The following is a 66632-nucleotide window of genomic DNA, read 5'->3' on the forward strand; positions in this document are numbered from 1 at the left end:
CCCTCTGTTGTCCAGTGACGTCACTACCCCCCCCCCCCCTCCAAGCCCCTCCCCCTCCCCACACCAACTCTCCCTCTCTCTCTATGGACCCAGGCCAATCATCCACTGCTGACTGGCTCCATTCAACCTGCATTCACAGCGAAGGACCTTGCAATTAACATAACTAATTGCTTTGGCACCTAAAGGCTAAACAAGAGACAGTGCCAAGGGCGACAAAAGTCTGTGTTTGTGTGTGTGTGTGTGTGTGTGTGCATCTGTATGAGTGCCCGTGTGTCCCGTAGCCTTCTCCTGCTGCCCCTTCAACACAAGTGGGGACCCCCCCCCCTCCACCCCTCCACCCACCAATCCCTTTTTAAAATGTTTTTATACTCACACCCCTCCTTTCTCTCCTTCCCAGACCTTTCTTCCACCGATGCCCCTCCATTGTCTCAGCCCCCTGCATCTCCATATCCAGCTTACACTTAAGGAGCATGAATGAGTTATTCATCACTCACTTGGTCTCATCTTATCCACTATGCGACTCCTCTTCACTGAGTTAAACTTAAATCACCGTCTGATTTATTGACGCTCGGGCCCTGCGCTCAAGTGTTTTGCCGTGCGGGGACAATAATGCGGGTTAAGATAATGGAGCATGGGGGGGGGGGGGTTAAGATTGGCGCCGGGCCTTTATGCTTTATTCACTGCACTTTATTATTCCCCCTCCTCGAGTTTACTCCTCGGGAAAGCAGCGAGGGTGACGGGACGTCGCACAAGTTCATTCATCCAAGTGTGTGTGGTAAAACAAAAGTGTAATCACTTACTTATGACAGTGTCAGACTTGGCTGCGGAAGCAAATGTTGGATAAACACAGAGGGTTCATTATAGGGGAAGGTGACACTTCTTTTTACTGTCACCTTAGGTACATGTATCACACACAGGTTTAAAATGGGATATCATATCATATATATATATATATATATATATAAAATGAAATACTGAATAACCACCATAATAACCTCCATCTCCCCTCCTCTCTCCTCCTCCTATACAGGGTGCATCTGGTCAGCCAGCAGGCTCAGAGGCAGGGCCAGGTGGCTGTGAGAGAGGGAGGAAGAAGGAGGGGGGGGGGTGCAAAGATGCAGAAACGAGGAGGGACGACGACCATCTGAAGCTCCACATATAATGTAATCTACATGCTCCGTTAGGGATTATATTCATGTGACACTCCCGATGGACAAAGGCCAGAAGGGGGGAATGGATTTAAATGGTATGTGTCTAGGTCCCAGGATAAGCGGAAGAAGATGGATGGATGGATGGATGGATGGATGGGTGTCTAGGTCTCAATGTGACTTTTGAGTAAAATAAAGGTTCAATTAAATAAATTAAAAAAACTCAGGTGTATGAGAACAACAGGATGTTACCGAACGGCCCAATAATCCTTGGCTGGAAATAATGGTTTGAATAATTAGCTTAGTGTTATATATACTATTATATATACCTACGTTGACTGTGATTCTTTTTGATTCTTTTTTGTGGCATTGTTGCATTTAAGTTACTGTTGTAAGTTACTGTTGTATGTCTTTTTCCTTGTTTGGCACTTTGTTGCATTTGTCTTATTTGTTTTTTTTAATTTTAATTTTATTTTTGTTTTATTTTTATTTTAATTTTTATTTAATTTAATTTTATGTTATGTATCTTTTAACTCTTGTACATCTACACTTTTACCTCCCAATTGTTGCACAATAATTTCCCTCGGGATAAATAAAGCATCTTGAATCTTGAATCTATGTCAAAAATAAATATGGCAAACCCCCAACACGGTGTTCTGGTGCCAAAGGATCAAACCAACACGTGTTTGGGCTACAATTTCACAAGATAAAATAATCGAGAAGATGTAATAAATGACAGGTTTGTCACAACATAACATAATCTGACCAAAAAGAAAATGTCACACAACATTTACAGCAGCTAATGAGAAAAAAACGAAATACAGATCATTGTATTTCGGGGTGAGTTATAAAGCGACGGATGCTTCAGGAAATTAAAAAAAAATGTTAGACTCAAATCTCTGCGTCTACACAGGGAAACAGACCGTCCTGTGAAAATAAGTCGTGCAATGGAAAGTCAGCAATGTTGTATGTGAGGCTTCCTTTTACTGTACTTGCTTTGGCCTCATGCAGCTGTTTGCCATTGTGTGCAGAAGGAGAGAGAGAGAGAGAGAGAGAGAGAGAGAAACAAGGGTATGCAGCATCTGTTTCTGTTCACATGCTCCCTCACCGAACTTCCACTTTTAGAAAACGTAAACAGCCTTTTTTTTTTTTCCTCAAGAGCAGACAGAAAAAAAACAAGAAGGCGAGGGAAGAGGGGATTTTAAAGATCTGATGATTGAGTCGGACTAAGTGATACAACAGCAGCCCCTAAAATCAGAACATTCTATTTATGTGCATAGGGTTTAAAACCACAACAAAAACTGTAAAGTTACAGCATGAATGTACCCCAGTTTAGACATTAAACACCAGTTTTTAAAAGTCTTTTTCCAATGTCTTTCATTGTTTTCGTAAAGAATTTCATATATTTTCATATATCTATGAATTCTGTCCCCCACCATCAATAGTCTGATGCTTTTCCCATTCCATAGTGCAAGGCTATTCAACTTAAGGCCCGGGGGTCAAAACCGGCCCTTCAAGCAATTTGGACTGGCCCGCGGTCCATTAATCCATAAACAATGAATGTATTATTAAAAAAGCCAATAAACCCGTAACTTCGCCTATTTCTGGCACTTTGTGACACTTTGCGTTACTTTTTGTCACTGAGCAGCAACAACAATTATCCATTATGACAAACGCTCAATGAATGTTGAGTCTATGCAGTTTATATGAATTATCTGTATCGTTAAGAAGACCTAGGTACACGACCCAGTTGGAACAAGGGCCTTTCTGCATGGAGTTAGCATGTTCTTCTTGTGTGTGTGTGTGTGTGGGAGTTTTCGCTAGGTTCTCCGGTTTCCTTGGGGATTAGGCAAATTGGACACTCTAAATTGACCGTAGGTGTGAATGTGAGAGTGGATGGTTGGAGCTCTTCTGATGGACTGACAACCTGTCCAGGGCGTACCCCATGCCTTTTGCCCCATGTCAGCTGGGTTTGGAACCCCTCCGTGACCTTCATGTGGAGGATACAGTGGTAGAAAATGAGTATCCATATTGTTGCTATTTTTTAAACCATCAAACCTCTTCATTTCGGCCATCCCTCTCTATTACCATCTTACCAGCACAGTCCCCCTCCCTCTCCCTCGCCGCTTCCCCTCCATCTCATCAGTGTTCCGACTCGTTGTTGGCTAATCTGATGCAGCCACAGATTTCCCTGTCTGATCTCGCACTGCCACATTTTCCATTACATCTTCTGCAGCACATTTATCTAATATGGACGGACGCGCCATTTTCCAGGTCCACGTCCGTCTGGAGAAACTGATTACTGTAAGGGTGAAAAAAAAGAGAGTTTTGGATCACAAAAAATGCTTGTTTCTGGTAATCAAGGTTAAAGTGATAAATGGTCGGAAAGATGTCTTATAAACAAAGTTTGTGAGTATTGGTGTTGTGTAGACATTTTTTCCTCTGTAGTCAAATGTTGCACAAAAAAAAGACATGGAGGAATAGCAACCGTTTTACGATGCTCAGTTAAACCACCTTTTATTGCCTTGAACTAATCTGATGTCAAACACAGATGTGGGTGGCTTCACACCACCAGTATTTATGAAGCGCCGTGTTCAGTCTTGAGGAACAAATAATACACTTCCTACAGAAGGATCAGTACCCATTTTTGACTCTGAAAGATAATGTCACCGGCCTCCGTTCCAGTCGTCAAATACCCAGCGCTAACATGTGGCCTTTGTCTGGGTACAGAGACGATAGTCAATCCCAAGACACATGACACTTCAGTAGACACAGGTTTTTTTTTTTTATCAGCTAGGATTGACAGTGATGGAAACACGACACCCAGGGGAACCCATTTTTTAAATTCTACTTCCTGTCCAAACACTGACTCTTTCCCAGGCGTTGTTTACCTGCACATCCATGGCATTGAGCATAAAGCCTTGTTTATGCTTGCGTGTGACACTGCGGCTTCCGCAGACAGCGTGCGACCTACAAGCATTGCACGGAGGCGTTTATGCGCAACGTGTTGTTCGTTGTAGTATTTCGTCTCAACGGCAGGGTGGCGTACAACAGAAATATTCAGTGAATAAACAGGAAGTCAACATGTGCTAACGTCTTTATCCAACATGTCGACACGCACTGTATCTATATACAACTTTAGCAGAGTTGTTACAAAGTTTATTTTACTGTTTTGTTGCGTGGTGACTTTCTATCAATTCCAGAGATGGTGTAAGTAAAGTATGTTGCTGAGCAACAGTAGTAAACATGTTTTTCCACATCCTACGGCAAAAACCATCATCTTTTTGTAAAGGCCACACTATACTTCTCCGACTGCGTAAGCATGGCGACCCCTCTAGCCTTCATAGTTCTCCGTCGTGGTGCTGGATACGCACTGCAATTTCCCGCCCAAACAGTAGGGGTCGCTATGCAAGGTTGTTGTGCTTTTGGCTACAGTGAGCAATGGCATCTGGGAGAGAAAGACTGTTGTTGTTGTTGCAGCTGAATAACATTGAAACAGTTCAATTTTCGCACCGGAAATAAAAACGTTTCTGTCCCGGAACGCAGTTTTAAGATCTTTTGAGGCGAGAAATTAGCCATTTAGAGTTTAAACATGTGGATTGTGTATTACGATATGACGTATTTATAGTTTGGCAGCGACGTTGTCGGCGGTGATCAGCGCTGCCTCTGTGGGACCCTCAGTGTGCACAGTGGCCCGGCACAGAGCAGCGTTATCGCGGCCTGTCCTGAGGACCAATCGCAGCCCTTGCCGTCTCTGTTGTCCGTTGTCACGGAGCGACGGACACTTAAAAAATATTCTGTGCATCGAGAGACGCCGGAGAGACTCTCCGGCAGCCTCTCCGGCGACGTAGAGGGGTCTCCGTGACCTACGTAGAGCACTTTACGCAGGAGTATACATCGGGGCTTAACCCTACCACTCCAAATCGTCCTCCTCGTGTGTTGACCAGAGTACAGGACAGGACAAAACAAAAACTTTTATCAAAGTCAAATTTGATTGCATGCAAACCATGTTATCGCAATTCATTTTGAGTCAAAACCGAGGCCAAAACCCAGCTTTACAGTCACAGTCGGCTCAAAAACATTATTGATTCTCTGAAGGCTCATTCACAACTCGTCCCAAAGACATTAAAAACAAAGTGGCTGCTCTGAGGAGTCCCATGGTGCTTTGACACAAAAGGCTGGTACTTTACCCCCCTCCTGACATCCCACCAGCCCTGAACACGCCCCTCCATTGCCCCCACTGTCCTTCCATTCCACGACTATTGTGCCCTCCTTTTTAGTCATCCTCATATCACCCATAACAAATGGGTCCCGTATTTCCCTGTCTCCCCTTCTGCCCCTCCTTTCCCTTAGTTTCTCTCTCTCTCTCTCGCTCTCTCTCTCGCTCTCTTTCTGTCTTTCACTCGGGTGCCGATGAAAGGCAGGCATTGAGCCGGCAGTGGCATTCCAAAACCTCAGGCCTCGGCTCCAGTGTGTCTGGCTATTCAACACTGCTGGGAGCCATTAGTTTAAGTAAGGCCTGACCCGCCTACTCACCCACGGAAAAACCCTCAGATCTCCTATTACACTCGGCACACAGAGGGGAGACACACGGCTGCTCTTCGGGTGCAATGAATATGTTTATGAGAGTAAATAAAAGACAGACACTGAGATGAGGGAGTAAAGTTAGAGTGGAAATCGAGGCAGAGAAACCCCTCGCGTATGAGCGAGAGGGAAAGTGTGTTGCATGTACTTTAAAATTTATGAGTGATCACATGCTCGCTTGGCTGCATCATCCTTAAGTTTCCACGCAGCGAAGGCTTAGTTTGACGCTTCTCACCGATAACTGCAACTTAAACGATATTCAATAACCACGCACTTTTCGAAAATCCCCGCAGTCACTTTTCCGTCTTTTCTTGTTTAACTCGCGTACCAGATAGACTGTCAAGGGGGCGATCTCCATTTATGGAGCTCGCGGCTAAATCCACAAAAAACGCACCAATTTGCGCTAATTTGTAAATGAAACCCGCGGAGCAAAAACGTGGCTCCTGGTTCGCTGCAGTGAACTCAGACCCGTTCTCATAAACAAGCACATGTTTGAGTTAGCGGAGAGTCACAAAGACATCAATAAGCCCACACACAGACATAACATACAATGAGTAATAGCACACTGGACATTTCATTCGGTGCAACAGGCTTTATTTCGGAAACGGCGCGGGATTATTGTTCACAGCTGTCCAGTAAAACATTCGAAAACCTGCCATATTTTTTCTTTTTTTGGTCCTCGATAAGAAAAGGGAAATTCGTCTATCCGAGAATAATAATTTGTAGCGTTTATAGGTTGACGCCCCTCGGTTGACAATGACAATCGTCAGAAGACTATATATGTGTGTTTTCACTTTAATACGACCTATTGAAATGCCTCCGTGCAGAAAAAAGATGCATATCACGTGACCACTTAATGGACACCGGCTGTGTGTCTATGTTCAACCACACAGGTCACAGGACGGACGCTGGGAAATAGAACTTGACACGTATCGATAGCTGCGGCTTCATAAAATGCTAAATATAATTGTACAACAGCTGGAAAAGAGGTGAGCGAGGCAATATTGTAAGCATGCACTGTTTTCTTTTTGGTCACAGGTCATGTGATTCTGCTGTATTGTGTTCTCCCTCTGCAACCTTTAAAACCAAAACACGTTATCGGCGTACAGTTTACGACAACATCGAAACACGTTTACGCTTGTATTATACTTCACTTTTTCCTGATGTGTGTGTGTGTGATGTGTGTGAAGCTTCCTGTTTGCAGCAGTTGATAATCCCACCCCCACCACCCCCCCACACCGTCTCAGCTCCCTGAGGCTTTGCAGGAGCAGCTGTGTTGTGCTCTTCCCCGTTGATGGCCACACCTGTGATCTGCAGGTGGTTCCTCTGGCAGCAATGCCAGGAACACCTGGCCCCGGCAGAGATACGGCCTCCAGGTGTTTCTCCCGCTCTCCCTCTCTCTCTCACTCTTTCTCTGAGCATGTGTGTGTGTGTGTGTGTTTTTTTTTTTTGATTCCTGAAGGGTTCAATTAAAGCTGAGGGAGGATAACGGCTGGCTTTGCCCTACTACTACTACTACTACTACTACTACACAAAAACACACACACACACAAACTTGTGTTGTGGCATGTGTTGGCATTTCCCAAGTTTAAGTCTCAGGAATGTTTGTCAGATACAGTATAGTCACTTATACACTACCGTTCAAATGTTTGGGGTCACTTAGAAATGTCGTAAGGAATGCGTCTAACATTAAATGAATCAGAAATACACTCTATACATTGTTAATGTGGTAAACGACTATTCTAGCTGCAAACGTCTGGTTTTTAATGGAATATGTACATAGGTGTATAGAGGCACATTTCCAGTGTTCTAATGGTACATTGTGTTCGCTAATCGTGTTAGAAGGCTATTGAATGATTAGAAAACCTTTGAAAACCCTTGTGCAATGATGTTAGCACAGCTGAAAACAGATTTGCTGGTTCTTTGACGAAAGGGCAAAATGATTATTTGGAATACAAATCATTATTTCTAATCTTTTTAATGTATTGACTATATTTTAATATTAATTTTGCAACTCTTTTGATCAAAAAAAGTGTGAGTTTTATGGAAAACACGAAAAAATTGTATAGGCGACCCCAAACTTTTGAACAGTACTGTATGAGGGAAGGAAAATGCACTTTCAGCTTTATTTGTCCATTGACAAACTAAATTCAACATCCTCCTGCCTCGCGGTCAATGCTACATACACCGCGCTGTGCAAACATCGGCAAACAAAAACATCAGGGTCCTGTGGCAGCACCTGCTTTGTTGTTGTTTTTGTCAGATCCACCACGGCCGTCTATGGCATCTCGCTCACAGTGCTCTCTCAGGACAGACGAGCAAAGACAACAAGCAGAGACACCAGCTGAGGACAAGACACACAAACACCAGCGCCCAGCACCGAACAACACATTCCACCCTGGGAGCAAGAGCAGACACAGACCAGTGCAAATGTGTGTGTGTGTGTGTGTGTGTGTGAAGACTCTCTGACAATACGAGGCCCAGCAGGAGTGAAATCAGAGATGGCACAGAAGAGGTGAACTTGACAAGAGTCATAAAACTCAAATCTGACGTGCGGGGGGGAGACGAGCTGGTGAGAAATATCGACAACAACTGAGCTTGTGTGTCGCAGTGTATCTGATAAAGTGAGATTGGACAAAAGGTTGCGTGTCCTTTCCTACTTTCCTGTCAGGATGTGCAACAGCGATGGGTCTGAGAGACTTTGATGAATAATTCTTACTGTGTATGTTTTTTTTTTATGAGCATGACACACATTTCACCCTATGAATGATAAAATGTTCTAAAATAAGGAAAAATTACAAGTGGAAATAGGACATGAAGGGATTTTTTAAAATTGGGATATCGCTAAGAACTACGCAGCTTGGGTCATGACAGGCCAGCTGCAGTTGAGCTCTGCATGCAGGGGATGGAGAGAGAGAGAGATGAGGACAGAGAGAGGGAGGGAAGGTAGAAGAGAGAACAAAGGGGGGGGTGGAAGACGGGAGGCCAGGAGAAACAGGAGGTGAGAAAGGAGTGCTGGAGTAACCCTGGAAGGCATGGAGAAAAGGGGTAACCAATGCTAACTCCTCTTTGTCTGAGCCAAGTGGGAAATGATTGAGGGAGGTGTGATAGGCAGGAGGAGTGGGAACAGAGGAACAGGGGCATTAAAAAGCATTAATGTGCTGATAAGTTCTCTTCATTTGCCTTTTTTCTTCTCTGTGACCGGGGTCCTTTTGTCCATATAATGTCCCCCCCCCTGCTTAAAGCAGCGAGTGGAGTGAGTAAATGCCTGCACACAATCACTGGGGCCTGCATCCCGCCATCCCCGATAAAGGATACATGTTTTTTTCTTTCTTTCCACAATGATTTAAATGGAACAGTTTAAACCTGCAGACGACACAAAAGAAGCACGTGAAAGCCCTCGGCGGGAACGTTTCAAAAGCCATGCGACAAAATATGCAAAACCGCTCTTAAAAAAAAACCCGCCAGCCGCCATTGTGGAACAGTCAGACGTGTCAGAGTGATGTTTACGCTGCCCGGTGACACCTGAATACAGAGGTCATTGTGACAAAATAGCAGCGTTAACTAATGCTCGGAAGCAGCGCTGAGACGCGCAAATCGACGTTGAGGAGCACAGGACTGAGCACAGGACTAAACCCAACCCCAACTCTAAAGCCCAATTTATACTCCTGCGTAAAGTGCTCTGCGTAGGCTACGCAGAGTCCTCTGCGTCGACGCAGAACCTGTCGAAGAGCCTCTGCGTCGTCTCCGGGTGCACGGAATATTTTTTAAGTGTCCGTCACTCCGTCAAGGGACAACGGAGACGGCAAGAGCTGCGATTGGTCCTCAGGACAGGCCGAGCGAAGCTGCTCTGTGCCGGCTCACAGTGAGCAGCGAGCGTCCACAGAGGGCGGAGCTGAACACCGCCGACTTCGTCGCTGCCGAACTATAAATACGTCATATCTTAACACACACAGCACATGTTTAGACTCTAAATGGTAAATTTCTCGCCTCAAATTATCTTAAAACTGCGTTCCGGGACACAGAAAAGTGACAAACGGCCGCTGTTTCAACAACAACAGTCTTTCTCTCTCGGACGCCATTGCTCACTGTAGCCAAAAGCACAACAACCTTGCACAGCGACCCCTACTGATAGGGCGGGAAATTGCAGCGCCTATCCGTCACCACGACGCAGAAGTATAAAGGCTCGAGTGGTCTACGTGGTGACGCAGACGGATAACGCATTACGCAGTCGGAGAAGTATAATGTGGCCTTAACCCTAAACCTAGCCCTAGCCCATAATTGGAATTTTGATTTAACTTAACTTCACAGTGGGCCCACTCTTTCCTGCCCAGAGCTCTGCCTGGGGTTCGCACCCTGGTCCCGTCTGCTGGACCTGGACTGGATCACCTTCACCACAAACCGGATCAGTAGGCCTGTGCTACAGAACTTTAATTTTCTAAACTCCTAACCCTAACCCCAACCCCAACCCTAGCCCTTACCCATGCAATCAATGTTGCGGAGCACAGGACTGGGTTATCAGAGGAGGTTTTATCACGGACACTCACACAGTCCCCCATCTCCTGTACGGCTGGTATTCCAGAGGATTGTTATTGACGGGTGATCCTTGGCGCAAGAGCACATCTGGATCCTGTCCTTGCAGCCGCTCCATGCAGGGCTGCACGGCAACAAGAAACAGCTGTGCAAAACTGGCTTCAATTAGCTGCACATTCTCCCTGACAGTTAATCCCTCTCAACTCTCCTTTCTATTGCTGTTTCCCCCCCTTCAACTCTTTGGTCACTCCTCTCTGTCTCTGTTTTGAAGGCTTGATTCAGGTTGCCACACTGCATGAAATAATAGACAGGAGGGAAACTGTGCTGAATTAGAAACAGAGAGCGGGACCGAAAGCTTAGGGGTCTCACGAAATGGGACATGACAAATCTGTTTGAAAAGACTGATGATGCTGTTTGTGGAGGTTTGGAATTGGACAAAAGGGAATTTAATAGGCTACAGAGAGGATATAATTTTAGTTTTGTCACTAGGTAGTAAACACCCATTTAAATCTTGAACTCCAAAGTGAACTTTGTACTCCTCAGCATCACATATATGACGACTCTCAGTCAAAGCCTGTTGAAGCTGTGAGTCGATCACATATTATCACTCAATCAGAAGACGCGGCGTTCTGCGTGCAGCGCCGTGCGACATAAATCCAGCCTTTTAAACACGAAATCCCCCCGGTGAAACCACACTTAGTGAATGCTTAAGTATGATCCAGCAACACAGAACACTGAATAAAATGTTGTCGCTCAAGAGTCATTAATCAAACTCGGCTCAATTCAAACCAGTTCAACTGCTCACCATCTTGACTCAGCTCGACTGAGCCGGGGAATCCAGCCCAGATTGGTCCTCTGATAGGAAATAGGATCCAGATTTGAGGTGAGGGGGCCGATCTGATGGGCCTGATGAGCAAATCTGGAAGGCTCTGTAGTCATTGTAGCCCCGAGGCCTTAGTAAAGCACTAACAGGTGGTGCTGGTGGAAAAGACCCACGCAGAGACCAGAGGGAGCGAGAAGGATACTGGGCTCGCAGCCTGACGCACACAAACAAACACTGAGGCACACGCATTTTTTTTTTTTTGTACAAAAACACAGCAAACTGCATGCATGATACATAACACAACACAAAGAAACACACTCGCAGGCACACAGGAAAAACAGAGCCATGACATGGAAGACTGCGACATGAGGTGTTGATGTGTTCGGGCGTACACGCCACATGCATTCACTACGGGAAGGGACAGGGAAACTGTGTCGCAGCGAGACGATCGTAGAGAAGATCTGCAGGCACGTCGCTCTGTACCTCCAGCACACGCAAACTCTCCCGCATGGCAGAACACAAAAGGGCTCACGTCTGGCAACACTATCAGCCCATTTAAGCCAACACCAATTAGGTCTCTAATGCAAACCTGCAGGGCCCCTTTGTCATTTATTCCCCCCCCCCCCCTTTTTAATGTCAGAGGATTGGAATCTGACTCCATCACCCACCCCAAAAGAAAAGAAGGCGAAAGGCAAAAAAATAGAAAGAGAAAATGATCAGGCGTCCAAATCATCCACATGTTTTCAAGTAGCACTAATTGAATCTGGGGAGAATGGAAATTATTGACTAGTGTGAGTGATGCTGAGGATACATGATCTTTAACACATTTTCTCCGTGTGTACACACAGCATGCTGGTTCCCATAGGACTATTTAGCTTTTCGCAGAACATCAAATTACGAACAACAATTATGGTAAAACAGAAGAATACTATTTTTTAAAGAGTCTTTTCGGGGGTATGCAGCCTGAACCAAATTTTCCAAAATGGGAATTGCTTTTGTAGCCCAGCTTCCATTATGATTAAAGTTTCATGTTACAGTAGACACACTGCTGCTCCCTGGTGGTCACTGTAGCTCCGTCGTTGTTATCACCATAAACATCACCATTCAGTCATATCTGTTGTTTGTTGTTGTGATGAAACAATCAAGGCCTCACACTCCACTGACCCTTCCTTGTATATGCAGGACTGTAATACTGACCTCTGAAGTCAGACAGCAGAAGAAACCACAAACACAAAAAGGGGGGGGTGGGTGGGTGGGAGATACCTTCTGGCATTAAGCAGCAGCTCCAGGCTGGTTTTAAACTGCCTGGTGTTTTTTGTCTTGAAAGCAGCAAACCCACAGATGGCGGATAAACAGAAAAAGAAGAAGAAGAAAAAAAAACTTCTTTGCCGGGTGGATTAAGGACTCGAAATCCTCCGGTGAAAAGACACATAGACCAAAAGCTGCTATTGAACTAAATAGCACCATAAAGGACGGTCTTGTGCGGGCTATATGAGTGGGATAATGCATTGAATAAAGTACGTGCTATATATGCATAGTTTGTTCTCGCACTTAAATGGATCCTTAATGAGCGTAAGATCTGAGCAGACAAAGAGATAACCCCGAGTTTTTGTTGGCTCACTATGACGACCCGACGTGATGCAGAGGCAACGCGTTCTGCAGACTTAGCCCCCGCTCTGTGGGAGAAGCTTCTCAGAAGAATGGAGTGGATGAGTCGTGCGATATTTTCATGACCAAAGCAACGACAACCATTGAGCTCCTTGATTATGTAAAAAACGCAAAGATGAGAACATTTGGCCCGTTTTTATTATGTCTCAGGTGCAGCAAGTAATAAACTATATTTACATATATGTGTATTATTTTTATTCAGCATGTAAAAGGAAGTTGCAGAATATAATACACACACATTATTCAACTTTTCTTTCTTGGCGTATAGAATCAGCTTTTCACTCTCTCTCCCCCCCCCCTCCGCTCCCCCGATTGCCTTCTTCTGAATCAAAACACTTTCAGGAGACAAATTAATTAAAGAGCATCAAAGCAGACACTGATCCCGTTCACTGGCAGGGGCAGCAGCACAGCGAGTATTATTTAAGTAGGTGGTACTAACTATACGTTTTAAATAGAGGATAGTATACACATTTATATATTATTCTATTAAAACACGAGTGCATCACATAAACGTAATAGTTTTCGCTGATTTCGTTGATAGCCGTGATATTTATGGCTCTAACTTGTGTTTATCCTTTCACAATAGCCATAATCATCATCATCATCATCATCATCATCATACTAATAATGATATAAACCAAATGTTTGTGAATCAGCTTTCCTTTACCGTCTGCTCAGTGTTTCACACACAACGACACTCACCAGTTGTGTACACTTAGCCACGCGGTGATCCGTGATGGAAAATACGAAAAGAAAATTGCAAAAACTCTTTACTCTTTATGTGGTTGGTTCTTTTTTTTTTTTTGTTCAGCTTGTTTTGAAGCAAATAATATAAGCGATTTCCAAACTCTGTGCTCCTGTACTTACATGACATCACATCGGAAACTTGGACTTCTTTTTTTTCTGCAGAGTGAGCAGTCTTAGAGAACGCGGTGCCTAATTTGGATTCAGTCTTGTTTTTTTTTTATACCCACACTGCATCTGTGGCAAACCCCTACATATTTACTAAAAAGCAACCAGTAGTTCACTCTGTGTGGCCTGGACCAGACAAGACGCTGCACTGAAATCAGTTGGAGCCAACCAACAGAAATCAGGGGGAGTTGCTGCCCACAGCAGGGATGGCCAGTGGCAGATGGGTGAAAGTGGTCTGTTAACAACCCCGGTGTCCTCTTGTGGCTGCTGGCAACACAATATGGCAAGAGTGTTTGTTTGTTTCCTTATACCTCATTCCTTCACCTCCACGACTGCCAAATACCACTAATTCGCACAAAGTGGTGCCTGTCGATGGCGTGCTAGAGCCTTGTCGCTTGTAAATTAACAACCACTCATAAATATTCATACGTGTTTCCGTATATTTATTTATTTTTAATTTGATTTGCCTAAACTTAGTTGGCAGCTGGTGTGGCATTGGTATTTGTGTAGTGGTGGCAGCTGCCACTTTACGCCACACAAGTAGATCTGCCCCTGCTTATTTCCCATAAGCCTCACAAGCAGACGCACTTGTACAGCTTTGAGCAACGTTGTTATTTCCTGTCATTAAATCTCAATATGTAATTGAAACTACCCCTAAATTATGGATCGTACATTTATAATAACCCCGACTAGAAGGAAGCTAATTTCAAGATATTGACCGACATGACTGGTCTTAAAGGTCCAGTGAGTAAGAATGAGTGACATCTAATGGTGAGACTGCAGACTACAACAAACGGAGACATTTTACTTGTTTGCGTATTAAGCTTCCACTTGAACCCTTAGTGCTCACGTGGCACGGATTCGGGTGTGTTTATTCGTCACATCTTCCGACTTTTACAAAACGCATTTTTTCGTCTTATGTGTTCAAAATTACGATTCATTTTATATCACATTTTTCGTAAAAAGGTGGGAGTAGAGATTATTGTGCGGACGTTACAAAATAGACCATTTTTGAGTACGTTTTGCTCAGTTGTTGGTGAAAATGGAAACACACATCATGTCATCAGATTGCCTGTATAGGTTGTGCTGAAAAAAACCAACCCATATAAGTCACTCCATATTGCACATATTACATCGTACTATATACAACGTTTTAACACAGTAATTGAAAAAAGCAGCTGAAATGCTCCGTCCGGCCTGATATCTGAGATCATTTGTTGTTTTAAACATGTTTATGTGATGTGAAGATTGTGTGGCGTGATACGACGATAAACCTTCAGCGTTTCATATTTTACTAATTGTGGACAAAGGAGATGAAATGTTCTATTTTTACAAACATAATATTTGAATGATTTGCCGAGAGGGTTATGGTCTATACCACACACACACACACAGAGACACACATTCACACACTATTATCTTGCTTTCCTCCCCCCCCAACCACCCACATATGCCACCCCCCTCCCCCGCTCCCCCCGCTCCCCTCACCCCCTCCCACCTTCTCTCCACTCCTGCCAGGCTGCCACCTGCTCCCTGCAGCATGCTGCACAGCTGCTTTGCTACAATAACAAATTAAGGTCCACAGTGGCAGATAGGAGTCATTACCTAATGCTCCTGCCATTGAAGAGCCAAGGAGGCATCAGCCACCGCCTCGGTGTGTGGGGACCACAGGTTTCCACCTTTACAGTTATGTGTAAACAGTGTGCGTAACTCGTCGGGCCAAAGGCCGCTAATTACTCCGGTGTAGGGCAGAGGAACCGGCCGGGGTGCGACAGTTTGAGGGGGCAGAAGTGAAGAGTCACCACTTGCTGTGTCAGAGTTTTTGGAGGCGGTCACATGCCGCCAACTGTTTTCACCGACCAACGAGGAGAAAAGACAACGTCAAACAACAAAGCGAAGACGAAACAGCTTAATAAAACCGCTTATTCATTTACCATAATCTGTGACTGTGAGATGGAGCTTGTATTTACTGGATAAGCATTTTATAAAGTAACATGATTGTATTTTTTTTTTTACACATATGCTTGCATTTCAAGTAAGAGTTTTGATTGTACTGTAAAAACTATATTCATGTTGTCTCTAAAGGGCCACTTCATTTTTTTTTTTTACAAAATTCCAGATAAGTGTGTTATTCGATCGTCAGACAGTGGATCCGAGATACATGTCTCATTCCCACAACAACAGAGGATGTTGGGATTGAAAAAAGAAAAGAAAATTGACAAAAAGTAGAAAATAAAAGCCCTACACTGCCCTAAAAATATGTGTTTTGGTCAAGTTTTATGAGTAAAAGTCAGAAAAAATCTAATAAATAAAAACTGGTCAAATTTAATCCGAGTCTGTAATAGAATATAAATTAAGCAAACACAGCAGCATCATAGTGATTTTAAGTGTATTGTTTATATTTAAGTGAGGAAAAAAAAAAGGTTATGATTCAACAATGTATGGAATATGTGGCCTTTATGCATTCTGTTTGCATAATGTAAATTGTATACATAATTTCAGTCATGTGTATGATGGTTATATATGTTTTTTTTAATTAAAGCTGTGCATTTTATTTCAACTTGTAAACCCATCAGAATAATCTGACTCTTAGCCATGTTCAGTGAGTGAATCAATCCAGACTAAAACCTTTGATGGTGACAGCAAAGTCTCGTCTAACTCATAGGCTCTGACAGGTGAACAAAAAGATGACTGGTCAGTTAGTAGAATTCAGAGAAGAAACAGAGCTCCGGGGGTGGTGGGACTTTCTGTGGCCATTATGTTCCCTCTGTGTGACAGCTGGCCATTGCTCCCCCCCCCCCCCACCATCACATTTCAGATTCTTTGTTAGAGTGCCTTTAATCGCACCAGCAGGACTGTTACACAACAAATCAGCTGACCCGACCCCAATGTCTGACTGAACGGTCTGAGGTATAGTCTGAATGTGGAACCTACTGAGCTGCGGCAAAGTTCTTAAGACGTGTAACTGTCTCCAGTTAACCCAGGAAGACAGCTGACCATGCAAACTGCAAAACTAACGTGTGAACAAAAACGCCCAAGTGTATTTTCATGTGGAGATCAATTTTCACGGACTACAACACTCAAATCTCTTCTTGCTGATAAATAGAAATAAAAAAAAAACTGTCTTGACAGTGCTGACATGCCATGAAATAAACAGCACAGGTGCAAAAGGAGTATTGGTTGCTATATTATTAGCTGAGGCACACAACCTGCAATTAGACTGTTAATCCTTTTTCGCCACGCCACCTGTTTTCAGAGAATTCATTCATTCATTTACTCATTCACTCGTCTGCCACTTTATCCTCCACGCGAGGGTCGCAGTTCTACCGGGGGACCGATCCCGGGGTGACACAGGGCAACCCAGGACAGGACGTCGTCAGTCCATGGCAACCGTTCGCTCTCATATTGAGTGTCCAGTTTAACCATAGCATGTTGTTTGGACTGTGGGAGGGAAAAGTGCCCGGAGAAAACCCTCAGTTGGACCGGGTTGCGAGGCAACAGCGCCGACCCTATATGCTCAGAGAACGCACAAATTAATTGGGACCTACCAAAAACAGCTAAAGGTGAATTATTATCATAAAGACACAATAGTAACAAGATACTCCATATGAGCTTCCTGCGACTGCATGTTCCATCTGAAGCTTTTCAGGTCCTTGAGCTCTCACCAGCATTTGCATCTCTCCGCATCAGCATGAGATTGTGTCGAGGGCTGTTTTTTATCACTCTGACACAAACAGCGCCTATTCCTGCTTCAGGCAGACAAACACTTACAGTGTCATTATTATCCGATTATTGCGTTGTGTTTCTCCATTTGGAGTCTGTGTATTTCTCTTGTGCCACGCTGTGGAGAGAACTTCTCCTCTCAGTTTAATAATCACTAACCCTGGAGTGATCTCACTGTTACAACAGCTCCGTGAAAAGATGCTGCACATTTAATCCCACACATTTACCCTCGGCATCTCTGCTCATTTTACGCCTGCCACTGTTCAGCGGTTTTTTGGGCGAATGTTTTCTCTCTCTCTTTCACTCCCCTGTACTGAGTGAAGTCTGGGGCAGGACATTAGCCGGGACCATTTACCCTCTACTATCTCAGCAGCTTTGCAAGCTGCAAGAGCTCTGTTGGTCGCATTAGGCCTGGCAGATATGACACCTCAACAAAACACGTTCTCTTTTATCTACTGTTTCGGTCAGCAGACTGCTTTGATATCATCTTTTCCCTCCTGTAAGTTGGCCTTGTTATTCTCTTGTAATTCACAAGTTACTAATCATCATATTATACATCTCTGTTCTCTCTTGCCGCTCTCGTTTTCCTGAACAACTGTCAAGGCAAGACGTTGCCTGGTGGTGACCCATGCTGACCCACGCTATTCCAAGCCAGACCACTTGTCCATGTGGAAGCGAGAGCCAGGGCCAAGGCCATGGTTTCTGGGGGGGGGGGGGGGGGGGGAGGGAGCGAGGGAGGGAGAGAGAGGGGGGGGAGGGCACTGAAGCCATCAAGATGGCCCTAGTCATCATAATCATTCATTGCCTGCTGGTCCTTCTGTCCTCGCCCTCCTCCCACTCCTCCTGCTTTTGTGTCCTCCTCATGTCAGGGCCACGCGACACGTGTATCAGCTGAGTCTAGGACGGTCGGAGTCAGCGGGGTCAGGTGGCAGACGCCTGGTTAATTCTCCCGAGGCTGTAAAGAGCTTGCGTCAGTTCGCCTACGAACGACGGGCACGCACACGCCGAGTCAAAAGACACCGACTTAAACTTTTAGCTCTGCGTTTATCGGTCGTCTCCTGTGCTCGCACAATCTCAGACTCGGTCTTTGCAGATTATAAATGTTATGATACAAGATGAATTGTTGACGGACTGTCAGACAAACAGATCAGCATCGAGAGGGAGGAGGGGAAGATTATAGACACATGACCAGATGGAGTGGGAAATAGTCCTATTGTGTAGATCCTTCCATCCCTCTGCCCCATCTCCTCTCCTCTGCTCAGAAGCCTCATGCATATATATCTTTACATTATTCAGTAGGTTATAATGAGAGTAACTGAATGTTGAGTGGGGGGGTTAACAAAAATGGTTACTGGGCGGTTTAGATGGCAGAAGGTGGGCCACAGGTGTACAAGCCTGACACTTATTCTTCTGTTTGACCTCTCATTATCACCCCCAAGTTCTCCTTCATTATTATACCCCGTGTCCTTAGGGGCAGTGTGGTGTGTCTGTCCACAGTCTGTTCACTGAACAGATCCTCAATTATATTTTCAGAATAAATTATTTCATATTTTTCAACCTATTGTTGTCGGATCATCTGCTTATCTCATTGCGGTCCGCGTGTCTGTGTCTGTTTAGGGCAGGTGCCTGTCCACGATAAAACTACACACCCATCACTTATCTGATGATTTTTCACTGAAACCTTTTCAAAACCCAACAGTCACACGTGCAAATGCTCTCAATTTATTCATCTGTTTTTCTATGATCACTTCATCTGTGTCTATAGAGTGGAGAGGAGAGGTCTGGTCTGTTGTTACAGAGGAACAGGTGGGGCAGAGGCTTGACACACACACACACACGCATACACTTACCCAACAGTGGATTGTTGTTTCAGTGAAAACACAGTTTCTTTCTTTATCCTCCGATTTGTGCAGTAACATCACACAAATGACTCATTACTCAATCACAATTATGAATGCAAATACATTTGAATCAAGTGAAAAACAAACCAGATAAGACAAACACAAATACGAAAACAGTGTCCAAAAAGGAGTGTGTCTATTACTGGAAATAAATATATGGTTTCAAATATGTTTTCACCCCAAAAATAAATGCACAAACTGCTTACATACATACAGCAGCATCTACTGTATTCCCAAATGTATTTACAACCCCAAAATCCAATGAATATAAAGTGAAGTGGTTCACTTAATTAATAATAATGATGTTATATTTAATGTAAAAGTGAACCTCTGTCATGATGTGACATTAAAGTTCACTATGTCTGTCTTGTGTATAAGTTATGTTGCTCTGATTCAGTGAATGTGCTTCAGATTTCATGAATACAACAGAGGGCAAATGACTTTAGAAAATGGTCCTCAAATCACAGAGGTCCTCACAAAGAAGCCGCACAAAGACATACACACATGGGCTACAGTCAGTCACTCATACACTGGTCTGTGTAGTGGACCTCTGGAGCTGTTGTCCTTAAGAGAATAGGGGAGGGAGGATGGAGGAGGATGCGGCACAGGGAGGAGGGGAAACGACTGAAATTAATCAGCAGGCCACCCCAACTGTCCACTGTCTTTGGAGGGTTGAGACATGCAATTACGTGGCAGATTGACCCAGGGGTGTGGGGATGACGTGTGCGTGTGTGTGTGTGTGTGTATGGTTTTGCACTTATTTATCAGAAACCCAAACATTTTTTTCTAGATATATAGATTTATTTCAACGTGCAACATTTAAAACGACAACTCATTTACATGTACATCTCGTCACATGTTTGAAAAGGAGTAGGCAGAAGTATAACCATATTTACAGTATTTTATACAATGTTCTTAATGTTCTCAGTACAGTTCTATTTGAACAAATATAGTTACTTATAAAATGCTGAAATGAAAACAAACGTGAATGGTTTACAGAAACCAAAATGCATTCTCAAATGTTGTTATTGCTGATTTTAACACAACGAAAACAGAATCGGTCCCACTTTATAATTAGGTTTTGCACCAAATAGAAAATATGGGTATATTGAAACAATATTCCTAATAGCATTCACAGTAGTGACAGTAGTGTATAATAATGTCTATTGCCTTGACAGATTGGTTCCAATTCCCATAAATATATAAAAAAATAAGTATAATGTGCTCGAGCAGAGCAAAAACAATATTAAATGTGTCACTGTCCCTGTATTTACCAATACCACTGTATGTATGTTTCAATATGACAAAGCAACTTTCTATCTAACTACGAATGTGTGGTCTGTGAGAAGACATATATTCTTTTGTGTGTCGGCGATCATTACCAATCCTTTTGTTACTGATTGCTGCTTTAAAAAAAAAAAGCGTGGTACTGTGACAGATAGACTGGCCACCTGCCGCTCACATCACAAAGAAATAGGCTGACAGATGTATAGACAGGAGGTCAGATGGTCAAATACTTAGTCATAATGCTAAGTACACTGAGGTTAAGCACTGCTGCTGGAGGTTTCCTTGGATTTGTTGTCGATCAATGTGGATTTCAGTACGCACATTAGAGTTTTGTAAATCTTCAACTCCAATATTGCTTTCAAAATGTTCTTTAAAATCCACTTTGTAACTTGTAACTTAAGGACTATGCAAATGTGTTGTCTCAAACAATTCATTCGTTTCTCCTTTAATTCAGTTTATTTAAAAGGGACAATGCAGATTAATCAATATTTCAATTTAAACTTAAAAAAAAGAAAAAGAGTGAGCAAAATTTAACTAATTAATAATTTTAATTTTATTCCATCTATTATATTTGGATATAAGAAGAATTGGGTAGATGATGCTTTCTCGTGTCAAAATCTACTGCATCTATGCTGTACAACACTCCTCCTCTGGTGGTTGCCCTAGTTACTGTACCACTGTTATTTACTATAGACATATGGTTGGGTGAATTAATTGCTGTACATTTAATCCTTGGACAGACTGTGGCGGCGTAATGTAAGTTCATGACACTGAAATTGTATTGTTTTTATCCTGCTCATATGAGTGTATACAGGAAATATTATTAATTAAACAAGGAATACATTAATGTATAAAGGGTATTATGTATAATGTTAAGCCAGAACCACTAAATTCAATCAGATTTTATTTAAGTGCAAAAAGATAAAAAAAAATAAAAATCAACTATTTGCTTTTAAAATAACACTGGTAACAAACAATATATATACATACGTATATATGTGTATATGTATATACATATACATATACACACACACACACACACATATATATATATATATATATATATATATACATGTGTGTGTGTAAAATCCCTTCATGCCAGATAATATGTGCATATATATATATATATACATATATATATTTTAAGTAATTAATAAATTTAACCACTAGGGGGAGACAAAACATTAAGAAACAGTTTGGACAAACTGTGAGGAGAGTGTTCAATTCGAATTCTGTGCATAAAATTAAACTCAGTTTAAGGAAATAAAGCAATAGTTTAACGAATATAATGTAAACATTTATATTTGTAACACAACCAATTATGACCTAATGCAGCAGTTACATCTGTGTGCTAAGGTGCCTTAAAGGGTACATTATTATATATGTATGAGCATTTTTTTTTAACCATTTTGTTCAAGAGAAGTTTTCAGCCAGAAATTTTCAACAAACGTACCCCCGGGAGCCCACCCACAAAATTGTTTTCGTAAACTGGGCGTTGCAACTTCTTTGCTATTCCACCTGCTCAGAAGCAGGTGCAGCACAGGCTGCCACACACACACACACGCACACACACAGCTGAAGGGCTGGCAGGCAAATGCAACAGAGCAAAGGAAATGTGGACTGCTCCATCAGCTTGTTTTAGTGACTCGTGCATGTTTTAACGTCTACCCTGTACAATTAAATGCATCTCTGCTGAGTCACCGAGGCAGTGCAGTATCTATCCATGTTGAGATGGAGTCAAGTGGAAGGCCAGATTGCTTGGTCGTGGGTTATTGCTGATGGAATAACAACTAATTATCCAGTCAGCTTAAAACAAATCTTAGAACATTACAATGCATTTTCCTATGTTTGATTGAAATGTTGTTTTGTTTGTGTATGTCTCAGGCAGTACTAGCTTGGAACATTAAAGAAAGAAATCAGGGGAAAGTAGATTTTTTTAAAATGGTACTTATTGCAAATGTTCACTGGAAAATAATCACAATTGAGGCGTACAGATTGCACACTTTGTTTTCACTGCTATGGAATTTCCATTTTGGTGAGTCAAGTTCTCTGGTTCACTGTCCGTTGATATAGGCTGCTAACTTCTTTCAGGCCTCATTTTCAGGGAAGCTTGAATCACCTGTATCTGCTTTTCATTAAGATGTTGTTGGTTACAGATTGTGTGTTTGTAATCAAAGAGCATATCTAAATATTTGTTCTTTGATTTTAAACAGAGAGCGCTTCCATGGCCGCAGGTACCTAAGGTCTGTTTTCACACCGCACCCATTATGAAGCATGTTTTATATCAGCGTGCAGTGTTATGATCTGATGGTGTGATCTCTCGCCAACACTGTTCCTAGTCTTTTAAGTGATGCTGACTATATTTTTCTTCATGTAAGTGAGTTGATGTACTGATGTGAGAGGACTATACTTATAGTTTCACCTCAACCTGCGGTTAATTTTTTGTGTGTGAGCAATATGAATGACTAATTCTCATATCATTTACTGGGGATGTAGGTTATGGTTAGATTTGGGGGACCTGGACAACAGACTTCATGAGTGTCATGAAAGGCGCCAAATGATAATAATGATAATAATAATAATAATTAAGGGAGCTTTACAAGGAGCTACTTATAAACACACAACATAATGCATTCCCTAGCCTCTTACCCTAACCCAGGGGTCACTGACCTTTTTGAGACTGAGAGCTACCTGAAAGGTAAAGAATAATGTGGAGGGCTACCACATTAATATTATATGTACCATTTTTTTAACCATTTAAATGATTAAAGGTGCCATATGTAAGAATGTGGCCAAAAACGGGCTTTTAGGTTTGGTTTTCTGACGTAACAGGCAACCTGTGGTTGCTCGGCAGCTGAGACTCTACTGACTGCAATGATTGGTAGTCGGCGGTAGGTGGCGCCACATGCCAAAACATGATTTCAAGACATAAACATGATTTGCAGTTTGCAAAAGATTTTTTTCAATGCAAATATTTTGGCTGTACTGCTGTTGTTGGTGAGTTCAGTTTGTTATATGAACATTATTCCTGAGTCTCTGTGACATATTAGGACGATTTTATGGCCAGTTGCTTTAGATTTATTACATAATTCACCTTTAATATTATGCATTCAACTGTATACACCTTCATTCCAGTGCTTTCTCCTAAGGATTAAGGTTTCTTTTATAAACAATATAAATAATATGTTACTGAGTGATCATATGGATACATGCACGTGAGGTGTAGTGAGCCCGCCGGCACCGTTTTGGCTGCCTTGCGGGCTACCAGGTTGGTGACCCCTGCCCTAACCTTTACCATCACAACTGAACTCAGTGCTTAATCCTGCCCTAAAACCCAATTCAAACCTAACCCTTTAAAATCAAGTCATAACACTCAAAAAAAAGCACTTCAAAGTTATGAGGACCAGCGACAATGTCCTCACGAGGGCAAATGTCCTCACGAAGAGGGTCAAAACGCACCAAAACGGGTCCTCACAGCCCTCTAGACAAACACACACTCACACACACACACGCACACAGTTCTTCGTATAGCTGTCCTTGTCAGGACCGTGTACTGGCACCAGTTCATTGTTACAGCCTCAGCGAAGTTTAATCCCTTACTTTAACTACTTAATGCCCGACTCCAACCTAAACATAACCGTAATTCATAACTTTAGCAGTAAGTTAATCACACTTTGGGTCACTATGACGACTACTTGTTCCGACATGGTTTGCGCCAATCAAAACGGGTCCCACACACACACACACACACACACACACACACACACACACACACACACACACACACACACACACACACACAGAGAGCAGCCCCTCCACCCTCATATCTCCCCACAGGACTGCCAGACCGTCCAGAGTTATTCCAGGAATGCATTGAACATGGCTGCCGCGATGAAGGAGCAGAAGACGGGACTGCTAGAACTTCGCGTGACCGTGGACCGCTGGATCCGCGTGTTGGCCACGCTCACCGAGGACACGTTCGCGGTGAATCCCGGCGAAGGCGCCGAGGAGCCCGCGAAGCCCGTCCCGAGTCCCGCCGGCGCTATCAACGGAGACCCCCCGAACCTCAGCTCGTCCCCGGTCCCGGAAACCATCACCAACGTGAAGAGGACCGTGCGAGTGACCAAGCAAGACGTTGGCGGACTGGGCATCAGCATTAAAGGTAAGAAAACTAGGTTTTTTTTTTTAAAACATGACGGTTAAAGTGGGGGGTGTCGTAGTAAAGTTATGACGAGGAGTTTGGGGGGCACTTTTTTTTCTTGTCAAGGACGCCGAAAAACAAACAGCACTTGACTGTTCGCATTAATGAGCCAACTTAAAGTAAACGCTAGCTTAAAACATACCAAAGAAATATATAATTCACCGTTTATTGAGCTGTGTCAGTGTCTATAAACCTGTCTTAACTCGCTCCTAATTCATTCACTCGTGTCATAACCATGCCTGCTGTGCCCCAGTCACCAGAAAAGGCAAGCTCAGTTTACTGTGTGTGTGTGTGTGTGTGTGCGCGGTGCTCAGTCATTTTCTGTGTAACACATGCGTTTGTTTCACATAATAAGAAGCAGTTACATCATAACACTGGTTTTGGTGTGTGGGGGGAAAAGTTTCTCGCAATTCCATTGATAGGTTCTTTACTCGGAAAAAACACCTGTTGTCATAAATAAAGGTCTCTGTAGAGTTAACTGGTGACAGGCTCAGACTGTAATATCAACCTTTGTTTTTCTTGTGGACACGTGGTGTCTTTGCTGCTCTAGGAGAGCAAATATATGTATTTTCAAAAAAGCCAGTTGAGGACGTAGGGCTGGGCAATATGGACCAAAAAGTCATATTCCGATATATTTCGGCTGAATATCGATATAGGATATATAGCCCAATATTTTTTTCTGCAAAGGGAGAGCTGTGAAATGAAATGATCAGTCAAAGTCTAAGCCAGACATGACATGTCACAAGTAGTTTTATTGAAACCGGCAATTTCAGTGAAAGGTTGAACAGGAAAACCAAGTGAGTAAATAATAAACATGTTTTTTTTTCCTTTTAAATCAAAGCTCCGTAAGGAACTATATCGATATATGCGATTTGATCTAATTCCATATCCCATATCGATATATTTTTTATATTGATACATCGCCCAGCACCTATGAGGATGTTATTGTGAGGTTTAGGATGCGTGGACTGACATTGAGTCAATTACCTAGTGAATTAGTAAAAACAGTCAGTAGTTGAAGCCCTTTGTGCTGTTTTAATGGGAACGTAACTAGTGATTAGGGATGTGAATCTTTGGGTGGCTCACGATTCGATTTGATTCCGATTCTTAGGGTCACGATTCGATTCAAAATCGATTCTCTATTCAACTGATTCGATTCATACGATTCTCGATTCAAAAATTGATACAATGCATAGTGTGTTAAGCCAAATTATAGCATCAAAACAATACAGTTTGTATAAGATAATGTGATCACTCAAAGGCAAACTTAAGACAAAAGTTAACATTTATTCATTCAAAACAAATAAAAACTTACTTACTGTACAAAAAAATTACTTGCATGAATAAAAGTTTAGGCTAGCTGCCTTTTTCTCTCAGAATTACAAAAATAAACTACATAATAACACAAACTGATGTTTTGTGCGGTTTTACAAAATAGAAACTTAAAAAAAAAAAAAAAATATATATATATATATATACTGTATATATATATATATATATATATATATTTGTATTTATTTTATTTAAAAAAAAGAAAAGATTTTTGTAGTTTATGAATTGATTCAGAATCGTGGATGATTAGAATCGCGATAATTGATTCCTATGTGAATCAATTATGTCTTGTTTTGGCCACAAACAAAAATGATTCGGTTTTAATGATTTCTCTGTTGCATGGAGCAAAGAAACCAAAAAATATTGATATTTAAGAAGCTAAAACGACGGAAAAAACCCTCAAATAGATTATCAAAATATATTTGACGATTCATTTAGTTATCGATTAATAATCAATTATTCGAGTAATTGATTCACCCCTACATGTACTGCAACATCCATCCATCTTCTACCGCTTCATCCACGAGGGGCGCTGGTGCCAATCGCAGCTGACATAGGGAGAAAGGTGGGGTACACCCTGGACAGTCCATCACAGGGCCACCGAGAGACAAACAACCATTCACTCTCACATGACATATGTATGAAAAATAATATGTTAATTTCACTACAGAAGAGACTAAATTACCTCTGGAGTCGGGCAAAGGGAAAGACGTATATATTGGTATCATTTATCGGCCCAAGCATTCCAGATATATTGCCATATCAGATATAGGCAATAAGTCCAATATCGTGCATCGCTAAACATAAAACATTCTAAGGTAGTTTTTTCCCTTCTTTGTTGTTTCATGGCAGTTGGCATCCGTCATGTTGCATTACTGCCTCCCTCTTGTCTTTCTTCTACTCTCTTTCCCTTGCTCAGGGAAGGTTGGCTAGTTACATGTCCCCACTTGTTATACGCCAACACAGACATAAACATGTTTGCATTTGTTTTTAAACTTCTTCTCTTACACCTGCAAAAAAAAACGGTGATGACTGTGTGGAACAATGAAGGGCAATGCAGAAACAGGCTCAACTATATAGATTTAATATAATGTTTATACAGGCTGATTAGCTGCCTTGTTGAGCTTTGATGAGCAGCTCACATGAATACAGACCCTGCTGCTGCACACCAAGGTTACAGCATGGTTGAATTTCTCACAGGATTTCTCAGTGGGAAAAGGTTGTGACCTCTTTATATCTTACAAACCAGGCGTGCATACCTGTGTTGTGTACTGTGTGGCGCCCGATGAAAGCCTTACCCTCGTCCTGTTTCCACAACCTGCAGCAACAGGTCAATATCTCAGTGTGAAGAAGACTGGGAGGGTGGAGCAGTGTCGAAGTTATGTAAATACCAAAGATGAAATTAATAGTTTCACGATAATGCAGTCTTGAGTCTTGAATTTCTGATTTTATATATAGGCTTATATATACACGGTAGTTCTTGGCTATATCTAACTGGCTGTGTCATCCTGTCATTAAGTCACTGTGATACGCAGGAATTACCTGACTAACCTGGCAGAACGTGGTGTGTTTGCGTTCTATCATTCAAAGGGGTTTGTCGTGGAAGAAATGTCCAGAAGAAAGGGTTGTTCAAGTGTTCTTGGTAACACTAATGGTTCCAGTAAGAACCATTGTGATCCAGAGAACGCTTTAAAACCCATTTCCTGAATAAAAGGTTTTAAAGGGGTTCTTGGTGGAACCCTCCAAAAGGGAACCTTTTTATAAAGGTTCTACCTGGAGCCAAAAAGGCTTCTCCTATGAGGGCCAGCCGAAGAACCTTATATGGTTCTACTTAGCACTTTTATTTCTCAGAGTGTATAGTAGCTGCACTCTACTTGGATACTTAAGAAATTCATTGTTTATCGGTTAAATTCTTCAATCGGTTAAAAACTTAATCGACAAACAGCAAATTAATAACATTCCTAATCAAGACAGTGAAAAACATGGAGACACCTGTATTCTGATATGTTCAAAGCTGTATGAACATCAGCTAAAGTTGTTGCCTCCTGACAGGATCCCTGTTGATGTGTTTACAGGTTAGCTGTTGGCCACACACAAAATGCACAGGACTGATTTGATGGACAGCTGTAGACTTTCTCTACTGTCATGTTGCGAGTCGTCGTAGCTGTCGGTGACACATGCTCATTTTTTTAATTCCCACTCATTTGCCGCCACCACCAAAGAAACAAACAAAGCCAGCCTCTCATGACATAAATGCAATGTCCATCTCTGTGGAAATTGGTGGCTTTGAGAGTCAGACAGCATGTCATTAAAACACAGTCACTGCTGCCACCCTGCTGGCTTGACACTGTTGTGATGCCAGTTGTTCAAAGACAAACACGAAGCCAGGGAGGAAAAAGGGGGGTGTAACAGTGCGATAGAAAGAGAAAGCACCGAGTGCAACCAAAGTTGGAAAGAAAGAAAGACAAAGACAGAAAGAATGAATGAATGAATGACAGAAAGACATACATAAAGAAAGAAAGAAAGAAATAACACAGCAAAAGTTGGGCCGAGCAGACGCCACATTGTGAACAGCTGAGCAGAGCAGTCCACAGCAGGCAGTTGTCATTGGCCAAAGATGAAAGCTATGTGGCTGGAAGTGAAGTACTCTGCTCGTGTTAATTTTAGTGAGCCCACCCCTGCTCACAGTAAAGCACAGAGGCAGTCGGCCTTTACTCTAGCATGTCTAAATTTAAGAAGAGCGCCTAGGAAATGAGGCTCCATGCCTGTCCACAGGCCCACTGGTCAGTGAGAGGAGTGTGCTAATGCAGACCTGGCCCTGGGCAAGCTACTTGACTGTGATCTGCTGTGTTCTGCTGCAGTGATAGTCATACTGAAAAGTTTGCCTTGAATAGCTAACAGTTATATCTCATTTATGTAGGACTTACATCAGTTCCTGCAATGTATCAGAGGCACAAGTTGGGAGACATGAATATTCAAGTAAAATATGCACAGCAGGCACATGAGGTTTAGTTTTAGTTTTACTTGCCCAGTCTGAATTCTGATCAAACAAAGACGCACACAGTGGATTGAAACAAGCGCCTCTAGGCCTTACCTCTCAACTCATGGAGCTGCAACTTTGCAGAGCCGCAATGAGAATGATGTGCCCTGGGGGGAAAGTGCGGCTCATGACAACAGTTCAGGCACTAACGTGTGTGTTTTGATTTCATCAAGTAGATACCATATTGGACTCAGTGCCAAGATTATAAAACTATCCTTTTGTGTCTCTATAACTCTTTTGTCACAGATCGGCTCAGATGTTAACCGCAAGGCCAGGTGCATTGTTATGTACCAAGACTGCCTTTATAAACGGACAGAAATATGTAACCGTATTGTTTCGTTTTGTGTTGAAATTGTGTTTAGGACAGAAATATGAAGAGAGGAAGTTTGATGAAGTGAAGTGCTTCTGCTGATTTCTTTGAAAGGCACTTCATCCACACAAAAAAGTAGCAAAAAAATACTACCTAATTACGTACATGTCAGTGTTGTACAGGCACATTCATTTACCTGTCATCTGTTGCTCCAGTGGCTCCACCACACCTCCGCTACCACTACCCTGCTGTCAATAGAGTGACAGGCTGCCAGCTGGTGAAAAAAAAAATGGGGAGGGAGGAAGGAAGGAAGGAAGGAAGGAAGGAAGTAAGGCAGGGATATGAAGGGAATATTGGCGGATCAAGGGTTGCGTAGGAGTGGTAAGCACTGTGTATTGTCAGGGGTTTTCCGACAAAATGTCAAGGTTGTATATTCAGTGGTGATGTCAGTCAGATATATTTGACATAAGAAGTGAACCTGAAAGTATGAGGAGAAAGGAGAAGAATCTTAATGGATATATGTTCCTGTTGGACCCCACTTTGGCTGCCCTATTGAGGTCAGACCAAGTACTCTAGTTTGTCAAAGTAAAACGTGGAACAAAAAAAAATATCACAGATTCAACAGAATTGGAAAGTGGTCTTACACTTTAAAATTCCACTCTACACCTCTTTGGAGCCATTAGCGTCACCCCCCCCCTCCTAACCGTGCCACTTTCACCATGTAAATAACTCATAGATACATTGCTCACTTTTGTCTCCTTGTCCTGCTCTTTACTTTGAATGTTTAAGCTGTGGCTATTGCTACATTGCCAGCATTGGCATTAATGGCTGTTCACTTACTTTTCTGGAAAATAATACCTTGTGGAGATTAAAACTTCATAACTTTAATTCAGGGTCATCTAACCTCTTGTAAACTCTTGTAAACAATAGCTCTTAGAAAGCTACCATTATCACCATGTGCTCAATTTGGACTTTTAAGTGTGTTTTCTTTCTTTCTTTAAGTTTAGATAAATATCTAAACTCGATTTAACCGTCTTTGAATGTATTGTTTCCAATTTATTTAGTTTTTCACTGTTATAATCATACAAATATACAGTTATGGTTGTAGGCAACAACTGAAAACAAGTCTGCATTGAAGTGGAGTTGTTGTACAGTACAGTGAAAGAGGAGAGGTCACAAAGTAATGTGATTCACTATAGTTTATATGCAAATAGAGGATAAAGGTAACCTGAAGGTCAGATAAGCAACTTGTGACTTGAAGGTATTTGAATTTGATCCTCAAGCTGGCAAATTTGGACGGTGGGATGAGTGAGAAGGACACAGCCCTCACAGGATGCCAGACTATTAAACTCACAAATTAAAATGTGTTTCCTTCTTGTGGTTTCTCTATTGTACTGGTAGAGATGTGTCTCCAAAAAGCTGTCAGCAGTGGCACAACACATACTCACGGCATTCACTTTTTAAAACTCTTATTAAGTTGTTGTCCTTTTAACGGTGCATCAAATCGGGAAAGCTACCGCTAGAACATGTCCTTCCTCTGTTTGCATGCGTCAGTTTTGTCAACTGTTTTGCCTGCACTGACACATCAGATCCCAGCAGCAGTGCGATGTGTGCAAAGGTGATAAGTATGCAATGTATTACTGATCAGCTCCATAAAGAAATAGGTCTCTGTACATCTGTTCACGACTGTAGTTATTGAATTATTGTGTGGTTCTTTGTATGAAAGAGAAACTCTCTTAAAGGAAACAGTTCAGACTTGAGGAGGACAGACTTATGTCCTTATATGCAGAAAAAATATATATCAGTTTAAATACATTTACATGAAATAATTTAGATTTCATCAGTTTATCAAAGGGTATATTGCTTTGTGTCAAATATACAGTTAAACAGTAATGTTAGAGACTACGTAAGTGGTTGAATGTTACTGTCACCTTCTTCCAAAAACTTGACTAGCAACATTAAACAGTTCAACCCTGATAATAATTTCTCATGCAAAGTAAAAGCCCACATTATCAGCAAGACCACAGATCCGCCAGCTGTCTTCTTCTTGAACTTCATTCATTAATTTTCTACCACTTTATCCTCTACATGAAAGGGCCAACATATAGTGACGAAAAACGTTCACTCTCACTAACACACCACCAATTAACCTCTGCATGTTTTTGTACTATGGGTCGAAACCATGCGCATATGGGAAGAACATGGACACTCCATACCTCGTTTGGACGGAGTCGTTAACCCAGGTCTTTTTTGCTGTAAGGCAACAGTGCTAGCCAATATTCCATCATGTTGCTTGGCTTGTTGACCCTCATTTAAATCCTAATTAGGAAGAGACACAAAGTAGTGCTTGAGGGTATTAGTTGGTCTGTCCTTGTATACAGCCTAGATTTGCATACATTTCCGGGAATCAAATTAGTTACCACAAAAAGGCTGTTTTATTTAGTCACTCACAGCCACTTAGGTTTTTAAATGCATATATGTTGCCTCGTCACCCATTCCAGTGATTGTGTTACTGTCGTGAAGACCTTGATTCCATGCTGCTCTTCTCGTCAAAAGCTTGAGTGTTGTGTTTGTACTGTACAAACACGCTTGCATCAGTGTGCAACAGCAGGTTCCTACGGAGAGACAAAGGTGAACTAAGTTTTTTTGTTTTGTTTTGTAACACAGGTGGGCGAGAGAACAAGATGCCGATCCTCATCTCCAAGATTTTCAAGGGCCTGGCTGCTGACCAGACCGAGGCGCTTTATGTTGGTGACGCCATTCTGTCTGTTAACGGTTTCGACTTACGGGAGGCAACACATGATGAGGCTGTGCAAGCACTGAAAAAAACTGGCAAAGAAGTCATCCTTGAAGGTAAGGATTTTCCATTAAAAAATAAATAATCAATGAGAGGCTAAATTCTTCTTCTTTGTTCAATACATGTCGTAGTATTACTATAGATACGAAATGGCCTATTGTTCATATTATAGGCACAACCCTCTCAAGAATGCATCAATACAATATAGTACTCACAGTACAGTACACACTCTAAGAAATCAAAGTATGAGACTGTACCTAAAAAGGTACAAATGCTTTGTCGCTCCAGTTGTACCCTATTAGGGTACAAGCCCTGTACCTTTAAAATTAGTAAATTTTTGTACCTGCTTGTTTGCACCTCTAAAGAAACATTTCTGCACCCCTAGTGACAACAATGTACCTTTATGTCCTGGTACAAAAATATACTGATTGGTACACAGCTTGTACCCTGATAGGGTGCCACTGGAGTGACAAAGCATTTTTACCTTTTTAGGTACAGTCTGGGCCTTTTTGCCTTTTTAATGATAGCATAGTATAGAGAGACAGGAAACGGGAGGCAGAGAGATGGTGAATGACACGCAGGAAAGACCGCTAGGTGCGGGATTCGAAGCAGGGTCGCCTGCGGCGAGGACTACAGCCTCAGCATATGGGGCAGGTGCTCTACCAACTGAGCCACCGCTGCCTCATACTTTGATTTCTTAGAGTGTGTACTGTACTGTGAGTACTAGATTGTATTGATGCATTCTTGAGAGGGTTGTGCTATAATATGAACAATAGGCCATTTCGATCAGTACCGGCCAAAATCACTGCAGTGGTTATTCAAAAAAAAAGGTGAGAGACATGGGTTAAATCAGAACTTTGATCAGACACCAAAATAATGAGTTGAACTGCAAGAGCAAAAGGAAACTCTTGAAATATTGTTGCAGTTCATACCCCTGAGCGTCCCAGCATGCTAATGAGCAGTCTTTCTGAACTTCAAATACTTTTGACATTGACAGAAAGCACTTAAAGTTCTTGCGAACTGCGGACTGTGAAGAAGTTATGTGGTTAGACCTGCTGTGCCTAGGATGGTTTGCCAGTGGAGTCAGCAGGTGTTTGCAGGTGTTTTTCTCTCTTCTTGCTCTTACTCGTTCTCCTTAGCAGACGGAGTGTGTGCTGAATCACTTTACCTTTTTTCTGTCTCATCCTTACAGTTAGTCGTTGTTAGTTATTAGTCAGTAGTTGGGTGTGTTTGCCCATCCTTGTGTCTTAGTGTGTGCACTCTGTTGCATCAGTTTGACAAACAGGTGTGAAACTACATGGTAAATCGGTGATGTGATCTTGTAGTAGAAGCTGTAGAGACCGGGGAATGGGATTAAGAGCAGTCTTCTCTCTTGCCAAGTGATTGCATCAAATGAGTTCTGTATTCCCAACAAGCTGACAAAAGTTGAGTGATCGTTTTACAAACAGTTATTATTCAGAAAGAATATTTTAATCAAGCACCATGAAGATTGGCACATTTGAAGATTTCCATAGCGCTGAATGTTCTCTATGTCCAAGTCTGTGTTTTAAGAAAACTCACCGCGTTGTCTAACAGCACGCTGCAACTCACAGGTTCTGACAGTGTTTGCCTCCAGATGAATGTGTGTCAAAGTCGAGTTGGAAACTTTGAGAAACACAAGCAGTACTTTTTCAAACCGAAATGTTGCCTAAAAAGGGATGCACTAAGCTGCATGAAATAATATCACGTAATCTTTCCATGTGAGCAAATGGATGTAAAAATAGGGTGCAGTAAAACCAGAGTTTCCAGTTTTCCATTTGGCAGAGTATCTGTGGGTCAGTGCGGACAGTGGGTTGGCATCAATAACTGCTGTCAGTGGAGCAGAAACAGCTAGAACTATAGCCAGGGGAAATCATTGTAAATCCCTCGCCTTAGTTGTCCATAGTCAGGCCGACCTGTGTTGATATCAGACAGCTCAACCAGCACTGCTCTGTGATCTGTCATGTCAGGAATCACTTCATGGGTCCCCTTCTTCTCCTGGAGGACCTGTTCGAGGATTGAAGAGATGGAAGAGGCTTGAAGGCTCGTTGAAGGAAGAGGGCTGAATATGTGCGTGCATTTTTTGATGCCCTGCGTTTCCTTTGTCTGTGTTTATGTGTGGATATCTGTCTGACCCAAAAATGACAAGAAATGCAGTACAAATCTGTAGGTCAAAAATAGAGGAAATGATGAATGACTTTGTGAGGTGCAGTTTTTGTCACTTTCACCTTGTGCAAAATATTATTAGTGTACACATGCTGGAAGATACAAAGTTTAGAGACAATACTTTTTTGTTTTGGCGTTTTATCAATTTACTCCCTCTTGGCACCTTTTCACTATTACAGGTCAGTGTTTCAGTCTTTCTTATGTGCACAACAACAAACAAGCCACCACTGCTGTGCTCAAGGCAATTTTATTGCTCTGCAGAATTCATAATACAGACTTGACTTGAGATCAAGGAGAAACTGATTTCATCATATCAAAATTTCTTGAATATGAGAACAACTGTACTTGAACCCATCAGATACTGTAAGTACCTGCTCAGCAGTTTCAGGAGTTAAACCTGGAGTAGCCTGGTTGCTTTGTCATGTCACTGCAGCAGGATTGTTTTGTCCTTTAGTGGAAGGCAACTGACGAATAGTTAGCTTGGATGAAACAGAGTTCTGCTACTTCAATGCAAAGTCGATTGGATAGGCAATGCTGAGCTCTGCCTTGAATGAATGAATGAATGAATGAATGAATGAATGAATGAATGAATGAATCTTGCATCTTTCTTCAGTGTGTTTGTGCATGTACACTGGCTGAAATGCCCAACGATTTAAGATAAGATAATCCTTTATTAGTCCAATAATTGGTACATTTACAATGACACATTCAGTTATTATATGGTAAAAAATTAGTGCTGGGCACTAGGCTGACGTTTCCATGACCACTGACAGCTGATGTTTGAATATAAGACTTCATCTGCAAGGTTTGCCCAATGTAGATTCCCCTTTAACATAAGTGATCTGTTCTAAATAATCTTTTGAAAGACAAACTCTGCTCCTGTCCCTCTACCTCTTCCTCCGGCATATCTTACATCAACATGTTGGAATGGAATAATCAATGTGTGTGTCTGTGAGAGAGAAGCACATGAGGTCAGATAAATATAACAGGTCAGATGAAAACATAAAACCACAGCTGCTATCATTTCCTCCCAGGGACATTCACAATCACATTGTGTGTTTATGTATTGGCGTGAAAGCAAATGTGCTGTTTCCATATCTGCAAGAGTGTGTGTGTGTGTGTGTGTGTGTTGAATAGAGATGCATCTGATTTATTGTCAAGCATATGAGGATAAAAGGAAGAGAATGAAGACAGTTGAACAGGACACCTCTGCATTGTTCCATCGTTTTATGGAATCTATGAAGATTTGAATTTCTTCATAATGGATATGAATGTGTTTATGTGCGAAGGCTGTTTCGTAGATGTCTCAGTTGTGAATACATTATCAAATCGGTTTTTATTTGTGCAAAATCACAACATACATTATTTCAAGGCACTTTATATATTAAGGCAGAAACCGTACAATATTATATAGAGAGGAGAAGAGAAACCCAACAGTTCACACAATTGGCAAGGACTTGGCATCAGTGGAGGGAAAAAAAATCGCTCTTAACAGGAAGAAATCAGACTCATAGGTGTGCAGCATCTGCCTGGGCAGGTTGGGGTGAAAGGAAACATCTGGGACAGAGGAGAGCCGGAGAATAAAAAAGGAGGGCGAGAAAAGGAAAGAGGGAAGAGCGAGGTACAGAGACAGAAGAGAGAAACCAGGCACAGACAGTTGTATTAAGTTTTTTCAGGACAGTTCTAAATGCGTTGGTATATTTTTATAGTATTGCAATACAATTTATACAAGCAATAGCAATCAATTGTCACAAAGATAAGATGATAATGCTACTATTGCAAATAATAGTCTTGCAACTGGAACAGGATCCTGCAGCCAAGGAGTTATGGGTGCCTACAAAGTGGCCGATGCCTCCCGGCCTATTCTTTTGTATGTATTTTTTGGGCCTTTTTGCCTTTAATGATAGCATAGTATACAGAGACAGGAAACGGGGAATGACACGCAGGAAAGACCGCTTGGTGCGGGAATTGAACCAGGGTCACCTGCTGCGAGGCCTACAGCCTCAGCATTAGGGCAGGTGCTCTACCAACTGAGCCACCGCTGCCCCTGTCTATTCTAACAGGCTCTGTGAACCATAAGCCTGCATTTTGGGAGGGAAGTGATCTGTTAGGATGATGGAGGAGGAGCCAGCTAGTGTAGAGAAGCTATGGTCTCTTTTTCGAGTTACTAATTACCTATTATGTGCATGAAGGAATTATCATTAAAACGGACAAACTGGAATCTATTGGATAAAAAGGATTCAAACCAGCTAAGTGCAGTACCGTTGACTCCAATAGTATTCAATTCTGTACTAAGACCTAAGAGGGCGAGTGTAAAACAAAACCATTATCTGAAGCCATGAGAAGGTTGTTGGTAACGTTCACTAGCACTGTTTCCATGCTATGATTTAATCTAAATCCTGACTGAAAATGAATTTATAAAGCTTTGAAAAAATAGGGTCCAGTTAATAGGGATAGGTTGATCTCATTTAATAAGGAGCTGTTAATTAAAGGGAACACATCCTTAAACATGTTGATGGTTTGGATGACGATACCGTAGCTGCTAATGTGGTGCTTCAGTAGCTTCTAAAGCTCTTGTGCTACACAATCAATCAGTACCACTAGAAAGAGTGGAAGTTATACATTTTTTAAATATTTAACTTTAATCTAATTAATGTTATTTTATATACAAAGAAGCATATTTAACTTTTTTTATCTGCATTAATCTTTTACTGACACTTGCCAATGTAATGTTGAGCATTGCAACATTAGTACAACTATTTATTAACTGTCTGGTGATTAGATATATTGTTTGGTGACAGTAGAAGTAGACACAATGCATTTATTTGGTTTTGCCATGATTTTTGCACAATATTAACTACTAAAACTTAAATATTATCCAACCTAAAATATTCAATCTATGAACAAACTTTATGTTTTTCAGACATTGCTGCTTAAACAAAACTTTTATTTATTTCAAGGTTTGTCTTCATTAAGTGTTTTTGCATAGGTTTCAGTTTGTATTTCACTGTACCCAGTGTTAGTTAAAGGAGTGAGAACCACTGTTCCAACTATATATCATTATAATATTTGAATCTTTTGTCACATTTTTGTCTTCACAAACATTTTGCTGTGTCTTCACAGCAAGTAGGGCAGGTGATTCAAATCAAAGCTGGCTGCACAATCAACATAGACATAGACATAGAGTACATAGACAGGCAATTCAGCAGAGACAAGGCTCTAGTTTCATGTATGCCTTCATTTAATTAAATTTGTCATTTCTTATCATTTCTGTATTTGTATCTGCATTTTTCAATGCAATTGTTGATTCCTTCCAGACAGGTCAGAGGTATTTCTAAACGATGCTGACTGATCTATGTACGTATTTCTGTGTTCATTTCGATTGCCCTCAGTGAGCTCACTCATTTGAATCACCTGTCATACTTGTTATAAATATCAAGTGCAGCTGTGAGGCAGCTTTTGGTTTGGGTGGGAATGCAAGCAAGCAACATGTGCTGAAGGGGTTAGAGCAGGGCGTGGGTCTGACATATTGTTGTAATTTGTTTTGTGTGGTTTTTACTTACCATCGTTGACTTCACAGTATGTCATGCCTTTTGGACTGAGTTCGAAGAGTTTCATTATCTTTGAATAATAAGTCCACTTGGTACTGACACTGTGGCTGCACTTTAATCTTTGCTGACTATATCACTTCCATAGATACATTTAAATGATCAGAATGGGGGAAATTAAATCAGAAATGTCTGTCAAGAGTGCCTCAAGTGACATTAGATTTGAAGAGGTTCATTCATGTCTGTCAGTGCTCTTAACAAGAGTGCTCAGCCCAAACCTTATCTCTCTCTCGGCCTCTGTCAATGACGCACACACATGCACAGCTCATGCTTTTTCTTGCATAAAAATCCTTTTACTTTATGCCATATCTTTTTCTGCATGCATAGACATGTGTGCTAATATGCAACTGCAGCACAGAGCTCTATTTCATATAAAACGCTCACAGTTTTGCAGTCACTGGATTTGGTCATAATATTGAAGTAATAATTGTTGAGCTTTTAATGCAAGGACAACACTGCAGACTGGCTTAAGACCACAAACTCGGGGATAAAGATTGTATTATCATATCTGCAAATCAAGTTCTTCAAGGACGTGCGGGTATTCAGTATCTCCTCAAACAAAGATACATACCATACATAAAGTTAGCGATTTATGGCATATAATGACTTTGGGGAGTAAGGTTTAAACATTTTCACTGGGACACAGTAGTCACGAAAGCTGTTAATAATATAAACTGTAAGAAAAAAAAGTCAAATGTTTGTCAAGCTAGATTGGCTCAGTTGGTTGTGTGCCCTCAGCCACAGAGGCTCAACCTGCTGTCTTTGCTACATTTCTTGCTTTTCTGACTTTTATTTTTACCTTATGGAATACATCTTTTCTTTTTTAAAGGAAGGAAAAAACATGCACATTGAGTCAATTAACAGAGTTACATAAAACTACTTCATAAGAGGGACACCAATTTAAGTCCTGGATTGGACAGACAGACAAACAGATTATTTCAATGCTCTGGTGTGTGGACCATGGAAAATCTGCCTTTTCATGCTTTTTAGATGCATCTATGAAGATTTAAGAAAGGAATCTTGCCAGAACTGTGTGCATGATTTGAAGAACCTGTGAGGTGGTTCCGTGGTACTAGCTATTCAGGTTGTAAAGCTGTTTCAAGGCAAACTGTTTGTAATGTTGGGCTATATTTAGGCATTTGACTTGACTTACTAGTGCATTAAGCAAGCTGAGTGATGTCATAATGGCTAAAGTTTGATACAGTAATGTCGATGACATGCATTTAGTGAATTAGCTTATTAAAATCTCCTCGCTCTTCCTCTTGTGACAGAATAATTATAACTCTGAAAATAAACCTTTCCCTTAGCCTTACTGAATGCCTCAGACATTTTCATTTGTACCTACATGAGCTCAGGGCTCTCTTCTCTGATCGTCTTTGTTAAACTAAAGTCTGGAGGGATTTTTTTTTTTTTTTTTCAAAGTAAGAGGGAACAATTTATTTTCCTTGGTTTGTGTTTGTGAATGAGTCTGCGAAGGAAAATGAATCATTTTTTTCTATTGTGCTGAGGCAGAACATAAAAACACACTAATCAAGTGTTTTTTGTGTTAGAAGATCTTGAACATACTCGGTATATCTGAAAATGTGGGAGCACCATTAAAACATGTGGTCCTTTTTTTTTTTTTTTTTTTTTTTTTTTAAACGTACAATACATTGACCTTGATAAATGAATATGCTCTCTCCTTTTTTGCTTGTCCTGTATGGAATACTTTTACTGGTTGAAATGTCTTCATACCAAATTTCATATACTATAGATTTGCTGCAGTGTTTAAAAAAATATATAGCTATTTCTAAATTGAAAAGTTTCTTTTCATGCTGTAGGCTGATTGTGCCTGTTTGCATGATAGAAAAATGTTCTACATTGAATAGTTTGGAATTGGATTAACTTTCCCAAAAAAACATAGCTTTATTAAAACCCAACTTTCCCTCAGAACCTTCTTCCTCTGTGGTGTCAAGTTGGCTTAACAGGCCCACATTGAAACCTGCTGCCCCGATCCAGGGCCCCTGATATATTTGAGGCCCGGTCTTTGTGCCACTCTTCCCACTTCATTACATACTTTGACTCCACTGAACCATCTCACAGTATTGTGCAGAATGTGCTAACTAAGGACAAAGGGAGGAAGTTAACACTGTTGGTGGCTGTGGATGCAGCCATTATTGAGAAAAAATTGGCTCGTATAGATTTTGTATACTACACATTATATATAAATTGCCTACTTTGGTGTCATTGGGCAGAACCAAGTCAATCCTGGAGGAACTCCTATTTGCCAAGCATAGAGCCTGCCCTACAGGAGGAGATTTTGAAATCCTACTTGATTTTCAAAAACGACCATAACACAACCAACTGTTTTAATCCTGAGAAAAGCGCAGACTAGACGATCCAGTCAAGACGTGACTTCACAATATAAAAGGACATGACTGTCGGTGTTCATAGCAATGCTTTACGCTGAGAAACGCAAAAAAAGAAAACTGTGGATGAAGTCATGGCTGAGAAGACGGAATCAACATGGCGGTTCCAAACAAAAGTACGCCACATCCGTTTCCCGGTCAACTCGCTCTCATTGATTATTGCGGGGTTCCGCTTACGCCCCAATCCCTGTCCTGATTTGAATTTGGGAAGACTCTGATGCATCCGATGACATAAAAATTGCATCTGTTAACACCTCACACGACATGACAATTTGGCATGATAATCTGTTCAAATCAGCCTAAAATTGGACCGAAATGTGGCCAATTATCTTGTGTGAGAATGGCTTTAGTGACAAAACCATCAGGATGACAACTAGAGGACTTGAATGTGGCTCAGCTAACTATCCCGACTGACCGATGACTCATCACTGAGACAACAAACTGACCAGTAATCCTCAAGATGCTTGGCTACAAGGTGAACAGCTAGAGCCATAATGATAAATAACCACAGATAAATTAAAATATAATGAATAGTAGGGCCATGAGACAGGGTAGTAGACATTTTTGCCTCACGGCAAGAAGGACTGATGAGTTTACCACGTGTGCACATGGGGTCTCTCCAAGGTATTCTGGCTTCCTCCCACAGTGCAATAACATGCAGAGGTTAATTGGACACTGTGTGAGTGAGAGTGAATAGTTGTGTTGGCCCCGCTATGCTGAGGCTCAGAAGTCACACAGCAAGTGTCCACATTGGATCTCGCTAAGCAAATATACAGTAAATTTACCTGTTGAAGGGAAATCAATTAATATTTCTTGCAGTTAGGAAACAGATCTCGAGGAATAGAAAGTTGAAGTTATATAGAGAAAATAAAATGTCTGCAGACAAACCTTTTCATTCTGCTCTTGTCCTCTGCCAGATCCTGTTAGAGTTTCTTTCACTTTCACGTTGTTGAATTAGGATAATTAACTCTCCTGACACACTGTGCAAAGTAATCAAATCTCTACTTTGGCAGTATGTGAATTAGTTTAAGTCTGATTCAGTGTACTCTGCCCCTGTCAACTTGGCACTTGTCCATGATTTTAATGAGATGGGAAATGGGAACGATAAACGTATCTAAATCATTCTGAACAGGCAGAATGTGGTGTGGCCGACTTACGCTGCCAGAGACGCACATTAATCAGCAAAACACTGGGGACACATAAACGCAACATTTATTATAAATGCCACAAATCTGATGTGTACACAATCAGAAAATATAATCATTAATTAAATAAAATTGTCACCCTGTTGAGGAGCTTGGACTCTCTCGTTTTAGTTTTACAGGCTGCAATTAAGATTTTATTTTTATTTTTACTCCCCCTTTAGAATCATTTCAGCAATAAAGTTCTGAACTGCATTCTACCTGCGTATTATTGAAAAGATGGTAGACAAAGCCAGTGAGCACAACTGCCAAAAGGCCAAAGATTTTGTCAAGATTTGGTGGCAATCCAAAATTTCCAATTGCTGACACATTACTAAATGTACTAAATGTACTAAATTGAACTCTCTATTGAAAACTGTTTGAATAGTGAAGTCAATTCAATAAATCCATTAAAATAAAGTGTTGCACATTACAGTCATTAAGTTCCCTCCTTGGCGACTGTCCTCATTTTACTCTTGTTGACGTCAGTGTATTGAATGAAAACACCAAGTGTCCGTCATATTTATTAGTTATTTCTGACAATGTTTTTGTCTTGCCACATATTTTCTTGTTGGTGGGGGCAACATTGGGACATTCTTTTCCTGACATGGTTTCCAGAGCCAACCGCATGCTTCTGAGGTCGTTGTCTGGCCAATGACATTCCATCTGCTCCCACGGTAACTGTGGGTGAGTGGGAGGAGGGGCTCATGTTTAGCAGCAGTTCAGTCTCTAACAAGCAAATAACACCCTTTCATTACCAAACTACCATTACACTGTTGAGTCTCGTTTTGTGTGTTTTTATTGCCTTGTTGGGACCTTGTCTGTTAACACAGAGCTAGTTGGGACAGTAGTGCTTATCAGGACACAGTGTGATCATAAGAAGGCAAACCAGAATCTTGGTTATGATGCAAGTCTAAGGTTTTCAATGAATTTAAAGTAAGGGTAGATTGTTTATCATGAGTGGTAGTCATTGCATGTCCTAACGTGGATTACTTTTGGTTTATCATATTACTTCAATCAGAAGGACCAGTGTGTAGCCAAAGATAATCAGCACAGTACCACACATTGGCTTTGAACTGTCAGTAAAACATGTGTTTTAGCAATTTGGTGTTTCCTGGGAACTTGAAAAAGAGGGAGGGGGGGATATTTTCCAATGGTAGTTATGTAAACCGTGTCATAACTGAATTGGCTGGAAAGGATTTGTGAGGTTCAATGTAAAGGCTGTAGCAGGAAAAGCTTAGCGGTGGATTCTGCAGAAGAAGCAAATGAAACCCGCACGTGCACGAACACACACGCACTCACAGTACAAAAGTAGTGCCAGATAAGCTTAAGTAATAACAGTGCCATCTCAGCTAATTTTAGCTCACTATTGAATGTGCCACCACCACTGGTGTTCGTGGCAACATATATCTGGCTCAGCTTAGCTGGATGTCTGTGCAACATGGATCACATGCATAAACTCTGTCATACATAATAAAGTTTTAGTACCTACAGCCATGCTTGTATTCTGACTTTAACAATGACTGAGACACCCATGTCTCGTACAGATAACAATCAGTGAAGTGGCAGTTCCATCTGGCTGCAGTGTGCTGCCACCCACCAGTAAACTTTTTGGGGAAAGTCCGCTTTTTTTTTTTCCACAGCCAGTACACAAAGGGTTTAGCAGTTCTTATAAATCACTTCCACATGAAACAGTAATATGCATTCCCATTCACATCCAGTCTTGTGGTCCTGGCCTGCTGTATTGACATTGGCCACATCCATTTTATATGGTCTTGGTCCAGCAACAACAACAAGAAATGAGTTGGCTTCCCCATGGAACAAACATCAGTGGATTGGCACATGAACAAATGGACAGAAGCTAATTTCCATGAAATGGAACATACTGTATGCATGTTGACAGTTGCTGGTATACATTACTTTCTCAGTGCTTGATGTGTTTTCCCAGTGCACAGGCACAATCCCACTTAGTCTGTGTTTTTAACACAAGTACACATTTTCTTGTTTCATTGAGTGTTGCAGGGTGCTTGAGATGAGTCTGAAGTAAGAAGAGTGCACAGCTTTCAGTACATTGTGCTGCAGAATAGACACCCAAGTCGGTATCATGCTACTGCCCACACAGTGATATTTGCATGTGGTCTTGTTCAAGTATAAATAAGTGTGGCATTTAACTCTTACTTTTAATGTGACTTTGTACATCCCAGGAAACACACATGATAAGGGTGTGTGTGTGTGTTTTGTGACCTTTTATTGTACCAGAGAGTGTCTTGGAGATTACCTTCTCCTTTGCAAGTTTGTTTTTGGACTGTGTGAGAAAGCTAGTGTACCCTGAGAGAGCAGTACATTCAAACTCCACACAGAAAGGCCCTCAATCGAACCACCTACAGGTGCCGAGGCGTTAGGCGGCAACTTTACAGTTTGGCCTAACCTGATTTGGAACAAGTGGTAACCATGACATCGCACCATGAGGTTTTAATCTCCATATGACTTCCAAGTTAAAATTTTCGATGATTTTTCCAGACGAACCATCCCTAGCTTTTCCACCCAATGTTGGAAGCCCCATCTCTCGCTCATTATCCTGTGCTCTTGACTCTTTTGATTACCTTCTGGATACTTGTACTGTGCAAGATGAGCAATTCACACTTCCACAGTGAAACCAGAGCCCTGCCTTCAGCTTTCAGCCTCATGCCTTGCCGTCTTCTCTGGGCTATTTTTACTTCAGCAGTGGCTACTTCTTCCAAATCCGTACCGCAGCCAACTGAACTGGAGTTGGGTTTTTGCGTGTGAGCGTGTAGTGTATGGACATTTTGATCACTTAATGTCCATAGAGCAGGCTATATCACCTATTAATGTTGTATTACATCAGCTATGCTGGATTCTAGTCCACTACATTGTTTTCTTGTGGGTTTGACTTCTGACCATGGGCTTTTACTTTTCAGTGGCCTTTGCTGTCAAACTCTCACTCATTGTATCTTTATTTTCAATATTGCATACTACTGTATGTATGAAGTTTATGATGTGGAAACAAGAAGCAGAAGTCTGTTGCCAGTGATTTTAAATTACATGGATGACATATTGGACATGGAAATGGTTCAACTGTCGACTGTCTACACGTGCGCTTTTGAGAACTTCTTGTTTCGTGTAATTATGCAAAGTTCTCTTTTTGGTTGAATACAATTGAACTGTCAGCACTTGCCACTGCAGTAAACATTGCATCTTAATTCAGCAGTTGTCATTATTGGAGGAAATGAGACAAAGCTGTGAAAGTAATTTAGTTAGTGTAAAACGATGAGTTTGAGTTGGATTTCTTGTTTTTTTACACATTTGTTTTCTACATCCAGAGCTGGAGGAAATTGCATCTGCTCAGGAAAAAAAACTGTTCACTCTGTCATTGAAAATAAGTAGCAGTTCTTATTTTTGGCAAATTATGGGTTTTCATGAGAATAATACGTTGTATGTAATACACCTGGTTATATTTGGCATGTTGGATGATTTTCATTATAACAGCAGCTACGTGATGCAGAAGTCCTTCCACCTTTTTTTGAAACTGCTCTTAGGAGCTCATGTCTGAAGCGAGAGGCTCCATATTCATATTCCTAATTTTTCTCTCTCCCTCCCTCCTCTTCTTCCCTGTCCCCCATATTCTCACTCTGCTTCAGTAAAGTACATCAAGGAGATGTCGGCTTTCTTTAAAAGCTCCGGGTCTCCTGGAGCCACCCTCCCATGGGAATCTCCCCCCTCAACACCACAGAGAGGCACTGAGCCCTCCTCCCCTGAGGTGAAGGAGCCTCGCAGCATCCCACTGAAGGTGTGCCAGGTGTCACGGAAACAGTGTCCCCCAGACACAGAAAACAGGTACTCGGTGTGAGATGTTAATGGCTTCAAGTAATATTTGGTTACATTTCTGTAACCTGAAAATAACAGAATGTTTCAGAGACATCTTACTCATGTTTTCTTTATTATTTAAGTGTTCCCGGCGCTACCCGTACAGTTTCAGAGTACATATAACAACACTACCGTAAACAGCCATCTATCTACCACTTTTTGTGCATTTGTTTTCAATGGAGCAAGCAAACTCAAACTGGAGCATGTTTTGCATGCTTCCATGCTTTTTTGAACGATCGCCATTCCAAAAAATCCAGTCCGATGTTTATTGTGTTCCTTCACTCGGTCAGATAGTCGCTTCCTCCAACAATGGTTTTCTCTACTTCTTTTTTTGCCAGCTCTGCCATGATGAGCTTCTAAAATAACACTATCGTTGCCTTGATCTTCTAGCTGGTGTGTAGTCCTGTGAAGCAAATGTGTGTTTCTTACGAGAACGGAGACTTGGCAAGACCTCCTGATTCTGAGGACTTTGGGTCAGCAGCCCTGATCTTGAACGAGTGGTCTTCTTCTAATAAAAGATAGCGGGAGTTAAGACAGCCCTCAATCTCCCTGCAACAAACCATTTAACCATCACTGTAGGACCAAAATCTACATAGTTCTGCTTTAACACCAGAAACATCATATTTTTCCTCTCTTTGCCATGTACCTTCCCCCCCGCCCCCATCTTCCATTTTGTCTGCTTGATCCATCTCCCTTATCCTTATCTCATCTGTTCAGGTATTTCGAGGTCATTTCATCCAACAGAAAGAACTCTGTATTCCTGCGGGCAAAAGACCCAGCCATGGCCCAGTCCTGGTACAATGGGATCCAAGCTGGCGCTGCCAACCTTTTACCACGAGTGAAGCAGGAGATGAAGAACATGCAGCCTGGCATGGAGGTGAAACATGTGGGCTGGATTGCAGAGCAGGTATGCAACAATGTGGGGGTTTACTGCAGATGTTTTTGTGTTTTTGAGCACCACTCGTCAATGCAGTTGAGCACATAATGGCCGACAAAACAAAAGCGACTGTGACAGCTAATGTCGGTACGCTATCATGCCTGTCCTATATTACATAATGTATGCGTCATGTTATGTACAAGTGCAGGGCGATGGGGCTCAATATGAGACATTGAAAATTTTTACATTTAAATCTTATTTTTCCACATTTTCAGGGAAAGAACGAGCTATCTTTGAAAGTAAATATGGAGAGTCACCTTTTTAGCTGGATATTTTCAGCTACTCGCTGCCATTTGGGTTCTAGCCAACTTGGCTTTAATTCAATTTTTTTCTTACTGACTGTTATACATTTGCATTTACTGATAATCATAAATCACTGAGTTGAATTGTTTGTTCATTGTTATAAATGCCCACTGTGCAGGTGACCAAAGGTCCAGAAAGACCGGTACTGGCTGTGTTGACTGACAAAGACCTGCTCCTGTATCCGTCTTTGCCTGAAACCAGAGAGAGCTTGAGCAACCCCACCAAGAGTCACCCACTCATCACCACCAGGTTCATGCACTAATGACATTGTACACACATACACCACATACAGTGGTAGATACTAATTATTTTTAGCACGGTTTGTTTATGTTTTGGACGAATACATTCTTTCGTAGTCTCAATAGATGTGTCCTCCACCCAGCGCTGAGTTAACTCGCCTCATGGTTTATTTCCGTTTACGCAAAAGCGCATTTACTCTTTCCATATACGGACTGTTAGACGATTTGCCACATATCGTCAGTCATTTGGAAGACGTGAATGGAACCAGGACCAGGATGAGTCATGGGTTTTTCCTCCCTTCTGTTTCTCCTGAGCAGTCCACGTCCCACTTTTCATCCCTGCAACACATATGCTTTTTTCATTTGCTGTTCTGGCTCAATTCATTCTGTATAAATTTTAATAACTTTTTTTTTTTCTCACACCCTTCTTTTCTCGAACTCTCTCCTTTTTTTTTTTTTTTTTAGACTGGTCCACTCCGGCCCAGGAAAAAGTTCCCCTCTCCTGGACTCTGAGCTGTCTTTTGGCCTGCGTTCAGGCACGAAGCAGGGCGTGGAGACGCATGTGTTCAGGGTGGATTCTGCCAAGGATCTATCCACCTGGACTCATCTGCTGGTGGAGGGCTGCCACACTGCTGCAGAGCTAATCAAAGAGGTCACCACAGGTACGGACGCAGAGATACTCGGACAGCACAGTTTCTCCCAACTATCCATGTAGAAAATTCACATTTTGTTCCAAAGCAATCTGAGGATTTGATCAGAAATTTGAGTATTACTGTTGCACAACCAGGCTTCGTGTTTCATTCTCTCTGGAGTCAGCCCTGGGGATAAAAGGATGTGTAAAATGAATAGCAAACATTTATTAGTTTAGTTAACAGGGACGGTTTAAAGCACATGCAACCGGAGAATATAATCTCATCTGTAATGTTCTATCATATGCAACAAATAAATAAGTAATTAAATATATAAATTCCTTCATTAAAAGACCCAACTTGAATGTTTTAATATACGGTATGTAGGCAAAACTTTGTTTCTATATCTTTCGCTGTGAAATTCCTCCAAAACAGTGTTCTTTGAATTAACTAAACTAAAAGAAGTTGTTTTTATTTTGCATTCCTCTCTGTTTTCGAGAGCAATGCTATATAAAATGCCCGGATCAGTAATCGGGGTTGTATGTAACACGGTGCTCCTCCTATTTTATGTCAGAATCTTGGTTTCTATTCAGCAGAACATTTCATGTTTTACAAAGCAGAATGAGACATGGTTTATTCTGTAAGTGGCTTTAAAAACAGCGTTTCAAGGCTTCTCTTCTTTGAAAGAATGTCTTCAAAGACTGCACAGTTCTACTGGGTTTGTTTATTAAACATTTAAAGTCTGTTTTAAAGTGGCCTTTTGGAATAGACTTTAATGAGCTGCCTGACATTTTGCATATTTATAGTCCTGTGAGCCTTTTATCTGCACTGACTAAAACACAAATCTCGCCTTATTCCCATCATTCTGATGCTGCATTTTATTCAGTTAAATCAGGTTCTGGAAACTTTGTTGCCTTGTAAAAATGGCTTTAACTCACATTCAGTCAGGTGTAGTGTTGTACATACACGGTGACCTCTGCTGGTAGCATGAGGTGGTGCACAAAAGTATTTCAGTGAACAGGTTGCACAGGATATAGCCAATAATTTGGGGCTTTTTAATAATTACTGTAACACTGAGCTAACAAAAATATAAATCTGTATTCATAGGTAATGGTCCATCTTTGTGGTGGTTCTGTGTAACCTCTGTTTTCTCCACCATGGCAGCCTGTAGCTGGAACGGAAAGGATTGCACTCTGGGGGTGCACATCGACGAAGGTTTCACATTATACACAGAGGAGATGGGCGTCAGGAAAAGTGTTCTCCTCCACCAGCCCTTCGAGCGGCTCAAGATGTCCTCGGACGACAGCGTCCGCATGATGTTCCTGGACTTTGACGGCCTCGAGACTGAAATAGTAGGTCATCGTTATTGACAAAGGACTTTCTCAGCAAGGAGAACTTTTGATAACGTTCAATAACCATCATCCACATGAGCTACACTAAAGTTCAAAAGTTTGGGCTCACTTAGAAATGTTCTTATTTTTGAAGGAAAAAGCTTTTTTTCAATGAATATAACATTAAATGAATCAGAAATGCACTCTATACATTGTTAATGTGGTAAACGACTATTCTAGCTGCAAATGAGAAAACCCGTGTGCAATGATGTGAGCACAGCTGGTTCTATGACTAAAAGGGCAAAATTATTATTTAGAAAAAAAAATAAAAAATCTAATTTTGTCAGTGTATTGACTATTTTCTATTAATTTTTCAACTCTTTTGATGAATAAAAGTGTGACTTTTAATGGAAAACGCAACAAAAATTGTATAGGTGACTTCTGAAACTTTTGAAGTATTTTCTCAATATGTCAGGGTTTTCTTCAGCATACAATGGTCTATTTGAATCTTGTTTTGTAACTCCCTGCTCTTCCTCTCTCTTTCATTTCAGCAACTGGACCTCCACTGTTGCCCAAAGACCATAGTCTTCATCATCCACTCTTTCCTCTCTGCGAAGGTCAAGCGACTTGGCCTCCTGGCATGAATGTTCCCTGAATGTTTCTGAGCACCAACAATAGGGTTATTGAGTCAATCACAGCCCCAGAACACTGAAACACCACAGAGGATTGTGCCTATAGGAAAAGATGTTTCATTTTTCCTAAGGCCTCCTAAAGTGATCACAATCTCTAGTCTTTTTTTTATATTGGGGTGGAAAAAGGAAAAGTGCAGCAGCAGTGATGGACCTTTTTAGTTGAACGTGTAGTCATGAGGTACAGAGAGGTTCTTACTGGTGGCCTAACGTCAGCAGCCATGTAAAGGGATGCGACTTCTGTCGAGTCTGCCCCGGGGTTCGGTCGCAAAAACACTTTGTCGCGGCGAACTGTGACAGCCTGCATCTTAACGTTTCTCAGCTTGAAGACTCGTCTATCTGTTGTTCGCCCCCATTGTTAAGGTTTGTTTTGTTTGGATGAGTCACAGCAGGGCTTTGTCATGATCATGCTTTTCATCTTCAGTCTTCTCGCTTCATGTGCTGTGAGCAATGTTTCTTCAGAACTTGTCCTGATTGATGTTGGACAAATTGTGTTTTTTTTTTTGTTTTTTTTTTTAATGAAGGCAGCTTCAGTGGAGTGACAGGACGACATGACTGATCACTACATAATAGCGAGACAATAGGTAATGATATGCTGTTTATGTGGACACCTAATTTGCCTTTACCCTGAATGTTCATGGAAGAAGCTACGTTTGTGTGTTTTTTTGTGTTGAGACAACTTTAAAATGGAAAATCAGATACTGTATACGTTTCATTGCAGCTGAAAACCCTTATTTTTTATTCCTAGGTTACTCCCCATCTCCTCTTTTCAGCATGCTACTAATCCATAGTCCAGACTAAAGACTAACAAGAGGACAATATTATTATTAATAGTTAATTTTATTGCATTTTAGCTTAACCAGTGAAGTAATGATCCTAACCACACACACACAGTTTAATTTCAACTACAAAGGAAAAGCTCTTGTGATTTTCGGTCAACAATCATATGATCATTTATGAATGATAAAACGTTGGCTGTAAGAATGGAAGTTCAGCAGAAAACACTGATGGATTATGTCCAACATTTACATCAATTAATTTAAATACCTTATGAAAGATGTTTAGTTGTTATTTCAGTGGAATATCCACATCTTGGGGCCTTCTCTCTCCTCTGTTTCTGTCCAACACTAAACAGACTTTTATTAATATATATTTCAAAAAAAAAAAAAAAAAATTGCTTTAAAGAATAAGATGCATTGTATATTCTTATTTAAACAAAGGTGTGCCTTGCAGGGTTGTTTGTATATAAACATGTAATAAACTTTATTAACTTTTACTCTATATGTGTATTATTGACAAAATGTCTGTGTCCAATTGTCAAGTAGATAAATATCAATACATCAATCATTTGCTTTACATAACGTTGGATTCATGCAAAGATTATGTGTGATATGGAAGTAGGTGTTGCTTGCATGAACTGATAGGTCAAAGGTCACTGAGGTCGCAGCTCACCTCGTGGCCTCACGAACATGATGGAAATAACTTAAATTTGGCAAAAAATGGTTGCTTGTGCTCTTGAGAGTTGTGAGGTCAAAGGATTCAATATTTTTATTTGTCGGCGCACAAAAAAACATCGTAAAAAGACGCAGTGAAAAAAGTATAAAGTTGATCGCTAACAGAATAAAGGAACAGTTTCCAGGGTTTCTATGCAGTATGGAAAAGTAATTTGAGGTCATTTCCAGGTCTGGAATAAGTATGTAAAAAGGGAATACAGTATGGGCTAATCACTTTCTAAAGTAAATTATATTAAAGGTCCTATGTCACAATGCGCTAAATTCCTGGAATGATTGTCTCACGGAGCTCCGCAAAATAGGCGAGAGTGCTGGCGAGGGCAACGGTATCCAAAAACCGGAAGTCTCCGAAGTCCGCGAAAAGTTATATACTTGGCTCCACAGTGCTGCACAGAGTTCTACACGAACTTCCAGCCTCAGAGGATTTATCTGTCCAGTGGCTACATGTTATATATGACGGCTACGTGCCTACAAATGATCACTTTTCCAAATGCTACCTGCTGTTAGCTCCCAGTAGCCTCTGTGTCTGATGTCATTTCCTGTTCCTTAAGTTTTGTCTTACGAGATACTACTAAACAGAGCGTTCAAATCAACAAGTAACTAACACAACATAGCCTACGTGAAAATTTCATGAAACTAATCAAGCTGGCTATATAGAATGGTGTCGGGTTACCATGGTTACTGTTCACTGTGTGACTGCGATTCTCATTTATTTAACAACTGGTATTCAGATGTTTAATATTGACGGAAAAATCACCCGAAGTCTGGAAAAGTGAGGAATTTTGATATGGAAAATGCGTAGGAACTCTGTGTTAAGTGTACAATTATTACAAATATAATAAAGATAACTTTTTTTAAAAATATATAATCACACATTTGACGACTTTTTTTTTTTTTCTGCATGTTTTTCTTTTTTTTATAAAAAGAAGTGCACTTGTAGGGAATTTAATCTGACACTCGAGTCACAAAGACGTGAAGCAGATTATATGTAGTTGTACAATAAAAAAACTAATTTCCACACTGTTTCCATCCATGGAAAAAGCTCCGATTAACCCCACTGCATTCATTCTATCCACACACTGTCTGTCACAACAGCTCAGTAAAGGCCCTGATGCACTTCATAAACATCTCGTCTCCTGCTCTCCTAACAAGCAGCTCCAACAAAGGCTTTTTTTTTTAACGCCGCAGATCTAACGTTCCACGCGGTCTTCAATGGTCTCGGTTGGTGGTCTGACAGTTTTATTAAGTCCACACAGATCTGGGCGATGGGCAGAGCAAAGACGATGATGAGACGCTGAAGTCAGCGGGGCGTTTGTGATAAAGACATTTAGGTCACGGCGAGCCACTGTAAAAGGGAAAAAAGAAACATGCAGTTTCCCTTTTTTTTTTTTAATATAGTTTTCTACTATAGAGATGAGGCAGTGTTATCAGTGAGGCACAGATGCTGTTTGTTACTCTGTGAAGTCTTAAGTCTTTGTGTTCACATATGCTTTTTTAAACACAAGTGCGTTTGCATGGTGGTTTTGTGCCAAGCACAACACAAATAAGTATCTGGGTAATAAACTCTGAGTTGTGTGTATATCAGCCTTTTCAAAGCAGAAGAGAGTGATCACATATCTCTCTCTCCCCTCCACCACACCGTTCAAGCTCTCGGTCTCTTCTTGTTGCAAATGTTGCCGTGGTAACAGCGGGGAGCTCTCAGATTGGCTGCGTCCGTCCGTCTCTTCCTCTGAACCTCTGAACTGTGGTTTTTGCAGCTGAAATTGCCAATCAGCCTCTCAGATCCACTGGAAGAGGTGGAGGTGATTGTGTGTGTGTGTGTGTGAATATATTTTGATTAACAAAAATGGAAGAGCACTTACGGAAGGCCGAGGAAATGCCATGTTAGTAATGTAAAGGGGTGGAGGGAGAGAAGGGAAAATGTGATGCACCAAAATATGATAAAATAAACTCCGCAACCTAGGTCTTTTGTGGTGAAGCCAGACAACAAATATTGTGACAGAAAATAAGACTCTGATTGACAAGTTACAATCTTTCTCCCACTTTGGATAATAATCAACAATGTTGTGTGAATCATGAAAGGGTGAAAAGAACAATGAGGGGAAAGACGTGCTTTCTTCATAAAGAAAAATCCCAGAAAGTGGATTTTTAACATGCATCATTTCTATGACAAATTATGAAAATAAGTATGTATGGCACCAATATGAGTCAATGTGGAAAACACAATAACCTGCACTGGACAAAGATCAGCATCAACATGTCTGTAAACAGAATTACTGAAATGAATCCAATGTGTAAAAAAACAAACAAAAACAATACATTTTATTTAAAATATATATATATATATTTTTATAACAACACAACTCACCACAACAATTCATATTTCAGCAGTTTGCTCCACTGTGATCAAATAAAACTGGTTATTATTTGAAGGTCAAAAACCAGGCATCCCAGCTGCTGCAAAAACCAATAATGTTTCCATAAATGTGGTTTTATACTTCTCTCTCTCTCACACACACACACACACACGCACACACACGCACACACACACGCACACACACACACTGTAGACTTTTCCAGCTCCATACTAATGACAGGTTTTATGTCCTCAGTGTTTTACTGCCTCAGTAAAAACACTCATGAGTTACTCCCCTCACTGTGTAACCCCAGTTTACCTGATTAAAATCTGCTGCATTGTTGACAGTTGCTGGTCAAACAATGAAATCCCACAATGGCAAAATAGTTTTTATTTCAGTGGAAACACAACTGAGTAGATTCTCTCAAATGTTTCCATCCTGGAACAGGTGGCACAGGTCCAGCAAGTACATTTGGCATCATTTCTGCTCCTCCATCAGAGCTTTATCAAGTGAGCGACACATTTTTTTTTAACGAAACGGCCAAACGTGTGTCAGTAAAGGTGACGAACGAAATCGCTTGCATCACTGTCGCGCGCTGTTTTTTTGCCTGTCTTTGTCCGTCTGAGTGCAAATCCATCATGTTCTCATCACTGTCATTGATCAAAGGAGTGTAATTTAGTTCTGGATCCTCACTGCATCGCTGTGCGTTATCAAATATGAGGTTGTAAATGCACATATATGTATCGTGAAGAAAAGTAGAATATGTGAAGATTTTGAAAGAACCCTGACCCTTTGACCCTGGTATACTTTTTGTGTGGAATAATTTAATTTCTGCGTGCAAAGTCAAATAATGGAATCATCCAAAAGTTTGGAAAAACCTGTGTTTTAAAAAAAGAGTGTGTGCTCTGTTTAGCAGCAAGATAAGATGGCTAACTAACTAAATCCTAACTTCAGGCCATCAAATCTGGAGGAGCTTGAGAGATTCGCCGAAGAACAACGGGCTGGGAATAAATCGTAAAATAAATCAATCAATAATTTAATTTCTGAGTCAAATAATGGAAGCATCCGAAAATAAAACTAGGATGTTTGGAAAAAAGCTCTGTTTAAAAACAGCACTTTAATTCGATCACCACATATTATTTTACAGATACATTCACAATAAGTACTGGGAACATGTGCAGACTCACGCTGCAGCGTGCGTGGCAGCAGGCAGGTGGCAGTAGAGCACTGAGGGAGCAGGGAAAACCTTCCTGTGTGATGGGGTTTTGATGAATCATAAGAGGCAGTAGGGGTCTCTGTCTCTCCATACAGGAAAAATCACAAAGAAAGGCCTTGTTCTTGGTTAGAGAGAAAGAGAGAAAGAGAGAGAGAGGGCATTAAAGCTTTGATTGGTTCTGGCCTAATTCAGAACAGGACATCCCACAATGTTCACTATTTCTTGTTTTCTCTCTCTCTCTCTTTCCCCATCATTTTAACCCTCTTTTAACACAAACGATCTCGACGTGAAAAGAGGGCAAGAGATTAATGCTAAAGGTTCAAACTGAGCAATTCATATTCTGACTGGTGGAGAGTGTTATCTATATATTTTTTTCTTTTCTCTCTCTCTCTCTACACTTGTTCATTGTTCTTCCCGGGAAGCGTTCAAATCACAAGGAGGAATTCCACAGGAGTCGAACGAGACTTTCGAGGAAGTGAACGGCGAGAGAAGCCGACGTCCATGTAGGACATCATCGGCTTCTCGATAACTGTGTCAGATACAGGATTAACGGTGAGGCTGAAAGTGTGTCGCTCGGGGAAAAAAAAGTTACTCATCTAAGATTAATCAGTGTTGTTTGATTCAATTCAAACATCTCTTCACCTTCATCCCCCCCCCCGTCGTTCTCGCAGGCACACATTACAAGTGCTTATTTCATGCTGTGGCACATGTGTCAAACTCAAGGCCCGGGGGACAGATGTGGTCCGTCTCGTCATTTTATGTGGCCCGCGAGTGATTAATTGGTCTAAAAAAATCTGTGTTACAATAGGTCTATGCTGCTTTAAGGCGTGCGTTGACCATAAACTACATTTCCCACAATTCATAGCGATTGTGTTACACGCAAAGTGACGGCACCGCCGCTAGATCACAGTGTATCATTGTGTAATGCATCATGCGACGAGTGAAATTGAATAAAGTAATAAAAACAGGAAGTTATTTAGCAATATGTTACGGAGTAGTTACCTTTATTTTACTTTAAAGGTGCCATATGTAAGAATGTGGCCAAAAACGGTTACTACGTTCAAATTCAAAATACCGAGGTCTTTTACCGAGGTTTTGTTTTCTGACGTAACTGGCAACCCGCGGTTGCTCGGCAGCTGAGACTCTACTGACTGCAATGGTTGGTAGACGGCGGTAGGTGGCGCCACATGCCAAAACATGATTTCAAAACATAAACGTGATTTGCAGTCTGCAAAAAAATATATTTTTTAATGCAAATATTTTGTCTGTACTGTTGTTGTTGGTGAGTTCAGTTTGTTATATGAACATTATTCCTGAGTCTCTGTGACATATTAGGAGGATTTTATGGCCAGTTGCTTTAGATTTATTACATAATGCACCTAAAAAATAAATATTATATTTGGTAAATGTTTAGTTACATTTATTCTGTATGACGGCTACATCTGGCCCTTTGAAGGTAACCCTTATGTGGCCCTCAGTGAAAATGAGTTTGACACGCCTGTGCTATGGCATAGCTTGTATTTTTATCACTCCCTAGAATTTTTTTAAAATTAAACAATATTGTTATTACTACTGTACGTCTTAAAGACCAGGTTAGAGTTATTAAATATGCCTAAGCGAATTGTGTTTTTTCGCTCAAGTAAGCTCCTTGGAAATATTCCATCAGTGTACCCTTTTATTCTTTCCAAATGTAGTTATGAATTTTAAAGTGGACTTGTATTACTAGAGGAGAGAGAACGTGTGATCGGAATACTGAGCGAAGCAAAGATCGGTAAGGCTCGTCTCTTGGAGCGTTGGATAGCAGACAGAGGAGGTAAAAAAAAAAAAAAAAAATAAACAAATTATTAAATGAGGTGGTGATGATGATGATGATGATGATAAGCCCACTTAGGTTTTGTTTAGGGCGACGGAAATGGGAACTGTGTTCAAATCTGGCGACAAACAGTATGGAATTAAGAATAAAACAAGTGTGATTTGTTAAAGCAAAGCATGTGATGCTTTTTTGAGAATTTAAACTTGTCTTTTCAATCACACGACACCATCGTACAAACATTCTGATTCGACCGTGTTGTTGCTATTCATGAACATATGCTCCTGTGAGAAGTCCCCTGTCAATAAAAATGCACAGTCGTAATTGTTCGCATCATAATTGGACTGTAGTTCTGTTTTTTTATTTGTTTTTTTTCTTGGCTCAGGTGCAGGTTAAAGCACTCTTTTTTGTCTCTGTGTTTTTGGCACCTCTGATGATTTCCATGACAATCATTTGATTGAGCGATGGAGGGAGAAATGTGGAGAGAGAGAGAGACAAAGAGAGAGAGAGGGAGAGGAGGTGAGAAACAGTTGCTGGAATAAAGCCCCATCTCAATCTGAATAGCTTATTAATAGAGCTAGTCCCAGGCAAACAGATGGCAGCTGCCAAAAACAAACAGAGAAATCACAGAAATGAAAACGCTAATTCAATTAGGTGGGAAGCATTTCTCGCCGCTATGGTTATTGAGCAGTTTCCATTAATTTGATAATCCATTTTTTTAATAAAAACATGAAAAGTGCCTTTTCAAGAATGCACTTGTTTATTATCGCAGGCTCGGAAGCAGACAAAGCAGTGAAGGGGGCGCCGCGATCGGTCTGTGGGTGTGAGAAGAAAAACAAGGTTTAAGTCATTACTGATTCAGGGTTAACAAATGCAATATAGGATACTAATGGAATTATTAAAAACGGCAGCCTTTGTGATCGTGTGGTTTCAAATTAAAAACACTTCTGTGGTCTGGTGATATTTTAGCATTATATCTTAAAGCAACACTACGCAGCTTAGTTTAGCTTCAAACGCAAACTTGAATCAGTGACATGTATCAGGGAGAATGGAGGCCTCTTCCATTCCCAATATGCACCTGGATCAAGGTTTCATTGTCTTTTGTTGCGAAAGGGTAAGATCATCTACTTCCAAACTGCTGATGAATTTCAGATGTGTCAGACTTCAGGCCCATTTATATTCTACGCAAAAAGACGGAAACAGACAAAGCCTTTTGTCTGTACTTAGAATTCAATTCAATTGTCCGTCTTTGTGCGCCAAGCAGGGGGAGCTTCAACGATGTCGAACGAAAACGGGGCAATTCCACTGTAAATTGTGGGGGCAGTGTGGAGTCAACGGTCCAATCAGTCAGGAAAACTAAGACCGACATTTGCAGCAAAACATCTGTAAAACATGCTGCCAGAGGTCGCTGGTTTGTCCCTTTATTCGAGGGGATATCTGGTGACATAAGTCGCTGGAGACATATACGGCAATACTGAAAAGGTCGCTCTTCATTGACCTATCTCATTGGAAACACCAGCGAGAAATATTCCCCATTAATGGGACAACTTACGTTTAGCAAAATCCGCTTTGCATTTCACAGTATTTTAGATCAAGCACGATCAAAAGAACCCCTTTTTAATGGTCGCCATGTTGACGCCTGCAACTTGCTACTCGGCACTCCCCTCTAGAGGAAGTATTGTGTAAATGTCCATACCACATTTACACTCAACAAAAATATAAACGCACAAAGAAAAAACTTGTAGTTATTGTCATGTGACAAAACGGAGTAACTATCCAAAAATAACAGTACAACTTTTATCAATAAAGTGGCTTTAATTTGCGAGCATTAGGATCGATTTCAAAACAAAAGTCCTGTAGTAATGGCAGGAAGAACACACTGGGGGTCGACGATCCAAGTTCACAAACTTCAATAACGTGTGTGTGTCCACCATTTTGGATAGATGACTGTGTCACCAGAGGATGAACCCCTGGTTTGCTGTTGAACTAGCACAACAAAAGAATATTAGTTTTTCAAATACTTATACTAACATGGACTAATACATATAATTATACTTGTAAATCATTCCCTCCAACTTATACTTTTTGTGTTTGATGATGATGACAAATGTTAGCATGCTTGCTAACACTTAGCTCAGCCTCAAAGAGATGCACACTTCTGAAATTGATACAGTGGTGTTTGAAATTGGGTTTTCATATGTTTAATTTTTGACCGTGGGCTAGAATATGAGCAACTGTTAGCTAAAGGCTTTTTTTTTTTTCGAGGTCAAAACTGACTAAATCCATGGCAACTGGACCTTTGGAATCAGATGCTGATGAAAAATCATCATGACTGAATGTTCCAAACCAGTGACATGGTCAACTATTATTTATCAATCAGGAGGTGAAGCATACAGTATATGCTGCCCATCTCCATGGCGAGCCACTGAAAGTGTTCTTCTACCACAACTGCATCTACTATAATGATAATAAATAACAGGCAACAACCCAAAGGTATGACAATTTAAAAGCCGAATAAATATTAATTTGTGAAAGTATGCGTGCTGTGACCATGTGGTCCACATCAGAGTTTGTGCAGCAGCTGGTGCAACTTAAGATGTTCCCTTTGAATCAAGTTAAAATACAATCCACATTTATCACCTGCTCCAAGTCTTTTAAGTCAAACCAGTGGAGATTGATTGAATACACTTTGGCGTGATAAAAATAAAGAAACATTACTTGGTAGTGAGACAGAGAAATGGGGGGAGGAAAAAAAGTTATTGTATTTGATTCAAAGGAATGCAAAACAAAGTGTGTCACACAGACATAAAGGTAAACTGAGGGGTTTTTTTTACACATAGAGAGCTATATATTAGATTTGAAATATGAAAATAGCAATCATGCATGAACTATTCTGGATTCTGCAGGTATCCAAGAGGGAAAATAATACAACCATACCATGAACCAGACACAACAGAGTTCACAGGGACTAAACAAGTTGAAAATCAAACATTTATCACCCAATTATTTGTGTTTTTTTTTTGTTTTTTTTAACATTATAATCACTCCGTCTTTCAGAGAAGGACTAACAATGTGAACGATAGCTTTTCCTACCAGCCCTCATGTCTGCGTGGCAAAGTGCTGTTTCTGCTTTTGGCTTGTCTGAGCCATGCTGGAATATTTGTGGAAAGAAAAAAAATGTGCTCCACCAAGGCACCAGTGTGGCACACTGCATCTGAAAAAGTGATTATTTTCCCCTGCACAAAGACTGCACTGTGGCCAGTTGCAAACAACAGTCTCACAAAGCATCTCACAATACCAGAGCCCTGATTGTGAACTTATTATGTTTTGCCCACTAGACCAATGCAGCTATTACACATTTAGTGATGCGATGGCTTTGTTTATGGGTTATATTAATTTTTTTCCAAAATATTTGTGCTTGTTTTTTTTTTACATGTGTAGTTTTAAAGACAAAGTTATCAATAAGTCAAGTTAAAAAGAAAATATTGTGACGTCGCATTGATTGCACATTGGCAAAGTATGCTCCACAGCTTGGTTGCTATGGTGCTGAGCTTAAGAATGAGGACCCTTTTTTATTCCAAGCAAATGCAAGAAACGTTTCCAGTCTTATCTTCACGTCGACTTAAATACTTGTACATGCCATGTGCATGACAGACCCCAATGACCGACTTCCTGAGTAACTATATTGTATTTTCATAACAAGCCTTTAATCCTAAACATCTGGACCAGAACCTTATTACACTAACGCGGCCATTTCTCTCGAACACTCTCTCCAACATGCAATTACTGTAGGATCTAAGGTGCAGCATGTGTGGGCGATATTGCTCAAATAGAGCAGCTGCTGTGTTTAACAAACATTTGAAATGACTGTGTATGGCTGGTTCTGTTTTTTTTTTTTTTTTTTTTTTTTTTTTTTGGGACTCCAGTGTGAGGTGATCCGGGTCATAGAGAGAACCTGAATTTCACAGACGACTGCAGAGGTGATGAGAAAATAGTCATGTGTGCAGCTCTCAGTCTGACTCATCTCCATCAGTTCAGATTTAAAAAAAAAACAAAAAAAACTGCTGAGATGGAGAAACGCAAGGAACCATTGTTTCACCTCCGTAGCCAGTGTGCAGTGTAGTCTCTCTACACAAAAAGAGAGAGACCAATCCAACTAATTTCAATAAAACAATTCTCCTCTGGTCGCCTTTTGTTAAAGGCTTTCAACCACATTCACTGAGCTTATTTATATACACAATACAGTACTGTGCAGAAGTCTTAGGCCACCATAAGTTTTGTTGTTTTTATTTTATTTTTTTAATTCAGTAAAAAAAAAAATCCTCTACAGGTGTCAAGTATTTAGCGTGATCTACCCTTACACTTGAACAATAACACAGCTCTGTTAATACTGGAGTGGAACCTTAATTAATGTTACTGGTAAATCCAGTTTTCAGAAAATTTAATTTAAAGAAATATCTGCTGTGAAAAAAAAAGGTCTATTACGGCAGGTTTATTCAAGACATGCTTGAGCATCACATACACGTGTTGCATGAGTTAAATTCATTGACAGCTCGCTAATATACTGTATAAGACCAGCTTTAAAGGTGCATTATGTAATAAATCAAAAGCAACTGGACATAAAATCCTCCTAATATGTAACAGAGACTCAGGAATAATGTTCATATAACAAACTGAACTCACCAACAACAACAGTACAGCCAAAAATATTTGCATTAAAAAAAATATTTTGCAGACTGCAAATCCTGTTTATGTTTTGAAATCATGTTTTGGCATGTGGCGCCACCTACCGCCGTCTACCAATCATTGCAGTCGGTAGAGTCTCAGCTGCCGAGCAACCACGGGTTGCCAGTTACGTCAGAAAACCTCAAAAGACCTCGGTATTTTGAATTTGAATGTAGTAACCGTTTTTGGCCACATTCTTACATATGGCACCTTTAAGTCGCATCACTTCATTCCAAATTCCAATGATCACAGAATTTGACAGACAGAAAAAACAACAGAGAAACTTTTGCACGGCACTGTTTTTATATATACAATATATATATAATAGGCATAGAAATGTAATCTCCAGGCTTTACCAGTCTGAAATTAAAACAATGCGATGTTTGACATAAAGTCTATATTTGTGTGAGGGAATAAAAATACTCATTAGCTTTAGGTTGTTCTATCTTTATGCTCCAGCCTTCAAGGTTGCGACCCCTGAATGAATGAATGAATGAATGAATGAATGAATGAATGAATGAATGGATTATCATCTAACGGTACAAAGACGTAATTTGATCCACATTAGAAGCCATAATCAGCAAACACTGATTACATATAAGTGAGCGAGTGAAACGGGTATGGCGCAAACATTTGTGAGATCATCACATTCTTATTTATAATAGCGTAAATACCGTTATTTGTTGGTTACCTATAGTTTATTAAGTTATTGCCTCTTTATCCTTGAGTCTTACGTCTACAGCTTGTGAATGTGAATGGCTGACTGTCTCTGACTGTCCTTTCCTCTCCTCAGTAAAGAGCAAAGCAAGTGGTGCACACTTGGTTTTGAGGACAATGGTAGCCGAAAAAAACGGAAGTCGGCGAGAAGTTCTATTCTTGGCTCCACAGTGCAGCACAGAGTTCTACACAAACTTCCAGCCTCAGAGGATTTATCTGTCCAGTGGCCTGCTAGAGCCTGCAAATGATCACTTTTCCAAATGCTAACAGCTGTTAGCTCCCAGTAGCCTCTGTGGCTGATGTCATTTCCTGTCCGTTAAGTTTTGTTTTACTTTTTTTTTTAAGGTGGACCTAAAGAGATACTACTAAACAGAGCGTTCCAAACAGGGCTGTTTTGGCAGGGTGATTGAACTGCTGTGGCGCTTCACCATTATGGTATTTTGACCAAAGCATGTCACAGACATGTTCATTATGACACCAGGGAACTAGTTTAACTTGGAAAAAATATGGTATAATATGGCCCCTTTAACACCTTTTTATAAAGATTGTGTTTTTCTGTGCAAAAAAACATGATCGTGTCAGTGGTTGTATTTTGTCTGTCGTGAATAATATAATGACACTGCACTATGCGAGACTCTTAAGTAACCAAACTGATATTGAGACATTGATATTTGATTCAAACCAGTCATATGGTGAAACACTCGATCACCTGATTCCTCACAATGAGTCGGAGGGGAATTTTCGAACGTGTGAAGAATTGCACTCGTCTTTGTCTTGTCAAAGACAATGCCAACACTTCAAACAGGAAGTGGACTAATTTTAACCAGTGCAGGCCACAAACTGGCGGTGCTCTCAGTGCTGACGTCGGCGCATGCATTGGATTATACTGTGGGAAAAGGTGTGAAACCGCTGTGATCTTTGTGTCTTATTTGTTATGTCCTGTTATGTCCATGTAATGTGATGACTTGCAGGTAAAATATACAAAGTTAAGTAATGATAGCATATTGAATGATATGAAATCCTGATAAACCGAATGCTTTTTCACAGATTATGCAGTAATTTTGTAACTGCACTTCTTTTTTTCCCCCTTTTTTTTTTTTTGCAGTACATCAGCATAGAAGAGAAACCTTAACTGATTCTAAACGAGTCGAAACCAGTTTCTTGTTAAAACCACCCACATTTCCTGCTGCTTGTTGCTCCACCGCAGCACCAAAGTTGCAACTGAAATGTTAGAACTGCTTGTGTGTGCTTGGGTGTTCACTGTGAGTCTTTTCTAAGTTCTTAGGACACAAAGGTTTCACATTCAAATCACACACTTATATATATATTCACATGAAGAGCAGTGATGACCAGAGCATCTTTCAGAGCTGATGGTGAGGGAAATTGTTCCACTGTTGGCTGAGAATGGCACACACTGCAAGACACACAGCACAAACTATATATATTTTCAATAATGGCTTAGTCAAATAACTACCAACTTTAAGAAATTATAATTTAGCAGAGCTAGCCTTGTTTTACAAGCCGAGTCTCTAAATCCAACTCTGTCTCAGTTAGATATTAAAGGTCCAATATTATGCAAAATCAACTTTTTAATCATTTTAGTACCTATATTTGGGACTACCAGTCGGCAAAGTGTGAAAAAAGTTCACTCACTCACTCATGTTTTTGTGGTCCTCCTCAGTCTAAGTACAGGAGATAAAACACCCGATGTTGACTTCCGCGCTCACTGGGACGTCACAATGTGCTAAATTCCTGCAATTGTTGTCTTGCGGTTCTATTCTTGGCTCCACAGTGCAGCACAGAGTTCCACACAAACTTCCAGCCTCAGAGGATTTATCTGTCCAGTACATACATGTTATATATGACGGCAATGTGCCTGCTAGAGCCTGCAAATGATCACTTTTCCAAATGCTAACTGCTGTTAGCTCCCAGTAGCCTCTGTGGCTGATGTCATTTCCTGTCCGTTAAGTTTACTTAAAGAGATACTACTAAACAGAGCGTTCTGAACAGGGCTGTTTTGGCAGGGTGATTGAACTGCTGTGGCGCTTCATCCTTAACCTATTTTGACCAAAGCATGTCACAGACATGTTCATTAGGACACCAGGGAAACTAGGTGTGTTTAACTTGGAAAAATAGGGTATAAAATGGGACCTTTAAATTCCATTTTAGCTGTGCCAAAAGGTGAATCATTTGCTACAAGTGAAAATAAAGTAAAAACTCGCATCACATCAGGTCATAAAAACGTCCTTTTTCATCATTCTGTGTGGATTCTCTCAGAATCAAATGATAATATATTAACTCTGAGCCTATTGGCGCTCCGCGTCACATCACACTGACCCCGTCTTTGTCAAACGGGGCCTGCGATTATTGATGTCGTCCATTTCGCCCGCCGCCGCCGCCGTGGTCTTCGAGTCTGTGGAAACCAACAGGGCCGACGCGTTCACCTCTCCTCGCTGGCATTCTTCGCCGTAAATTGCTGCTTTTTCATTCTCCGTTGGCCTCGTGACTTTGACTCGGAGACGAGGGATGGGATTAAGGGGCGCTGACAGCAATGTCAAATTGATACTGTCTCCTCGCGGTATTTACTGCGGCGTTGCTTTCACTGCATGCGAAAAGGAGCACGCAGCCAATGGGAAGCATGCTTTGTCCAAAATAAGAAAGAAGTGGACAATTGGTGTAAAAATATACTCACACCTAAAGCAGGCGACACAGACGGGGAAATAAAAAACATGCACGCAAAAACACAAAAGCAACGGCAGACACGCGGCGCCGCGCGGCTGCACCCTCAACCTCTTTTTATCTAGTGTCGCATTAAGAATGTATGACTGTGATTTTCATATAATGTGTGTCATATCACAAAGTGGCAGGTTTTCCAATTGTCCAATAATGATCTATTTGCCAATTCAATACTACTGAAGAACAGAGAGAGAGAGAGAGGGAGGGGGAGAGGGAGGGAAGGCAGACGTAAAATGAATAAAACATTGAATGGGGGCATCGTGACAGTTCCATTTCAATCTCTCCTTCATTTTCCATCTCCCTCTCTCTCTCTCTCTCGCTCTCTTTTAGAGAGACTCTAAGAAGACGTGTGCAATTGGGGTAAAATCAGTACTTGGACAGTTGCCTGAATTTGTGTGCACATTGCATTTCTCTGTTCTCTTTATCTCACACTAGACGCCTACGATGCACCACTTTCTCACGTCTTCTCGCATCTGCTCTCTTGTTTGTTCAGATAGTTTATTGGCAATAGCCACGCTGGCTGCTGTAGACTGAATCCACGGCTAATTAGGTAATACCATTGTAGCCCTCGGCTAAATATAAATATAGGATACAAACGTGACCCTCTTAAGTGCAAATGCACTGTAAGGTACAGAGGAGTTGTGTGTGTGTGTGTGTGTGAGTGTGAGTGGCTCTTTAAAAACAACATTGTCTTTTTTTTAAAAAAAGTGTGATCGTCCATCTCATTAAAATATTGGACGCAGAAGAGAGGAAAGTCTGCGGGGAAATTATACACGACATCAGGCATGTTCACTTTTAAACTTTTTTTTATTATGCAGATTTGAAATTAAAGAAGCATTTGTGACACAAACAGATGCCGCTGGCCAGGGAAAAGAAAGGAGCAGCATACAACAGAAATGTAAGAAAGTATAATAAAGAAATAATCATCATTGTGGTCACTGTCATTCTTATCAAACCAAGAGAAACAAAAAGAATAAAAAATAAGAATAAAAATACACCTCCATTGTAAGAAGCAAAAAGTGAACTAAATTTCTTTTATAAATAAGAAAACATGTCAAATGGCTGATGGGCAACTAGTGAAAACAAGATATCAATAACCATTTAAAATATTTATCATTACTGGCTTTACAAGTAAAATAACTACAGTTGGCAAGGTTTTATTTTATTTTTAATTTTTTTTTTTTTTTTTTACACAACTCAAGCTGTTAAAGTCCTGCAACAACTAAAACCGAAGTTATGCTACAGTCAGTAAAGAGATAAAAACAGATGTCTTTGTCAGCAGAATGCAATTTTTCTGTTAATCACACGAAAAAAGTTAAAAAGATGAGATCATCAACACAACCAAACACCGACTAAAAACTTATATATATATTTATATATATATATATATATAAAAAAAAAATTGTGTAATGTGGATGTGACGCCTCCATTCACATGTTTCATTACTTCACTTCTGCATGTCGAGGAGACAGAATTTACATCATGGTCAGACGAGATGAGAAGAGGGACTGAGGGAGGGGAGGCGTTTTCAGACAATATCTTTCTTTCTTTTCCATCTGCAACGTTATATCTCATTTTTTTTATAATCTTCCAGCATTTTTTGTTGTTGTTGTTCTCTCTCTATCTCTCCTCACCTGGCTCTTTTCCATTTAATGATCTGCAGGACACATATTGTGTATTCAGTTTTAGATTGAACTTTATTGAAAAAAAAAACAAAAAAAAAACACACCAGTGAGCACAGATTTAATGCAAGAACGAGAGTGTGAAATGCTCCTCTGAAATCCAGCTGCACAGGGCTGTTAAAATTCACGAGAAGGACTCCAACACTGGAGCGCACGTGTGTGTGTCCGTGCACGCGCGCACACACACACACTCCATGCGTTATGGATGGGGGTACATTCCAACAT

At 40.9% G+C, this 66632-nt stretch overlaps 1 protein-coding gene across 1 annotated transcript; it reads left to right on the plus strand.

Annotated features, from left to right (window-relative positions):
• The first annotated feature begins 24386 nt into the window (after nt 1-24386).
• On the plus strand, nt 24387-50919 carry snta1 (syntrophin, alpha 1). The gene is made up of 8 exons (XM_083892759.1): nt 24387-24741; nt 32130-32315; nt 45300-45495; nt 46243-46432; nt 46884-47014; nt 47470-47666; nt 48798-48985; nt 49516-50919. The coding sequence occupies exons 1-8, from the start codon at nt 24459-24461 to the stop codon at nt 49606-49608; spliced, it is 1464 nt and encodes a 487-aa protein (XP_083748885.1). The 5' UTR covers nt 24387-24458; the 3' UTR covers nt 49609-50919.
• The last annotated feature ends 15713 nt before the right edge of the window (nt 50920-66632 follow it).

This window comes from Microchirus variegatus, assembly GCF_963457635.1.
Source record: "Microchirus variegatus genome assembly, chromosome: 7".
NCBI classification, from domain to species: domain Eukaryota; kingdom Metazoa; phylum Chordata; class Actinopteri; order Pleuronectiformes; family Soleidae; genus Microchirus; species Microchirus variegatus.

Bases quoted from the DNA above. Each gene is read 5' to 3' on its own strand.
- snta1 (XM_083892759.1), top strand. From the start codon at position 24,459: ATGGCTGCCGCGATGAAGGAGCAGAAGACGGGACTGCTAGAACTTCGC. The intron at 45,496-46,242 runs GTACTCGGTGTG...TCATCTGTTCAG, and splicing joins CCCCCAGACACAGAAAACAG to GTATTTCGAGGTCATTTCAT. The intron at 47,667-48,797 runs GTACGGACGCAG...CCACCATGGCAG, and splicing joins AATCAAAGAGGTCACCACAG to CCTGTAGCTGGAACGGAAAG.